The 72,089-nt window shown below is 42.1% G+C and overlaps 1 protein-coding gene across 2 annotated transcripts; it reads right to left on the bottom strand.

The window, feature by feature from the left end:
- Positions 1-25,618: 25,618 nt before the first annotated feature.
- Positions 25,619-67,455, bottom strand: P2RY2 (purinergic receptor P2Y2). 2 transcript variants are annotated; one of them, XM_063431618.1, is made up of 2 exons: positions 67,146-67,455; positions 25,619-27,824 (listed from the first exon to the last, which is right to left on the bottom strand). In XM_063431618.1, the coding sequence occupies exon 2, from the start codon at positions 27,799-27,801 to the stop codon at positions 26,749-26,751; it is 1,053 nt and encodes a 350-aa protein (XP_063287688.1). In that variant the 5' UTR covers positions 27,802-27,824; positions 67,146-67,455; the 3' UTR covers positions 25,619-26,748. The 2 variants fall into 2 exon arrangements, with proteins under 2 accessions (XP_063287688.1, XP_063287696.1); XM_063431626.1 differs by having other exon boundaries at positions 25,619-27,820.
- Between the last annotated feature and the right edge of the window lie 4,634 nt (positions 67,456-72,089).

The following is a 72,089-nucleotide window of genomic DNA, read 5'->3' as shown; positions in this document are numbered from 1 at the left end:
TCCCCGAGGCGTCCGTAAACAGCCCGGCGTCGCCAGATGCCTTCATCGAATCCCTGAAAAACACCCGCCCGTTAAATTTAGTGAGGAAGCGGTCCCATATGTCCAAGTCCTCTCTCATGCCTACAGACACCCTGATGTAATGACTTGGTAGTCGAACACCACAGGTAGCCCTAGCCAGCAATCTACAAAAAAACCCTACCCATAGGGATCACCTTACAGGCGAAGTTAAGGCTGCCGAGCAAGGACTGCAGTCCCCGAAGCGTAACTTTCCTAGCGCCCTTTATCGCGTTCACCTGCTGGCGGAGCACCCTCAACTTCTCCTCCGGCAGCCTACATTCCCCCACGACCGAGTCGATTTCCAGCCCTAGAAAACTCAGGCACTCGGTCGGGCCCACTGTCTTGTCCTCCGCCAGAGGAATCCCAAACTGTTGCGCTATCCTCTGAAAAACCCGCAGTATTTGGGCACATCTGTCGGACCCAGCCGGGCCCACACACAGAAAGTCGTCCAGGTAATGGACCACCGTACCCCCGCCCGTTTCCTTACGCACTACCCACTCCAAGAACGTGCTAAACTTTTCGAAATACGCACATGAGATGGAGCAACCCATGGGTAGGCACAGGTCCACGAAAAACTTACCCTCAAAAAGGCACCCCAACAAATGGTGACAGTCTGGGTGGATAGGAAGGAGCCGGAATGCTGCCTCCACATCCACCTTCGCCATCAAGGCCCCTCGCCCTGCTCTCCGAACCAACTCGACAGCATGGTCGAATGATGCATACGATACGGAGCACAGGGCCTCATCGATGTCATCATTTACTGACGCCCCTTTCGGGAATGATAAATGATGAATCAACCTAAACTTACCCGCCTCCTTCTTGGGGACTACCCCTAGCGGGGACACCCTCAAGTCAGGCAACGGCGGAGCCTCGAACGGCCCTGCCATCCTACCCAGTTGCACCTCCTTCAGCAACTTGTCCCGCACAACTCCCGGGTGCAACTTGTCCCGCACAACTCCCCCACCGACTTGAGGTTACTGCATAACCTCCCCACATCCCTACTCTGAAACGGTATTGAAAAACCCTCCGTAAAGCCTTGCCATAAGAATTCGGCGTCCTGATGGTTACCGTACTGTTTTAGCCACGGCAGCATCTCGCCTACCTTCACCGGGGTTGCCCCCCGCGGCAGCGGAGGGGGCCGACGCTCCATTGGCTCCCACTCCTGGTGCAGACTTACCTCGCTTAAAACACCGACCGGCTCCATGGGCCCCCCCACAACCGGAGCACTCGTGCTTAAACCGGCACGACGTTCCCCACTTGCATTGGCCCTCGTTAAAGAGCCAACAGAAGCCTTTCTTTTGCCCGGCCGATGCAGGTCCCCCAGGGGCCGCACCGGCCGTCCCGTGAAAGGGCGCAGCCTTCTGAGCCATCATGAGCCGCATCCAGAGGGGAAGGTCCATTTGATCCCACCGCATGCTGGGATTCGCCGCTAACCTCTGGCGAAATTGTTCGTCGTACCGCCACCAGGCGACCCCGCCATAGGTCCGGTACGCTTCCCCAATCCCGTCTAGGTAGCAAAACAGTTGGGAGCATTTATCCGGCGACTTTTCTCCTATCACGCTGGCCAGGATACAAAAAGCCCTTAGCCAGTTCCCAAATGTTTTGGGAATCTTCCGATACCTACGCTTTTTCTCCTCCTCTTCCTTCTTCGCGTCCTTCTTGTCCTCCTCCTTCATGTCTAAGAACTCCTCCAACGGGAGTAAGGAAAAAACCTCCACAAACTCACCCTTCCAAATTTTCTCCTTTATGTCCATTTTTAGATGACAACCTAATGGGCCCGAGAAAGACACGTGCACGTTTTGCCGCGCAGCGTCGGTAATTTCGCCCCCAATACCAACCTTCTCCCCTGACTCCTTAATAGTTTCGGACACAGATAACCCCACCTCGCTATCCTGTGCGGGACCCACGGCCCTATCCGGTGACCCTTGGCCCTTCTCACACGTCCACACTCTCCCAAACTGAGGTGAAGCCATTTCCCCACCCGCCCATGAGTCTAAGAAAGATTTTAAACAAGTCAATAGTGTTCCTGCGTGTGGTGCAACAGTTGACTCACCGCCTGAGCCCGAAGCCGCAGAAGGCCGTGGGTTCGTTTCCCTTCCGTCCGCCATGCTTGGCTCTGGAGCATCCAATTGGCGCCGACTCCTGTCAGCCTGGCCCTGCCTCAGGACCGCGGGTGTAGTGCTGCGAGACCTGCAAGGAGAACGACACCTGGGTAGTGTGTCCACATGATCACATACCCGCCCAACCTCCTTATGCTCCTGCCTGTAGTTCCGCACCATGTCCCGCCTCCCTGTCTGGCCCTCCCGGCCGTAAGCGCTGCGCCGCTGACCAGGCGAGCTCCTGCCTGATGACCCAGACGCACTGCGCCGCTGCCTCCTCCTCCGTTCCCCTGAAACCGATCTCCTCCTGCTAAGCCTGCTTGTTGACCTGCTCCTCTCTCTGCCCCTCCACCCGTCAGCCTGCCTCCTGTCATGCCTGGCACTGACGCCGCGCTGCTCCCTGCTGCGATGCGGCCTAGGGCTACGCGAGAGACCCCGCCGTCCCCAGGAGCCGCCCCTGTGGCCCTCCCGCTCTCTCCCAGCCCGTCCTGTCTCCATGCCCTGGGCTGATTCCTGGGAGCTATCCCGACCCGCTGAACCTGGCCCTTTTTGGGCCGCCTTGTGAACTGGGGATTCCACTTGTCTGTCCTGGCGCCTCCGGTCCGCTAAAGCCGCGGGCCCTGCCGGCCCCAAGGTACCTGGCTGGGCGGACCCGCCGTCTGTGTCCCTTGTGCTGCACCTGGCCCCACTAGAGGCCGCCCCCGTTGTGTCCCCTTGCACAGGGGCTCCCCCTGCCATCAGGGGGACTGCCTGATCTCTAGAGGCCTCCGCTCTGCCCCCCGCCCGCTGCCCGGCCCCAGCGCCATTCCCTGACTCACCGGGCCGCATCTGCTCGCTGCTTCCTCCATCTGATCCGCTCTGTGTCCTGGCTCCAGCCGCAACCGTCCCGCCTGCCGCCTCCCGCGTGGTAGGCCTCGGCCTTGCTGCTGCCCGCGCCCGGCCAGCACCGCGTCGAACTCCGCTGGGGCCCGCTACCTCATCCAGGGCCCCAACAGACTCCGCTGACGGGCTCCTCCGTCTGCCGACTTCGGGCTCCATGCCTGGGCTCAGCCGCTGGGGCGGTCTCGCCCTCCTCATGGAACGCCGTGCAGCCGCCGCAGGGGTTGTAGGGGGGGGACCCTGAGCCCCCAGTTGCTCATGAAGCCAGGCCAGTCCTCTATCCCGCACAGCAGCTCTCACTCCCTCCAGGATTTCTTCCATTGATGCCATGATCTGAAAGACAAAAGAAAAAACCAACACAGACCTGCCAAAAACAATTACCAGGTAAGTGTCAGTTTAGTTAAAATGTCCCTTACTCATAAAATGGCTGCTTAATATACTCCTATTATCCAACCCCCATTTACCAATAACCACGCCCCTTTAACTGGTTACTCCCCTGCCTACTCCTGGCTCTGTCAAGGCCCACTCCCCTGACTGCGCTGTTCCATGGGCTTCCTTCTGGTGTGTTAATGAGTGGGTAGTTACCAATGAGGGGTGAGTTATATCCAAGTGTTAGTTAATAATTCTGTCTGTTTGTTAGTTAATACATTGTGTGTTATGTATGTGCGTTAGCTAATTCTCTCAATATTTATTACACTCTCTCATTTTGTGAATATTTATTAAAGCCTCCCATGTTCCCTTGTGATTTATTAGACAATCTCACATTGTCTCAATATTTATTAAACTCTCCCTCATTTTCTCATTATTTACTGCACCCTCTCTCATTCTCTACATGCACACTATTTATCTCGGGTTCTGCTTCAAGATCCAGGCACAGGGAGACAGATTATCAGATAAAAATAAACACAACACGAATGAAAGCAATAGAAAATGAAAGAGATATAAATATGTTTATTTATCAAGGTAATAATAAAGTATGCACAGATTATGATTGATTTTTTTTCTACCTGAATGTCTACGGTCAACAGTGCAGACAAGACTAGACAGATGCATGCAAACAGTCTTGGCTAGCCGGTCATTAGCTTGAGCAGTTTGACAAAGACCTTGCATTAGGTCTAAACGTTGCTCTGTTCCAATAAAGCTGCTTGCTATTTGCACACTGTGGATTTGCTGGTCTGCCTTCAGGTAAGCACCTGGTGCTCCTGTCGGAATTGAGTGCGGTTCCTATGGTCACTTATGGTAAGGGGCGTACCTAAAGCATTTGGCACCCGGGGCGGATCATGTGTTTTGCAAATTGGTAGTGAATGGGTTAAAGGCTTGCTAGTATAACATTACTCTTTTCTTTCTTTTTTTAGAGAATGTATTATTTATTAGTGGAAGGAAACGGCCGGATTTTACTATTTCACTGTCTCTTTATAAAACAACGGTTTGTGCATTTGTTCTGATTTGCTCAGATTGCCTGATAATAAATTGCTGTACGTCTTTAGTTCAGTTTAGACGTCTGGAGAGGCTTCTAAAATATGTCACGCTGTCAGGTCAATATTTGTAAAAAGGCTTTTGGTGCATGAGACACATAACGACACCCCAAGTTTCTGTGACAGCTCACCCTACTGAAGTGCGAGAACGCCAATATTCTGTGACGCACACGCACGTAATGCAAAGCAGGAATATTTAAGGTCAGCAGTAGAGGATAAGCCTGACAAATGGATGTGTGGGATAAACAAAAATTCTAAGCATTACGGAGAGGGAAATACAAGAAATCATTGTGACCTTACACATTGGACTAGTGTTATATTTAATAGATCTGAGGAATAAGAACTGACAACATCCTCCTCATAAAAACAGAAAACAATCTTCAGACGCCACTGGATACAGTGTAACACGTAGAACGTGGATGGGCCCACTAATATTCTACCCCAACAATGCTAAGGTCTGGGATCCTCCAAATTAGCACTGTTTGTATCACAGTTTAATGAGAGACAGGTTATAACTCATCGGTTCAGTAATGTCATGGGGGTTAATAATAAATAATAGAACAATCTCTAAGCCTAGCATGAAGGTTTCACTTTGAGTCTGCATCAAGATGTCTAAATGGGCTTTTATACAAAGCCAAATACACTGTACATATCAGGTGACTGTTGGTAAAATATTCTATAGCACCTATGTACCCTACATAAAAAAATACAAAAATTGCCAGATAAAGTGAGTTTCATAAATTTATTAACAGACATATGCAATTGTCAAATATATTTTAGATGTTTTATATCTAGAGGTATGTATGTGCATATTTCAGCTTGTAACGTATTGTGTTTGAATCTGTGAGGAAGTGAGGATGTTAGAAGTGGTTATGGTAAAAGGTGGTTTAAAGCAGAGAGGGGTGGAAATTATGAGATAGATTACATTGGGTGTCAAGACGATTAGCATTGTGAGAGGGGTTAAGGTTGTATGAAGGGTGTTTAGAATGATTGAATTTAGGGATAGAGTTGTGAAATCTAGTATTGGGTACAATACAAATTAAACCTAGCATTAACCCCTTAAGGACACAACTTCAGAAACAAAAGGGAATCATGACGGAATATTTCCATCATGTGTCCTTAAGGGGTTTAATTGAGTTGCTAATTTTTATCACATGATCTCATGAGCACTTTATACTTCGTTAAGATAATTGAGGGTGGTACTCTACCCCTTTGTCAGTTACAGGTCTATTTACCTACATCTTTTCTAGTTACCACTGGGTTTAAGAAAGACCGTGCGTGGCCGAAACGTCACCTTTATTCTTTGGCATCTTAATAAAGGATCTGCAGACTTAAGGGTTTGTGCTGGACATTCTTATTCTTTCTATATTATTGTTGGTTAGGGACGGATCCAGGGTCTGTGCACCTTAAAGTGACCGGTATCTTCAATGTTTATTTTTACAGCCTCACACACCGACTCTGGAGGAGCCGGGACAGCACTGAGTTTAACACCCTCTATAACTGATCCTGAAGCTCTGCTATCAAACATAGGAGGCTGACTGGACTTAAATATGAATTTTGAGGTTAGGCTGGCTAGAGTGTTCTTTAAATCTGCTTTTCAATGGAATTTCATTAAATTCAGGAATTTATTTACATGATTGATGTCTGAATATATATACACATTGAGCTTTGCACACGTTAAATCCGTCTAAATTGGTGATACTAATGAAACCCATTTGGACCTAGCTCATCCCAGGTCTCAAATGTTATAATTAGAGCTCAACTGTGCCAGAATGGATCTAACATTGCTCTCACTAAAACGGCAATGAAGGTGCATTAACGCAAAACGATTTGTGATGCCAAGGATTATCATACAGTACTTAAAAAAATAAACACAAGCAGTCACACAGTCTTCCAGGGTAAATAAAAATGTCACTATCTGGGAACAATAAAGTACCTGTCTAACTTCCCAGACGATGGGAATTAAGGAAGAAGTAAAAATAAACAAATATTAAATTAATACGTGTTTATCTGAACGTTTACTAAACAATGTGACTTCTATCTTCAGTGTTCTAACCCCAGCTATTATAAGCTTTTATCTTACAGTGGGAAAGAGCGCCCTCTAGCATCAAGTGTCCTCTCTCACCTACTGAAACAAAGTTTGGTCCCAGAAAAACATGAGGGGGGTGGGGGGAAGCAGTTAAGGTACAATTTACTGAGGATGAATTCCTGCCCATTTACTGAGCATTGATACATGGTTTTAAACAGGTAGAAAATAGACAACCATGGGAGGATAACCAGGCAGCACTGCAATAATTATTGTGTCTGCGTGTACCAGGTAAGAGAGGAGTTTTTTTTAAAATAAAATTAGGAATTTTAAAAATAAAGAATGACCTATAAATTGCTCAGCTTTTTGAAGCAACCTGTCTTCACTCCTTCCTCTCACTCCTCCCTCTCAATATGCAATTTCACGAAGAGAGCACGAAACAGTCCTTTATTCATAATGGCACCCAAATTACTCCATAAAGGTATATATGTATTTCTTACTTAAACAGAAGACGAGAAGCATTCGTTATTCATTCATTGCAATCATGAAATGTAAGAAGGATTGTGGCCTTAATTTAATAATTTGATTTAATATTTTTGGATACGATTTTCTGATTATTCAATCATTTTGGCTGAACTTTTAAAATTATTGTTTCAATATCTTAAAATATCTAAAAAATATATAAATTAATAAAAAAAAAAAATATTTATCAATATGTCAAAAATGATTAGAATATTTAAATACTTTTCAAAATATTCGATCCTTTTCAAAAGTTTATCCAAAAATACTAAATCATTCGACAAGCTCTCCAACAATACTGAATTGGGGCCTATGTGTCCTATATATATATATATTTTTTTTTTTGTCAATCAATTTTTATTGAGGCGCATATGTTAGGTATATCCAGTAATAAATCTTGACAACAATACAATGAGTAGATATAGGACATTAGTTAAGCATTACTCACATATCAAGTCTACTGGCCCATTTAAAAAAAAAAAAAAAGAATCACAGGTGCATCGGCTCAAGAAACAGAAAAAGAAAAGAAGGAAGGAGGAGGTTATAGATTGTGAGAGAGATGTCCCGAACAGTTCGCCGGGACCTGTTCGCCGGTGAACATAGCTTGTTCGCGGTCGCCGCGGCGGGCGAACATTTGCGATGTTCGGTCCGCCCCCTATTCGTCATGCAGGTGGGAGGGTCTGGGAGGGAGGGTCTGCTGCTGATTGGCTGGAATGTGTCTGCTGACTGTGAGGTACAGGGTCAAAGTTTACTCAATGATGATGAATAGGGGGCGGACCGAACATCGCATATGTTAGTCCGCCGCGGCGACCGCGAACAAGCTATGTTCGCCGGCGAATAGTTCCCGGCGAACTGTTCGGGACATCTCTAGAATCTTTGCATTATAAAACATGAGGTATGGCAAGGGGGGTAATAAGTATCTATTCCAGAGTAGTTTTTATACTGTATTACACTTTAGATATGCGTAAGAGTTGTACAATAAAGAATTAACTGTAGCGTAAAGGTAATTGTGTCAGTATTATGGGATAGGTGACTCAGCTGTGTAATGTGACCCCTAACGTAGATGGCCTCCGGGGGGTATGTAATATATATCCACACTCAATGCATTTCCGTAGGTAAGGTTAAAGGCGTGTAAAATAAAACAAGCATAAACCAAAGGTGAGCAGCTGAAGAACTTTAACTGTTCTCAAGGCCCCAAAAGCATGCCCCCTCTTCCTCTTGGGATAAACGTAGTAACTCTCTCTGGGCCCCACCCCTGCGTGGCCGTTGAGACAGAGAAGTTCTGTGTCTCTGTGGTAAGGCTAGAGTCTGGAGGAAGGTAGTGGCCTTCATTACCAATTGTAGCGGAACAGTTCAGCTTTTGGGGAGACCTACTAGGAAGGAATTACAGTAATCCATGCAAGAGATTACTAGAGCATGAACAAGCTCCTTGGCAGCATCTAGTGTGAGAAAGGGGCAGATGTGGGTGATATTTTTAAGGTAAAATCGACAGGTTTTAGCAACATACTAGAAATGTGTGGCATAGGTGAGGCCAGGATCAAAGATAACATCAAGACAACGAGCTTGCAAGGATGGACTGATGCAAGCACCATCAACTTGCAGGGAAATTGAAGAAGATGATCAGTTTTAGAGAGATTGAGTTTTAGAAAGCGGGACGACATTCAATCAGAAATAGAAGAAAGACAAGCAGTGACACGTTGCAGGACCGCGGGGGAGAGAACAGGGGAGGAGAGATACATCTGGGTGTTGTCATCATACAGATGGTAGCGGAATCCAAAGGAGTTAATGAGTTTGCCAAGAGAGGCAGTATAAAGAGAGAACAGAAGGGGACCAAAAGTCCTTGGGGGACTCCAACCGAGACAGGGCGAGAAGAAGAGGTGTCATTGCAAAAGGAGACACTGAACGAACTTTGGGAGAGATGGGAGGAGAACCACAAGCGGACAGTGTCACAGAGGCTGAGGGATTGAAGAGTTTGGAGGAGGAAGACATAATCACCAGTGTCAAAGGCAGCAAAGAGGTCAAGAAGAATGTTTATGGAGTAGTGGTCTTTAGATTTAGCGGTGATTAGGTCATTTGTAACTTTAATAAGAAGTTTTGAGGAGAAAGGAAGCAGGGATATGGGACGATAGTTGGAAGGGGAAGACTTTTTTAGGATTGGTATGACAGTAGCATGCTTAAGGGGAGCAGGATCAACACCAGATGAAAGAGAGCAGTTTATGATGTGTGTTAAGGATGGTACAAGACAAGGAGAGAGAGATCTGATAAGGTGGGGAGGTACTGGATCAAGCGGACATGTTGTGGGATGAGAGGAGAGGAGAAGTGAAGCCACCTCCTGTTCTGTGGCTGGGGAGAAGGCCTGAAAGGTGTGGTTGCGAAAGGGAGGAGCTAATGGGGGAGAATTCTTTCCTTAACTGTTCAATCTTGTCGGTAAAGTAGCATGCAAGGCTATCTGCTGAGATGTCAGTTTGTAGGGTGACTTGAGGTGGGTGAAGGAGAGAGCTGAAGGTATTAAAGAGACGCCTGGGATTGTGTGAGGATGAACTAACAAGAGAGGAAAAGTAGGATTGTTTAGCAATGGTGAGGGCTGTGCTATATGAACATAACATTAATTTATATGGAGGAAGTCTGACAAGGTGTGGGCCTTCCTCCAGCAGCGTTCAGCTGAACGGGAGCATCTCTGCAGGTAGCGGGTCGATTTAGTGTGCCAAGGTTGGAGGCGCATCTTCCTTGATGTGCATCTTTGAAGCAGGGCTGCAGCATCCAGGGCAGAGGTGAGGGTAGCATGGGCTATCATTATTATTAGAGAGTTGCTGGAGTTCAAGAGAACCCAGGTCCCTTCTGAATTGAGGGCGGTTAGGTTGAGGCTGTTGGGTGAGGGGACTTTCAAGAATTAATAATAATTGGTTGTGATCTGAGAGAGGAAATGGAGTGTTGTGGAGCTTAGAAATAGTGCATGCATTAGAAAGATAAGATTCTGAGTTTTGCCAGCAATATGTGTGGGAGTATTAGCCCACTGTGATAGGCCAAGGCAGAGGGTAATAGAAAGGAGTTTTGAAGCTACTGAGGTGAGCGGGTTAATGGGAATGTTTATTGAACCATTGCACACATATATATATAGGCGTAATCAAAACAGAGGGTCATTAAACAAAACAATACAAGCCAATCCCCGGTGTTTAGGACAGAATGAGGTTAAGACTCCATAATTCAATTACCTGTCTGACACCAAGACGCATTGCACAATTATTATACAATAAACTAATTCCCTTCCCTTCTGTTTTACCTTTTATACAATAACTCAACTCCCAGACACACATATGCTAATGCAATTATCCCCTGAACATAAGAAAAACCTTCACTCTGATTTACAGTTTGTATGATGATTCAACAGTAACATAGTAAAATAACATAGTTCAGCAGACAAAAAGGATCTCTTGAACCAGGTCCATAGTCTTTGGGCAGGAGGCTAGGCTTCCCGCCTCTCCAAGAGTCTGTGGCACGTGAGATCCGTCACACCAGTCACATAGATCTTCTCCATTGCAGTGTGGACCTGTGTAGGTCTTGGAAAAATGTGAGACCTGATGATTTAAATGGATAAGGCATTTTTCCCCATGATGCGGCCTCTGTCGACCACGGACTATGACATCATGAATAGCCGATTCAGGGGTGATTTATTATTCCTGCAACATCCATCAAACATTGGTTTCTTTGCTTGAGTAGATGGGAGTAGAGAGGCTGTGTGGCGTCTTAAATAGTGAGGCAGTTCATTCGTTAGGCAGTCCATCCATTAATGGCATGGATTCTGGGGTACCTCTTACTTTAATGTAAAACCACCTACTTCTTTCATCCAGCCCTGTGAATCTCAAATCCACAGCACTTTGTGTATTCTGTACTTGCTGTATGGTTTCATGTTTAGAATATCTTCCTCTGAGGTCTGGACCCTACTTGTCACTGCCTGGAAATCCACATTGGCAAACTCTAGGTCAGCCGCAAACATATGCTTGATATCTCGCAGAAGATGAACGCCTGTTTAGTGGCTGGTGCTTGTGCACCTCCCTCTGTCTGTTCAGTGGGTGTAGGGACACCTTCTTTAGAGTTCATTGCAGGTATCTCTTATGTAGGCTGAGATATAGCCATCAGGGCCTCATGGCCTGCCTTGATGGTCCTCTTTTGGATAACGGGCCTCTGTAACATGGTGCCGATATCATGAGAGTCTTTGGATGCACTTGCTGTCTGTTGCTAAGATCTTCGCCCCATATTGTGAGTGCTCCATTCCAAAGAAGGACCACCAGGTGAGTAATAGTCCACTTCCTCTAGGAGGATATCAGTTGTGGGTTTCTGCACTAGAGCCTGCCCGAAAGTGAGGTAGGCCCTGACGTGCTAACAGGTTGGTTTCCTAGGTGGGCTATAGATGAACGGCATCAGAAGACCGTCCCGGTGAACCTGCTTGCTGTTTGGTGTTTTGTTGGCTGGTTTGGCTTAAAGGGACACTATAGTCACCAGAACAAAAACAGCTTATTGAATTTGTTCTGGTGAGTAGAATCATTACCTTCAGGCTTTTTGCTGTAAACACTGTCTTTTCATAGAAAATGCAGTGTTTACATTACAGCCTAGTGATAACTTCACTGGCCACTCCTCAGATGGCTGTTAGAGATCCTTCCTGGGTCATGGCTGCCTAAAATGCATCCAAACATTCAGTATCTCCTCCCTCTGCATTCATTCATTCAATTCATCTCTATTATGAGGTGCTGATTGGCCAGGGCTGTGTTTGAATCATGCTGGCTCTGCCCCTGATCTGCCTCTCTGTCAGTCTCAGCCAATCCTATGGGGAAGCATTGTGATTGGATCAGGCCACCACTTCTGATGATGTCAGCACACTGCTTGTTTTTTTTTTTTTTAGGCAAACAGCATGCAGAGTTACAGCTTCAGGCTTGAATACAGTAAGATTTTGCTATATTTATGGAGGCATGAGGGGCCCAGGGGGGCTAGATGGTGGTGTTAACACTACAGGGTCAGAAATACATGTTTGTGTCCCTGACCCTATAGTGATCCTTTAATTTAGTAATTTTAAACAAGTCTGTGTGTAGTGCCTGATAATGGCATCCGCTCAGGTCGGCTGCTTGGCTCCTCACCAATATTTTATATCTGTGACAAATCTAATTTCATTGTTGAATTTATTTACTAAACATTGTGAAATTGTAATTAGGTCACAAGAAAAGTACAAATTCTAGGCCATAACACATATCAAATCTGGAAGAATTGTTGAATTTGAAAATTAGTTTTTCAGTAAAGCCAATATATAGCATATCCCACAATTGTGAATTCACCACAATGTATTCTCAGATGTAGTGAATTAGTGCTATCCATATAGGTGGAAGCATTGGATAGGCTAAAATTATCGATCCTGATTTCATTATGCAGAGAAGCATTGTGGCAGTGTGGAGACTGGTGTGGCAAGGGCTGAACGGTGATTAAAATACTATTTTTTTTTAATTCAACATACTTAGTAGGACACTATAGTGCTAGGGATATGTTTGTATTCCTAATGCCGTAGTGTTCTAATAATTTCTTGATCAATAACAAAATAAAATCGGCAATGTATTGTCTGCCATTTTCAGTATTTGAAAATAAAGTTGCCTGAATTTTAAGAGCAAGATGCGTATTAATTAACTTGGATGGCTTTATGTCCATATGCAAATAACCACTTATCGATTGGTAATGGCCTTAGGTTCAGATGGGGTCGTATGCAAAAAATAAATAAATAAATAACTAAAGCAAACAATTTATCACACGGTAATTGGGATGAAGAGAGTTTGCGGCCATAAGCAAATTCCCACTTACTCTTTATTAGCTACTTTGCATATTCTTTGCATACACTAATAAATGTTCTTGGTGCAGGACTGAACTTTGTCACAATACAGCTGGAAGCTTCTCGTACATGATGGAAAAAATTAAACAGGAAAAATTACCGTGAACATATTTATAAATAGAGCGCCGTCAAATTCCGCAGCGCTTTACAATGGGTGGACGAACAGACATTTAGTTGTAACCAGACAAGTTGGACACACAGGAACAGAGGGGTTGAGGGCCCTGCTCAATGAGCTTACATACTAGAGGGAGTGGGGTAAAATGACACAAAAGGTAAGGATAGTATTAGACTAGTGACAGTTGCAGAAGAGGAATCAGTTGAGAGCTATTAACAGTTTAATTGATACGCTTTTATGAAGAAGTGGGTTTTTAACGATTTTTTGAAGGAGTGGAGACTGGGTGAGCATCTAACGGAGGAGGGAAGCGAGTTCCACAGGAATGGTGCAGCACTCGAGAAATCTTGAAGGCGAGCATCAGAGGTGGGAGTATGGACAGAAGATAGACGTAAGTCTTCAGCAGATCGTAAGGGCCTAGACGGGACATACTTGTGTATAAGGGAGGATAGATAGGTGGGAGCAGCATTATGTAGACATTTGAAAGCAAGAACCAGAATTTTAAATTGAGCTCTATATTTTATAGGAAGCCAATGTAGGGACTGACAGAAGGGTAAGGCATGGGAGGTGCGGGCAGGCAGGAAGGTGAGCCTCGCCGCCGCATTCATTATGGACTGTAACGGCGCAAGTTGGGAGCACGTAAGACCACTGAGAAGCGGATTACAGTAGTCAAGGCGAGAAAGGACAGTGGAATGGACCAACACCTTAGTCGCATCTGGCGTTAAGTAGGGGCAGATGCGCGCAATGTTTTTGAGATGGAAATGACAGGATTTAGCAATAGATTGAACATGAGGCTTGAAGGAGAGGTCGGAATCAAAGAGAACACCTAGGCAGCGAGCCTGTGGGGTGGAGCTGATGGTAGCACCGTTGACTTGGAGGGAGACAGACACAGGAGTAACAACACTTGAGGGAGGAAAGACCAGAATTTCAGTTTTGGTCAAGTTTAGTTTAAGGAAGTGGGCAGTCATCCAGTTAGAAACAGCAGAAAGGCAGTCAGAGACACTAGTCAAGAGGGACGGGGAGAGATCAGGAGAGGACAGGTAGATTCAGGGCCGTCTATAATATGAATAGGACCCTGGGCAAAGAATTTTGTTGGGCCCCCTTGGCCCTGCGACTCTCTCAATCCACCAACCCCCCAATTACGCCCAACCCCCAATCACACTGACATATTGACACATACACACACAGACAGACATATTAAAACATTCACAGATACACACTGACACACACATACACTGACACACAAATATATACTGGCAGACATATTGACACACATTCAGACATACTGACATACACACAGACGCACATACATACACACACAGACACATACACTGACAGATATACTGACACACATACAGACACATACACTGACAGACGTATTGACACACACACACAGACATGCTGACACACACAGGCATACTGACATACACACAGACACACTGACACACACACAGGCATACTGACATACACACAGACATACTGACACACAGACATACACACATACAGTGACAGATGTACTGACACACACACATACGCTGACAGAAATACTGACACACACACACTGACAGAAGTATTGACACACACACAGACATGCTGACACACACACACTGACAGAAGTATTGACACACACACAGACATGCTGACACACACAGGCATACTGATATACACACACAGACACACTGAAACACAGACAGACATACTGACACACACACAGACAGAAATACTGACACACACAGACATACTGACACACACACAGACAGAAATACTGACACACACACACAAACTTACTAACATACATTTAGCCACCCTCCAACCACCCTTACCTTTTCTGGAGGGTGGTTTCCCTGGAGTCCAGTGGCAGGCTGAGGCCGTTGGGAGTTCCACTCTGAAACTCCCCTCCTCCCTGCCTTTCTCCTCCTGTGCGGCTCTAATCTCCGGTGGGAGGAAGTGACGCGCGGCACTCACTTCCTCCCAGCCGGCTGCCGAACAGGAAGGGGCTCGGTCGCGCTGTCTAAGCGTAACAGCGCCCGTCTGGGCCCCTGCTGGCACATGCCCACCGGGTGGCCCTTTGTGCATGGGCCACCCGGGGGCCCTCTTTAGCATGCGGGATGTTGCGGCTCTGTGCAGCCGCACTGCCGGGTCCAAGGGGGGCTGCGCAAATCGCGGGGCCCACGGAGGCTCTGGGGCCCCCCAGGAGCAACTGGGCCCGGGGCAGCTGCCCCGTTTGCCCCGCGCTAAAGACGGCCCTGGGTAGATTTGCGTGTCATCTGCATAGAAATGATATTGGAAGCCAAAGGAGCTAATGAGTTTACCAAGGGAGGCAGTATAGATGGAGAACAGTAGGGGACCAAGGACTGAACCTTGGGGGACACCAACAGAGAGGAGTTGGGGAGAAGAAGCAGATCCAGAGAAAGAAACACTGAAAGAACGCTGGGAGAGGTAGGAGGAGCACCAGGAGAGAGCAATATCTTGTAGACCGATATTGCGGAGGATGAGAAGAAGCTGTTGATAATCAACAGTGTCAAAAGCCGCAGACAGGTCAAGGAGAATTAGAGACTCCCTGTCCCCTTGTGTGCCACAGGAGGTGTGTTTCTGCAAAATGTTTTACCTGGAATAATTGAAACGGGACCACTGGACCCAGGCCAGTAAATTGTGATTATAAACTAAAGGTTGTTTGAACAAGAAATAATATTCTGTTCACAAATGTTGCCGCAACACCAAATAATCTCAACAATGCCAAAAATGTTTTAATGTACTTGTGAATCGTTTAATTGTTAAGTTAACGAGATTCTTGCCACGGTGCTGGACTTTTCCCAGGTATGGAATATATACCACTTTAATCATAAATATGCACTTTTTTCATATTCATAATTTTCCTGTCGATTACTTGGGATCATCTATGTGTGCAGACTAACATGCATCCTCTCTGAAATACGCTTCATTGAGATGACATGGCCTGGGTCGCTTTTAGTGGTCTTTTAAGATAACTGCAATAAGTCTTTGTCAATAATTTGCGCAATAAGCGCCCACGTGATTAAACCAACCCACATACCAATTTAGAGATTGTCTTGTACTGGTATTTTCATTGTTTATAAATACCATAAAAAAATAAAATAAACAAATGATGCATAGTGTAAAACCATAAATGACATATTTTACAATGTGTTTACAATGGCACGTTCATATAGTGTAAGCAGAAAGGGTACATTGTTTGAAAATGTAATTCCTTATTTTCATAGACTTTCTTCTAAGGTGGCGTAGAGTTGTTGCTGCAAATTGTGCCACTAATTACATCCACAAAGGGGACATGTCAGTCTGGTATTCCTGGCTCAATGGCGAGCCATATTCCACCACTGTCACTCTGCAGAGCTCTCTGATGTACTCCCTAAGGGCTTTTCTCTTGACTTACAAGACACAGGCCCAAAACCATGACTGTCCTGCCAAATTTGGGACAAAGACAGCCATGGAGTGAGAGATTCCTGAGTATAGATTTGTTTTATGTCCTTGTGGGTGTTGCTTAATTAACTGCTTCCCTTTCCACATCCATATTCACCTATTATCTTTACATACTTCATGGCCTCTCCAATAAAAATCCGCTGACTGGATTTATAGGGTTACATAGAGAGACAAAAGGATATCAATAAAAACCTCTTTTCAAAAATATTTGGAAAGTAATACTACAGGTGTCCAAAGTCCAACTACATTTGAGAACATCTTAATATAAAGCCCATGGAGTTAAAACATCATCAACCAAGTGGACATGCCAACAGAGATTGGTTTATAACCCATCCACTGGCCATAGTGTCAGTTCAGCTCTATGACAAGTTATCCTAGATCTGGCCGAGACTCTTGGAGTTGAATAAGGACTGACAATGTAAGAATGTTCCATTTATGATGCTAAATAGAAAACACATGTCCAGTCTGCTAGCGGTTGTTAAAACCAGGACAACCTATAAAATGAGATATGGTCACCTATCATAAAATAACATTACTATTTACTAGCACTGCTTATATGACATGACCATGACCATGTTCACTATATATTATTTGCCAGCTTGTAACCTGAGAGGTATGAGCAGTTCCCTCTAATTCACCCAGAACATGTTTGGTTGGAGATTTAAAATCAAAGTGGCATGGGTTCACAGACTACAAAATTAACCAGGGGAAAGCAAATTGTTGTAATTACCACCACCTCGTGGCCTGGGGTGGAGAGTAATAATACATACAAGTGGGCCCCTCAGGCCAGTGATAATTGAAAAAGGGGATGTCCAGTTCCCTTGGTTCTGATACATTTGGGGTTTGAGGGTGACCGGTCCCTCTGACATAATAAGACAATAACCAATTATAAAATACTCAATATAGGACCATGAGATGCACTACCCTCGTATTTGTGGACATGATCATCTCTGAAAACAATAATTCCTATACAATAAAGAATTCATCTGTTGATGTTTTGAATGCAGAACTTTCTCAAAGTGACAAAATAAATTAGTTTTTTTTTTTTTTAAAAATCATAACCCAATGCAACTATTGGAATCTTCTAACTCCTAAAAAAAGCAATTGTGTCCTTTATCCTGTTGATTGGGTCTTCACTTGGCCAAAACATTTATTTGCCCTGGTGTATTGAACAAAGCACACTGTATCCCAAGGGAAGTGTCGCATACATGTGGTACCCGCTGTCTTAAAGTTTATGCCAGAACCACAGCCCCATCTACCTTTTTTAGGATATTTATTGGGGCTAACAGAGTTTAGATCCGGCGGCTAGTAAATCACATTTTTTTGCAATTGTGTTAATTTGAAAAATACATTTGCATAAAATCAGGTCAAAATAACGGACGTGGAAAAATAAATTCTGTATTCCCTAAGTGGCTATTTGTGGTATTTATCTTCCACTTTACCACAATTCCCTATTTACTAACTGAGTTAGGCCTCGGTCTGAGTCACAGAATATTCTGTTGCCACAAAATGTTCTTGTTTTTCGATTTTGTGATGTTTCCAGGATTGCATCCCCAAAAATAGATCCACTGCGGAATACAAGTACTATTTAAAAAAATACAAAGAATTCAACATAAATCCAAATTTATTGAGGACAACAATAGGAAAAACGCTTTGTGAGTTGAAGTATTTGGCATTGGCTTGGCAACAACCATGAGTCATTATGTTTTCTGAGTACAATACAATAGTCTCTTTCCTGTACACAGAACCTCTGCCCTCTGTACTGTGGGACATCTGTCACTTCTAAAAATACGGACTTAATTTGGTGATAGATGTTTCAAATCACAAAACACAAATACTTGTTTACCTCGTTCAGAATTTCCATGGTTACATCACGAGTGTGCTTCTGCTATTGACAATGGCGCAAGGAATAATCCACAAAGCATTCTTGGTAACACTATGGAAATGACCAAGTTCCGTGTGTAAGTGGCTACCAATCCTTTGTAAACTTACTTCTTTGACTACACGGTTTTACCTAATATATTATTCAGCATGGGATATCAGGAAGGCGATATGGAAACAACTAAACCCTCCATCCGCTCGGAATCATGCGTCAGTTTGACGGAAAATTATTCTGGATAATAATATGGAAAACAGCACAGGGATTATCGCACAAACAAAAACACGTTGAGCATTTAATACTCAGATATGCTAACATATAAGAAAATATCATCGATTCCTTCTCTAAAGGCAGCTTTGCAGGTAATCTGATCTTGATTTTCAAATCCATTTGAAGAGATTGTAAAATTCCAGTGATTTTATTTAATATATACAGGACACATTGAAGAAATGAGAAAAATGAAAAGATCCAATGCTAGCACCTCCTACATTTTGAGCTGAATAGCCTTTAATCACAGGCCATCAAGCCATAGGTATCATAGCTGCGAAACGTCTACTAATGACTCATATTATATGGTAATAAATGGCAGTATATTATTAAAGTCTGATGGGATTGGATTAGGTAACGTAATTGCAACTCTGGGTTGGGAAATGTTAGGAAACATGGGTGCAACTTTGTTGCCCCTGAATAACTCTCAAGTGGAGGAACAATGACCATGGATATTCCAAATAGGTTTCCCATGAGACAATAAATTTCTTTACTTGTGATTTACATAAGAATTTAAATGCCATGTTTATTCACATGCACATGATAGAGGTGTGGAAATAAATTTGTTTTTTTTAAATTCTTTATTTTGAAGGTGCATGTCGACATATCATGAGTTACAGTGACAACAGTAATAGCTGTAACATGGCATAAGACTGGTTTAGAGGTATTATTTAACTTGTCAAGTCAAGCTGCACAACATTTGTAATTTTTTTTAACATGTTGTGTTACAAGGACTGGTGGAAATGAATTTTAAGTGTGAGTGCAAATATGAGCAGTAGGTGGTGCTCTAATAAACGTGCGTAAGTTACCTGCTGCAACCTGTTCTGTTCCAGAAAAAGAAATACTATCTCGTTTCAGTACGTATAACCATTGTTAAACCTAACAGCACAGACCTTTATTCAGACCCCAATACTTCCATTTGGAATGCGGCTAGTCTAGCTTTGGAAATCTGTTTAGAGTGTTGATCTAGGCATGGGCGTAGGAACCCAAAAAATCTGGGGGGGATAGCATTTTTACTCGCCGGGTTTATTCTTATTCCGTAAACTAGGAGTTGTTTATCCCATTGTACAGCGCTACGGAATTTGCAGTCGCTATATAAATGATTAAATAATAACATTAAAGGGTCACTACAGGGAAGGAGTTTTACATACCCGGATACAGCGCCAGGATCCTCCTGATTAGAACCACCCCTACCCCTCCCATGAATATTAGAACCACCCCTACCCCTTCCATGCACAAAAGAACCCCACCTACCCCTTCCACGCATGTTAACCCCCCTACCCCTTCCATGCATATTAGTACCCCCCTAACACCTTCCATGCATATTAGTACCCCCTAACACCTTCCATGCATATTAGAACCCACCCTACCCCTTCCATTCATATTAGTACTCCCCTAACCCCTTCCAATAATTGTTCTACCTCCCCCCTCCTCCCATCCATATTAGTAGACCCCTAAACCCTTCCAATTATTTTTCTACCTACCCCTCTCCCCCTATCCTTATTAGTAGCCCCCCTAACCCTTTCCAATTATTTTTCTGACATGTTAACTAACGCCAGTGCTGGAGTGCCGCCATGTTTACATTAAAAGGACTGCAGGGACAGGCTATAGACACCAGAACCACTACATTAAGCTGCAGTGGTTCTGGGGACTATAGTGTTTCTTTAATGTGAAGTAAATTAGAGATTAGTGCCACGAATAATATGCTAGATTGCCTACTTACAACCAGATGAGGATGATGATGGGCTCTAGCTGCAGTCTGGCTCCACTGGTCTGGTGTAGAACAGGCTCTCTGGAGGCCGTTTGTAACTGTGGTCACAAAAATCAATGTTCTGGGAGAACGGGAAGCAGCTTAATTTTTTGGGGGCCCTTTACACAGCTCAAGGTCTGGGTCCCAGGGTCCACCTTCATGTTCCACCAATGAGTTTGTTCACAGGGGGTGGAGTGTGTAGGGGATGTCCTGATATGTGTGTAAGGAATGCATTGTGTGAATCTGTGTTTGTATGTGTAAGGGCTGTTTCTGTGTATGTACGGGATGCAGTGTGTGCGTCTGTAAGGGGTGCATTGAGTGTGTGTACAGGGTGCATTGAGTGTGTGTAAGGAATGCATTGTGTGTTTCTGTGTGTGTAAGGGTTGCATGATTGTGTGATTGTGTGTGTGTGTGTGTATGGGGTGCATTAAGTGTGTGTAAGGAATGCATTGTGTGTTTCTGTGTGTGTAAGGGTTGCGTGATTGTGTGTGTGTGTGTGTGATGGATGTCAATCTCTCTCGCTCCCTTGTCACTCTCTTTCTCCCCCTCCCTCTCTCCGTTGTCACTCTCTTTCTCCCCCTCCCTCCCTTGTCACTCTTTCTCTTTCTCTCCCTCCATTGTCACTCTTTCTCCCCCTCCCTCCCTTGTCACTCTTTCTCCCCCTCCCTCCCTTGTCACTCTTTCTCCCCCTCCCTCCCTCCCTTGTCACTTTCTTTCTCCCCCTCCTTCCCTCCCTTGTCACTCTTTTTCTCCCCCTCCGCCCCCCTTGTCACTCTCTTTCTCCCCCTCCCTCCCTTGTCACTCTCTTTCTCCCCCTCCCTCCCTTGTCACTCTCTTTCTCCCCCTCCCTTGTCACTCTCTTTCTCCCCCTCCCTCCCTTGTCACTCTCTTTCTCCCCCTCCCTCCCTTGTCACTTTCTTTCTCCCCCTCCTTCCCTCCCTTGTCACTCTTTTTCTCCCCCTCCGCCCCCCTTGTCACTCTCTTTCTCCCCCTCCCTCCCTTGTCACTCTCTTTCTCCCCCTCCCTCCCTTGTCACTCTCTTTCTCCCCCTCCCTCCCTTGTCACTCTCTTTCTCCCCCTCCCTCCCTTGTCACTCTCTTTCTCCCCCTCCCTCTCTTGTCACTCTCTTTCTCCCCCTCCCTCCCTCCCTTGTCACTCTCTTTCTCCCCCTCCCTCCCTCCCTTGTCACTCTCTTTCTCCCCCTCCCTCCCTTGTCACTCTCTTTCTCCCCCTCCCTCCCTCCCTCCCTCCCTCCCATGTCACTCTTTTTTCTCCCCCTCCCTCCCTCCCTTGTCACTCTCTTTCTTCCCTCCTTCCCTCCCTTGCCAATCTCTTTTTTCTCCCCCTCCCTACCTTGTCACTCTCTTTTTTCTCCCCCTCCCTCCCTTGTCACTCTCATTTTTCTCCCCCTCCCTCTCTTGTCACTCTCTTTCCCCCCCTCCCTCCCTCCCTTGTCACTCTATTTCTCCCCCTCCCTCCCTCCCTTGTCACTCTCTTTCTCCCCCTCCCTCCCTCCCTAGTCACTCTCTTTCTCCCCCTCCCTCCCTTGTCACTCTCTTTTTTCTCCCCCTCCCTCCCTTGTCACTCTCTTTTTTTCTCCCCCTCCCTCCCTTGTCACTTTTTTTTCTCCCCCTCCCTCCCTTGTCACTCTCTTTTTTTCTCCCCCTCCCTCCCTTGTCACTCTCTTTTTTCTCCCCCCTCCCTCCCTTGTCATTCTCTTCCTCCCCCCTCCCCTACCTCTATTGTAGCGTGGCCGAGCCCAGTATGATCTGCGGGTACAGGGAGATTTTGTTTCCTGTACCCGGCCGGACTAAAAGGAAGTGCACAATCAGTGTGCACTTCCTGTTAGTCCGGTCGGGTACAGGAGACAGATGCTCCCTGTACCCGCGGACCATACAGGGCTCGGCCACGCTACAGTGAGGGAGTGACAGGAGGGAGCGCTGAGCGCTTCCCTCCTGTCAGCCCCTCTCCTCATGCTGCACCCGGGCTGTGCGCCCTCATGGACGCACCAGCCCGGGCAAAGCTGCAGCCGCCTGAGGCTCTCTGCAGAGCGCTCGGGCAGCTGCAGCATGAGGGGGGCCGGCGGAGCTGAGGGGGATTTCACCATAACCTGTCCCCCCCGCATGATTTGCTGGGGGGGATGCTTCCCCCCCTTCAAGCCCGCTTCCAAATCCCGCCCACAGGAATACACACACACTCTAACAGATACAAATACTGAAACAGACATACACACATGCATACACACTGGCACACACACTGGCATACACACACACACTGGCACACACACTGGCAAACACACACACTGGCATACACACACACACTGGCATACACACACTGGCATACACACACACTGGCATACACACACACTGGCATACACACACTGGCACACACACACACTGGCATACACATACACTGGCATACACACACTGGCATACACTGGCATACACACACACTGGCATACACACATACACCTCATTTTCAGCCACCCTCCTCTCTTCCTTACCATTTCGTCACAGGAGGGTGGCTGGGGATGATGTGAGTCGGCTGCCTCTCCTCACGGCCTTTCTCTCCTCCTTCCCGCGCGGAGTAAACTGGGAGGAAATGACCGGACGTCACTTCCTCCCAGCAGCAGTTGCTTCCGGCTGCATTTTTTTTTTTAAAGGGTCCCGGTCGCGCTATTACAGCGCTGACCGGGCCCCTAAAGATAATAGGGCCCATCAGGTGGCCCTAAATGCTTGGGCCACCTGATGGGCCCCATCAGCGTGTGGGGCCCGGTGCAGATGCACCGGCGGCAGTTCCGCTGATACACGTGGGGCCCGGGCGGCCGGGCCCCCCAGGGCCGCCGGGCCCGTGACAATTGTCACGGTTGTCATGCCCTGATGGCGGCCCTGCCCCCCGGTTCCTACGCCCATGGATCTAGGTCCACCACCCCCTGTCCTGTCATTATGCTGTTTGCATTTGAAGGTCATGTGTGCATCCTGTTTAAACACTTGCTACCTGGCAAAAAGAGAGATTGTGACAGGTACAGGTTTCAGCTTCAAATAGTTTGTTTCTCTGGATTCCAGTCAGTGTTATGTACTAAAATGTCAATTGTCGGGAGTTCAAGGCGATTTTCAAACTTGAGGTCAAAGTATCAGAACTGGAAGTGTATCTGATTTGAAGGATTTCTCCAGTTCTGCTTTTTTTGGGAACTAATGTTGAAATTCCCATTTATATAGTGGTGGCAGCAAAAAGCTAAAAGATACAAGGAACACTGGACTAATGACGTCAGGAGACACTGCTGAATACATGAATTGAGAGAGAACTCAAAGAATTGTAGCCACGCCAGCCTATTGTCATTCATGTCCAAAAGTGAGACCATGTGAATCATTGATATATCATGATAAGAAAGAAATTAAACATATACAAGCAGCTCATAAACTTTAATTGCACATTTATTGCACGGGTTGCCCTATGGTAGACCACCGATAGTTGTAGTATCACAATTCCCATGATGCTTTGCCATCCTCGAGGCTGAAAGGTCAATCTCTGGTCAACTCTCTTTTTCTCGCATTCGTCTGTTGTAAAAAAACACTAATCGTACCAGATTTTCATTGCTGTAAAAAATATTTACTACTGTGAAAAAAAGCACACAGCTGTCAGCACATACTATACGTGTCCAAGCACGAGTGAAATCAGAGCAAACAGACCCAAAGAGAACGTCATGTTACATTTGTATTATTTTTCGCATTTTAATGCATTATCTGTATAATGCATCGTTTTATTTAAAAGAATAATGACAAAAGCTATTGCAAAACTATTTATTTTAGATTAATATAACAAAATAAAATACATCACAGCCCTTTGTACAAGCAGATACGTTCTACCTACTAAAATAAGGTGTTGTATAAATTATTATTTTTTTAAGATTCACAGCATCCACTACACAAGTAGCTCTATGAAATAGGAATATTTACTAAATATAATACATTGCTATACAATTCTTTACAATATGACATTATAACAGGATACGTATATGTATATGCCTGTATATGCTATGCATATATGCTTGTGTTTATATACATATATACACATAAGCTCCAATACAAACATTGGTAGACCCATAAACATTTGAGGAAAGGGTGTATATCTCTCTTTTACATAGGTATGTATGGATGCGTGCATTTGTGTGGGTATATTTTCTACTATGGATGTGGGAAATATTGGAACTTGTCATCATTAAATCTTTTAGGTCTAGATTAGGAACCAGCACTAGACAATGTGCTTTGTGTCATCCAGACTTCGTTAAAATTTAATGAAATGGAGGTAGGTTGTCACTGACTACTGCTTAAAGGCAACATTGCTCACAGACCGAGCAGTATACTCTCGAGATGGCCAACCAAGAGTCTATCGAGAAGTAGAGGATTATCGGCTATGTACAACAAACAAAATGATCCTCTCTGGACTCTTTTACCCATTGACTGTAACCATCATGGCAGCCAGTGAAGGATTGGAAATGTATGACAATGGTGGCAGTGATTTGGATTAGACCAGGAGCCTATGATCAGTGATATAGCATGTGTCTTTGTTAAGATCAATGATGTCAACATCAATGTGTAGTCAGTATTGACAATGCCCAATGATGCAACCATGTCATAAATGCAGAAATACAGAACTTATAACATAACCCAAATACATCACAAAAAATGTCTAGATTTACATCAGATTTCCTAGATTCTAGTTAGTTAACCATGAAAAATAAGGTCAGATTGCCTAGTTATCTGATTATAAAGAGGAGACCATCAACATTTAATAACAACATATATCAACTGACATCGTTCCATTTTTGCCATATAATGACTATTTAAATAAATTACACAGTGTGGAGGAGAGGTTTTTCTAATTATTTCAACATGTTTTTTTCTGTTTTGATATATATATATATATATATATATATATATATATATATATATATAAGATGGTGGGACCATCATATCAACACATTAGATCTTACCGAGCTATAACTCCCCACCAATTTAGAACTTCCAATCGATCTTGTTCCCACTAAGCCATAAACTCCCACTGACATTTAAACTTCTACTGATTATAGGTGATAGACAATCAGTAATAGTCTGAAGGTTCCATCACTGTAATGTACTAATTTTTAAAACTTTAACCCCTTAAGGACACATGACATGTGTGACATGTCATGATTCCCTTTTATTCCAGAAGTTTGGTCCTTAAGGGGTTAAGCCTATATTTTACAATTGCTTTGTTTAAAGGAGTGAGTCCGCCATGAATACTACTCCACTTGAGGTAGGTGGTCAAAACTGCAGGACAATTTTATATAAATCATAACTGGAACATTTAAGCTCTGTGCTGTCATGTCTAGAAAAGCCAAAATTAATTCAATTATTAAATAACAGAAAAGGGTATACATTTGCCCTTTTCTCTGGTCTTAGATTTGCTCAACACTGAAATCTATAAAATCAAAAAGATCTATAAAATCAGACTTTAAATTTACAGTTAAACAAATGTAAACCTCAACATGTCATGTTCCTCACATTAAACACGTGTTAAAAAAATATCCGCCGTTTCTTACTTTATGAAAAATATTCTATAAAAAAAGCATGGAAACTCAACAAATAGTTAAGTCTTCAATTTAGATAATTCCGCAAATGTTTTACATTCCAAAATGAATCTGAAATGTAACTCGATGGTGACCGTCCATACAAGTGCAAAAAACTTACAATCAAATTATTATACATGAAAGGGCATGATAGGACGCCTGAACAAGTTTGAGCCTTGCGGACATGTAGAACCTCTACGTCAGTGATTAGTCTATCCTTGCTCCATTCATTCAGAAATCTCAAGCCAGCGTTATTTGCAAAACAACGAGACTTGCAGTGAGTATCTCTAAGGGCTACGCCTTTAATACCACCTGTAATTCAGTTATGAGATTTTAGCATGCCTTGAAATTCTAATTTATTTTTTAGGGTATTTGCATTCAATATGTAACATTCATAAAAAGTGCAGATAGTAGACGAAATGTATAGTTTTAATAAACAATGTATTGGCTCATAATATATTTTAACTTCATTTTTGTCACTTAGGTATTCGAGCACCTCTGTATAATTACAGATTTTAAGTGAGGGCCCCCTCTTACAAGTATTATATTATTGTGTATTTGCAGAGGATATAAAACTGTCTTCATATATTTTGCAATTTTAAGATGAATGAGGCTACAAGCAGATCTCACTGGTCTCAACAGTTCGTTTCCATTGTTGCCATCTGTGTAAAAATTGGTAGATGTCCCGTTAAAAGACATAACTCGTCATCTTTTTCAGTAGTTGGTATAATTTACACAGCTGCAAAATAAATTATTCACATCCTGGTGATTACTGTTGGGCTTGGGCTTGGTGTGCTGTCCGTATTGTTTGCACCATTTATTGTAGACCAGTTCGTTTCTCGCACATATGTTGAAATTTTGCTCTTAATTTTAGTCATTCCACTCCTGCCCATAATATTCCTTCGAACATTTTGACCAGAAAGAAAGTACAATATCGGATCGATACAGCTGTTGGCACAGGCCAGAGGTCTAGTCACTTTGTAGGCCATGTTGATAGCATTTAAGACATCACAGTCAAGATCCAACTTTCGAAAGTAATAGTAAAGAGTCCGGTTAACGTGGAAAGGTAAGAAACACACGCTAAAGACGATGAGCACAATAATAATCATTTTGATAGATTTTTTCTTGGTGTTTGAAGTCTGAGAACTGGCTGCTGACGGCTTCATAAGAGCTCTGGTCATTAAGCTATAACACACCAAGATCGTAACAAATGGAACGCAAAAGAGCAAAGCAAGGTTGACCGTACTGTACGTCACGAATGTATCAAACAGGTCTGAACTTGAAGTGTCATGGCAGATGGTGTTGTCGCCATTGCTACTGGTAGTCACAAAATACAATATTGGAGACTGAAAAGCAATGACAATTAGCCATACGACAACAGATGTGATCCGTGCGTTGCGCACCTTCAGCAAACCAAGCGACCTCATTGGATAACAAATTCCGAGAAAGCGGTGGATGCTGATACAGAGAAGGAAGAAGATGCTACAGTACATGTTGGTATAGAAGAGGCATTTGACTATTTTGCACAAGGCCACACCGAACGGCCAGTTGTCACCTTGAGAATAATAATATACAAGTAATGGCAGGGATACAACGTAGAGCATATCTGATACGGCCAAGTTGAACATGTATGTTGTTATGGCGCTCCATGGTTTTATCCGGAATAAAAATATGTAAAGTGCTGTAACATTGAGGATCAGTCCCACGCCAAAAACTATACCATATGACACAGGTAAGAGAATGTATTTAAAGTCTTCATCGAATACACATTTGTAGGTTGAGTTTGGCGAATCTTCCGACGAATTCATGCTTCTGCTACTTCAAAGTCTACCTAAAACAACAAAGACAATAAAATAAGTAAAATGCAATGGGAAAAAGCAATAATTAAAGTCATCATATGAAAAAAAAAATTGTTATTCAGATACACACTAAATGCAACTTTTATAAAAGACGAATACATCTCATAGCATCACATTGCAGTGGAAGATAGATATATTACAGGGTTAATCCAAGATAATTTCAGTGTTTTGAAGTGGTGATGGTGCCTGGAGTCTGTATGGACAATGTTTCATTATGACACTTTGCACATACAGAGTTTAACCCGTTAAGGACACATGACATGTGTGACATGTCATGATTCCCTTTTATTCCAGAAGTTTGGTCCTTAAGGGGTTAAGCTCTCTGCTGCAGGAGGTAGTAATTCCACCTCTGGCAGCGTAATTGGAGCGTCATTTGCTAGCGCAGAGTTTTGGGTGGCTAATTTAAATTTTATGCATATTGTACATCCGATGTCCAATTTTCATTGTCCCCTCTCTCGCGGCCATGAAAGATCTGTGAATTACCTCGAGGTGTTGACAGCAATACCAATGTAGCAACCTGCTGTGACCTGCTGCTTTTTCCATTCCTCTTCACATTTGTAATTATCAGTATTATTTGTTATGAGCCAACACATTCTGCAGTAAAGCTAATTTGTTGACTTTGCGGATTTACAGGTTTTTTTAAATTACAACTTTCCATACTGTAAAATAATGTTTAACTCTTTATTCTAAAGAGCCAATTGTTCATGATTTTACGATAAGGTCTCGGAGCACTGCTATCTCAGCTGTTATCAGTAAGCTAATTTATCTAGAACACGGAAAACATACAAATTAGCAAAGCGACATCACTGTCACCGCATTAGATCTTCATTTTATCAAAGCCAACACAACAAAAATGTGAACTTTGTGACTATTGCGCCATGTACAGATAAAGCGATGTGTGATTTTTTTTTCCCCATAATCTTTTGGAATGCACATAACAACGTAATTAGAAACCAGAAAATTACAACAGCTAAAATGGAAAAATATCCTTTTCAATTGTGTTAAGCTTTTAATTCAAACATTCTACTCAAGTATATATTTATTATTATTATTATTATAATTAACTACTATTTGCAACAGCATTTGCACAAGTCTAGCAGATTAATGATCTTTAGCTTAAATCCCATAAATACTTTCTGTCAATCCGCTACATTAAAGAAACATCCAACACACATGAAAGGTGTCGATGAGAAGCCGAGTGGCTACAAAAACACAGCAGCTGGACTTTTGGGCTTGAGAATGGTCACTTCCCTTAAAGAGCACCAAAACAACTTTAGTTTAAAGAAGCAGTTTTAGAGTATACAGCATTGGTCGGTGACCTTCATCACTCCAGATGTTGTGGACCTCATCCCCTATTGATGCTTTGCCGGCATGATGGCTGTAGGCGCATTATGGGAGATGTAGGCCACAACATCTGGAGTATCGAAGTTTGCCTACTGCTGGTGTACATTTTCACTAAGGTTTATTTGCTTTGCATATTGTGGAATTTGTGTCTGTTTTCCTTATTTAAGTTTGGACACAGTTTCCTTTATTGTTACATTTCTGCAGTTGTTACACAGTGGCTGTAGTTGTGTCATGCGGTATTACGGCCTTATATGTTCTATGTAGATCTGTACCATGTACTACCAGTATTATATTGTCCTTTTAGAGGTTGATCTGTATACGGTCCGTGTATTTTATTCATTAAAGATATATTTATTATATCAATTTAATTTTTATTATAGTGAATTTTTACTACAGGAGCGCTCATACCATATGTCTGTTTAAAGTTGTTTTGGTGCCTATAGTGTCCCTTTAATGAGGAACAGTCACTTTCCAGGATCCACCGCAACTGAGTATTTCAGAAAGATAAAATGTTTATACTAACTGTGTTGCAATTTCACTGAATTCCAACCCAGTCAAAAGATCTACTGAGACAAAGTAGGGACTTCCTTTGAGCAGTATTTATCCTACCCTGACCTACTGAAGCACCCGGAACAGAAGAGGACCGGTTAGAAGAAGATGACAGTGCCTACGAGGGACAGGTTCAGGTAAGCAAATCTCACCTTTCCATGCCCATCCTGCCACCAGATGCGATGTTACCGTCGGGGGTCTTTGCTAATTATGCTCAATTTCCAGGCGGTGACAGCGCTTTAATATACATTTAGATGAGAATTGAACCGCTCATTTTAAAAAAAAAAAAAGCTAAAGCACCACTCTATTAAGCGTTTGGGCACTAACCACTGCACATTTCTCCCCGGATAAATTAAAACTGGATTTGTTTCAAACCTGAATAATCTGAAACAATTATATGCTAATAGTTCATATACAATATCTGCGTACACCCTTTGGCTGCAAGCGGTATAGAACAGGCCTTCCAAATATGACATTGCTAATGTAATATGCTGAGTGATGGGCTTGGCTCTAGGAGCCTGGGGAACTGGGGAGAGCTACCACAGTCTCACAGAAACTGGGGAGAGCTACCACAGTCTCCTAGCACCATAGCCACTACAATGTTGCCATAGAAGTTATATTGCTTATAGTGTCTCAGCTGTCTGTCTGGTCACATACTTGCCAACAGTCTCCAGTCTGCAGGGACAGTCCTTATTCTAGTCTGCTATGCAGCAGTTATTTCCCCTCTGGTGACCTGTTATTTGGTAACACAAGTCTCTCTCATGCTACAGTTTCTCTCACGGACCAGTATCATAAATGCCAACATTATACATTTCATTAGCAACTAAAAAAAATTAAATTCGATTTATTTATTTTTTCTACCAATTTCTGAAACAAGCATAAATCGAAAAAAAAAACAAAAAAACCCTCTAATCCTGTGAGACTAGGGGGAAGGAAGGATAATGATTATATCAGAGCCCAGAAGAATAATAGAATAATGTGACAGTGAGGTTCGAAGGTTTTAGAGCTCATCGTGAGACGTCTAAAAGGTTAAAGTAATGAGTAATATATTGGTCAGCTCTATGTTACTCTGGCAATCCTGCTTTATGTAGGAAGTGTCCCACGGGGACCATGGGGGAAGTATTGCTGAGGGGAGGACTGTGATTACACCATACTTAAGAGTTGATTCAGTAATTGAGGAATTATCCGGAACTGACCCGGGTAACTCAAACTGTGTGCCAATAGTGTAAAACTGAAAATCTTTCTTTTTTCAGATATTTTGTAGCTCAGCTAGTTTGGGCTAAAATCAGAAATTTCTCATTAATTCTCAGTTATTGATCAATTCCTGGTATGTGAATAAATCATTTTAACATCTACACACATACAACATGATTACTTCCAGAAACCGCACTACTGCAAAAGCGGTGACCAAAGTGATCCATTTAGGATGTATTTGGACCTGACACTCTCGGCCCACCTTCTGGGAAGGAGGCGGGTAGAGGAAAAAGCAGGCTGCACAGAGCAAAGGTGAGACATCAAAGGGGCAAACCTGCCCATCACTGACTGACAGACTGCCCCTCAAACAGACTGTGGACCGAGCGCTACGGAATTACTCTGCGCATGCTCCAAGTGTCCAGTCCCCTCCTGCTAGCAGATATCAAAATGGCAGGCAGGTCCCAGGGACCTATTTTTGTTGGGACAGTACACCAAAATGAGGGACTCTCCCTGCAAAATTAGGACTTTTGGCACATATGTTTGTGACAATTATGTGTGTGTGTGTATATATATTTACAGACACATTTACACAGACTGAGTTCTAATCACATTTATTGCAGTTTGAAGACACATTATTGGACACATGGGAGTATTATTGCTGTGGAGCTCTGTTATACACTCAGACACATTACTGGGAGTATTATTGCTGTGGAGCTCTGTTATACACTCAGACACATTACTGGGAGTATTATTGCCGTGGAGCTCTGTTATGACTCAGACACATTACTGGGAGTATTATTGCTGCGGAGCTCTGTTATACACTCAGACACATTACTGGGAGTATTATTGCTGTGGGGCTCTGTTATACACTCAGACACATTACTGGGAGTATTATTGCCGGGGAGCTCTGTTATACACTCAGACACATTACTGGGAGTATGATTGCTGTGGAGCTCTGTTATACACTCAGATACATTACTGGGAGTATTATTGCTGTGGAGCTCTGTTATACACTCAGATACATTACTGGGAGTATTATTGCTGTGGGGCTCTGTTATACACTCAGACACATTACTGGGAGTATTATTGCTGTGGAGCTCTGTTATACACTCAGACACATTACTGGGAGTATTATTGCTGTGGAGCTATGTTATACACTCAGACACATTACTGGGAGTATTATTGCTGTGGAGCTCTGTTATACATTCAGACACATTACTGGGAGTATTATTGCTGTGGAGCTCTGTTATACACTCAGACACATTACTGGGAGTATTATTACTGTGGAGCTCTGTTATACACTCAGACACATTACTGGGAGTATTATTGCTGTGGAGCTCTGTGATACACTCAGACACATTACTGGGAGTGTTATTGCTGTGGAGCTCTGTTATACACTCAGACACATTACTGGGAGTATTATTGCTGTGGAGCTCTGTTATACACTCAGACTTAGAAACAATATGGGAGCTCTGACAAAAAGGGATATTAGGATAGAAAAGAGGGTTTTGGGCCAAAAATAGGGACAGTCTCGCGTAAATAGTGGCACTTGGGAGGTATGATAAAGAATAAGAATAAATAAAATTGAATAGATCAAGGAATAGGAAATGAGTCCATCATTTATCCACTGCCTGTGTATATTTAGTCCCACAGGTTTATTTACTAAAAACTGGACTATAGTGAATTTAAATCCAAATTTCAAAATGTATTCACAGAGTGCTGGTTTGCAATAAAAAAAAAGGAATTTATAATTACTGCGTGGATATTTCAACCTGAATTTTACCATTCAGATTTCAATTCATTGCAATTCACTTTTTATTGAATAAACCCGCGAACTATCTATATATGCAGGTACTGTCTAATCAGCAATGGCTGACTTAGACTTTTTGCGACTCCAGATGTTTGTGAAGTACATTTCACGTCCTGCTCATTCCTGATACGACTGCTAAGGCTAAAGTACATGCAGGCAGCAAATTATACAGATATACCAAGTCACTCACACCGTAAAGAGCTTGTAATTGGTTGTGCCTCATATTTGGCAAGTGCAAACCATCTTATCGGGCTTAACATAAAACACAAACAGCTGGTTAGAATGTCTTGATAACCTCATCGAGATTAGGAGGCTCTTAAAGTGACCGACACATGCATATTAATGTATTTTCCCATTGATTGAATCAAGGTTTTAATATAAAGTCTGCATTCTTAGACGGAATGGTAAGGGATAATCGATAGGAGCTTTGGAATCTATTTAGTAAACAGCAAGTTATGGAGATTTAAGAACTGATTTTCTGCAAAAAAAAATCGCTGAATATCTGTCATCTCGTGGGTGCAGCCATTTTTGGCAATCTCTGATTGAAAAGTAAAACTAATGGAAAGTGTGAATTATCTGTAATTCAAAATATTTGGTCAAACACTGGTGAAATTATAAAAACTGACCAACTATAGTTTTAGTTTAGCTACGTTGGCCCAGCATTTGAATTTCACTGAATTCCTATTCGCCCCTCAGTAAACAACACAGATAGCGGCCTTAGATATGGCAATGATACCCGGGAGCAGACAAATCTGATAAGGCAAAGGAAAGGTTTTTTTACTGTAAGAACAATAAGGATGTGGAATTCTCTGCCTGAAGAAGTGGTTTTATCAGAGTCCATACAGATGTTCAAACAGCTACTAGATGCATACTTGCAAAAACAGAATATTCAAGGATATAATCTTTCAATGTAGGGTAATAACTGCTTGATCCAAGGATAAATCTGACTGCAATTCTGGGGTCAAAAAGGAATTTTTTCCTAGCTTGTTGCAAAATTGGAAATGCTTCAAACTGGTTTTTTTTTGCCTTCTTTTGGATCAACAGCAAAAAACATATGTGAGGAAGGCTGAACTTGATGGGCGCAAGTCTCTTTTCAGCTATGTAACTATGTAACTATGTAACTATGTAACCTATATCTGTGCCCACAACGGACACAAATGTTAAGCTGCATCAACTAGCTTTTGACATTACGAATAACTCAAATGTAAGGCAGCCTGCAGACAAATCCTATCATCCTCGGCCAGCCTTTGCTTTCCTAAAACAACTAGACATAATTAAACTGTTCAAAATGTCATTTGAACCCTAAACAGCCTGTGAGCTGATGGTGGTAAAAAATAATTGCAACACACTACCCAACATGTCAGGCACTGACTTTTTCTATGTGAATGAAGGCTCAGGGGGTTACTGACCACTGTTACCTCTAAGAATTAAGAAATGAGGGGCAATGGAATGGGTCTGCTATCACCCCGTGCATCTGAAATTATGCAAACACACAAACAAAATCCACTCTTGCATATTTAGTACCGTAGCATGAATTTAAAGGGACACTATAGTCACCAGAACAATTACAGTTTAATGTAGTTGTTCTGGTGAGTATAGTCAGTCCCTGCGGGCTTTTTAATACAAAAAATTGCCTTTTCAGAAAAAAAGGCAGTGTTTGCATTGGTGCCGAGGGACACATTTAGTGGCAGTCACTCAGACGGTCACTAGAGGTGCTTCCTGGTCAGTGGTCAGCATCTCCACGCTCTGCATGGAAGTGCTGAATGTTCCCCATAGAGATACACCGATTAAATAAATCTCTATGAGGAGGTGCTGTTTGCCGCAAGTTGGATGATCTCAGCCAAGGGGGTGAAGCGTGGGTAGGGGGAAAAGGTGAGTAAATCACCTTTTTAACTGGAGGTACGGGAGAGTCCAAAGAGTTATTTAGAACTATAGTGTCTGGAATAGAAATGTGTATTCCTGACACTGTAGTGTTCCTTTAATACTTGCTGATAGTTTGTGAAGGAAGTGATGAATCTAAAACATTTTCAACAAAATAAACTAAATAATTAATGTCACAAAAATGTTTCTTAGTTGATTTGTTACTGGATAACTGTATAAATAAATTGTAGTACGAGACATCCTTCCCTTCTGATGACTTGCACACTTCAGAGTTGTGTAATAGGCTCTGGAAGAACATATGTTGTCCCACCAATAAACCTTGTAACCTACTTGGTTTAATGAGTATTTACTAAGGCAGATACTTTCTGATTGCCATATGTGAGATCCTCTTCTCGATACTAATTTTTTTATTACGTTTTCCAGAGGCAATTCCCCTGTCATGCTGTAAAATGTAACTCTTGCACTTCCAACGTATCAAAAAGCCTCGTTAGTTGTATCCTTGTTGATAGAAATTGTTACTAAGAATCTTCGTGAAGTTACTTTTCTGCTGGAAGCTTTATCTTTATATTTAAATAAAAAGCAACAATAAAAGTTATAACATATAACGATTCCAGCAGGGCGTTGTGCCCTCAGCACAGAGTGAGTATATGTAATGATGCGCTGGCTGGGGGCAGTTCTCTGGTGTCCCTGGATACAGGACATCAGGAAACTAAATTGGGATCCCAAAAACGGGGACACTCCATAACCACTACAGCACACTGGCAAACCCCCAATGGAGTGCTCTGGTACAATGCCAATGTAAGTAGTCATATCGTTTGCTTGCGACTTTGATTACTAACCTTGGGTCCGCTCCTTGTTTCGTGGCTTCTGGTACGGAGTCCTGCAAAGTTCTACCAGGAGCTTTCATTAGCTCTCCCGAGCTAAGCTTTGCAGTGTAAGGCCAGCCCATTGTCGCAGAGTGTCAGCTGATGGCTTTCCACCAATGATCTAAGCCTTGCACTGCAGGTTTAGCTCAGCGTTTAGACACAGATAATAAGTCAGGTGGCACCAAGGAACCAAAAAACACTTATAGCACGCTGTAGTGGTTATAGTGTCTGGAGTGTTCTTTTAAGTGGACTAGGGAGAGGCATGTTTTGGTGATAAAGTCTGACTCAAAGTTAGAAAACAAAATCCTAGAGTACATGTAAAAAATATGGCTGTTCCCTCAACAGCTGTAGAGCATGATTAAGGAATTCATGTTGTGGTTGTGCCCCACTCCAATTTCCTTTTTTTTTTTCTAGATAATTGGGAACTAGAGGTAGAAAGGAGATGAGAGATGTCTCTTTTTCATTTTTTTTTTTATTCTTTATTTTTTTTGTGCTTTGGGTAACATAACATATAAGCTCTCGGTGCCCCAATAGCATTCCTTGAGCACATTTTCAAGCATAACAGTTGGAACATTAGGATTATCAGCACATTTTTTTTCAGTATTGATTAGGTCATGGTATTGGTAAATGTAGGTCACAATAGCCAACGTTGTGGGTACAAGAGGTTAATATACTGACCTAGGTTAGTCACATGCACAAGTCTTTGCTAGTGTATCTGTCTTATGAGGGAAATGCTTATTAGTGTATGCATGGTAGGTCGGCTAAACTGTGTGTCTAGGCATAGAGTCTAAGGGTACTAAACTGTGTGCAGGATTATAGATATGCTTTGATTATCAGGCTTATATGCGATAGTGTACTAGGCTTATGCTCTAAACCTGCTAGTGCTGAATACGCAAGCTTATAAAGGAATAGAGCAGTCAAGTAGTACATAAGCTCAATAATGCTCAAACCTAGGCAACAAAGGTTTAGACTGAAGATGACACATCAGAGTGATAAGTGATGCTTGAGTCTGGAGTGACAGATTGTTATATTTGAGTCACGACACCATTAGTGAGGATGATCTTCACAGCAGGTAACCCCCAGTGGTGAGAGCAGATGGGAAGTGAAATGTGGCAAACTGGTTGCGCCTGTGTAAGGAGCTTTCAGCGTTCTTATAGTGTTTTGAGTGCCTGGATCAGTCCATGCCACTCATCCTCCCTCTCTTGTGGTGGAGTCTTGCGGTCCTGGGTCGAGGCCAGTGCTTCTCCGTCCTTTAGTTGTCGCTGCGGTCTGTGTGCAGGCGCTTAATGCAGGAGGGGTGGGTAAGGCTTCTCTCTGTTGCTTGTCATGGGGCCCCCTCCACTGCTTGTTGCCGTTGGTGGATTGCCTCTGACCTCTTCTGTGTCCGCTGCTCCGCTGCTGTATATAGCTTGGTAGCCGCCTGCTGCTCTGGTGTGTGGGGCAGCTTGTTGGTAGGAGATAACGTGGTGTGGGTTGCCGCCATCTTGGGTGTGTGGAGCGTTGTGGCATTCTCCCGCCCCTGTCTCCCCACCAGGGCCCGCTTGTGTGATGACAGGCTTGTATGGGTGCCATGGTGGACCGTGGTAACCCCCAACGGTCCTAAGGGGGGGGGGAGAGGTCTGCGTCTGCAGGACTTCGGGGCTGGATGACCGGCCGCGTCCTCTGTCCCGCATCAACTACTAGGCCGCAAGTCGGACCTGCCTCGGGTAGCGCGTCCGGAGATTCCATGCTTTCCCCAACTGGTCCAGCCGTGGGTTCGGTGGAGTGGGTAAGTGTGTTGCCCGTTTGGCTTGTTCTAATCACCGTCCGGGTGGCTTAAAGTTTGCCTCTTTGCAGGAGCACCGGTTTCATGCGACTTCTCCGCATGGCGGTCAAGCTCCGCCCCCTGAGATGTCTCTTTTTGAACTGTCCTTACAAAATGGTAGTCTTGGCAGGTATGTGGCAGGTATTCAAAGAATATATTATATTTACGCACATGAAGTTGGAAGTAAGCAGACAATGTTCTAGATAAACAGCAGCAGCACATTGTACTTCTAATAAATGATTAATCACATAAATGCTGAAATGTGTCCTTGGCTTACGAAGTCAGAATACAATCAAGTTGGAAACTGTCCTTGATTTAGAGATCAGACATTAATGAGTCTCTCTTCAGGCATGTGGCATCATTATAAGATTAAAAATATCCCAGCAACCGTCAATCACTATACCATACCCCCCAAATGTCCCTATTTAGGAGGGACAGTCCCTATTTTGGGCCCATATCCCTCTGTCCCTCTTTTCTCTCTTAATGTCCCTCTTTTCTAGGAGCTCCATATTGTTGGTGTGTCTGAGTGTGTAACAGAGCTCAAACATCAATAATACTACCAGTTATGTGTCTGAGTGTATAACAGAGCTCCACAGCAATAATACTCCCAGTAATGTGTCTGAGTGTATAACAGAGCTCCGCAGCAATAATACTCCCAGTAATGTCTCTGAGTGTATAACAGAGCTCCACAGCAATAATACTCCCAGTAATGTGTCTGAGTGTATATCAGAGCTCCACAACAATAATACTCCCAGTAATGTGTCTGAGTGTATAACAGAGCGCCACAGCAATAATACTCCCAGTAATGTGTCTGAGTGTATAACAGGGCTCCACAACAATAATACTCCCTGTAATGTGTCTGAGTGTATAACAGAGCTCCACAACAATAATACTCCCAGTAATGTGTCTGAGTGTATAACAGGGCTCCACAACAATAATACTCCCAGTAATGTGTCTGAGTGTATAACAGAGCTCCACAACAATAATACTCCCAGTAATGTGTCTGAGTGTATAACAGAGCTCCACAGCAATAATACTCCCAGTAATGTGTCTGAGTGTATAACAGAGCTCCGCAGCAATAATACTCCCAGTAATGTGTCTGAGTGTATAACAGAGCTCCACAGCAATAATACTCCCAGTAATGTGTCTGAGTGTATATCAGAGCTCCACAACAATAATACTCCCAGTAATGTGTCTGAGTGTATAACAGAGCGCCACAGCAATAATACTCCCAGTAATGTGTCTGAGTGTATAACAGGGCTCCACAACAATAATACTCCCAGTAATGTGTCTGAGTGTATAACAGAGCTCCACAACAATAATACTCCCAGTAATGTGTCTGAGTGTATAACAGAGCTCCACAGCAATAATACTCCCAGTAATGTGTCTGAGTGTATAACAGAGCTCCACAGCAATAATACTCCCGGTAATGTGTCTGAGTGTATAACAGAGCTCCACAGCAATAATACCCACAGTAATGTGTCTGAGTGTATAACAGAGCTCCACAGCAATAATACTCCCAGTAATGTGTCTGAGTGTATAACAGAGCTCCACAGCAATAATACTCCCAGTAATGTGTCTGTGTGTATAACAGAGCTCCACAGCAATAATACTCACAGTACTGTGTCTGAGTGTATAACAGAGCTCCACAGCAATAATACTCCCAGTAATGTGTCTGAGTGTATAACAGAGCTCCACAGCAATAATACTCCCAGTAATGTGTCTGAGTGTATATCAGAGCTCCACAACAATAATACTCCCAGTAATGTGTCTGAGTGTATAACAGAGCGCCACAGCAATAATACTCCCAGTAATGTGTCTGAGTGTATAACAGGGCTCCACAACAATAATACTCCCAGTAATGTGTCTGAGTGTATAACAGGGCTCCACAACAATAATACTCCCAGTAATGTGTCTGAGTGTATAACAGAGCTCCACAACAATAATACTCCCAGTAATGTGTCTGAGTGTATAACAGGGCTCCACAACAATAATACTCCCAGTAATGTGTCTGAGTGTATAACAGAGCTCCACAACAATAATACTCCCAGTAATGTGTCTGAGTGTATAACAGAGCTCCACAGCAATAATACTCCCAGTAATGTGTCTGAGTGTATAACAGAGCTCCGCAGCAATAATACTCCCAGTAATGTGTCTGAGTGTATAACAGAGCTCCACAGCAATAATACTCCCAGTAATGTGTCTGAGTGTATATCAGAGCTCCACAACAATAATACTCCCAGTAATGTGTCTGAGTGTATAACAGAGCGCCACAGCAATAATACTCCCAGTAATGTGTCTGAGTGTATAACAGGGCTCCACAACAATAATACTCCCAGTAATGTGTCTGAGTGTATAACAGAGCTCCACAACAATAATACTCCCAGTAATGTGTCTGAGTGTATAACAGAGCTCCACAGCAATAATACTCCCAGTAATGTGTCTGAGTGTATAACAGAGCTCCACAGCAATAATACTCCCGGTAATGTGTCTGAGTGTATAACAGAGCTCCACAGCAATAATACCCACAGTAATGTGTCTGAGTGTATAACAGAGCTCCACAGCAATAATACTCCCAGTAATGTGTCTGAGTGTATAACAGAGCTCCACAGCAATAATACTCCCAGTAATGTGTCTGTGTGTATAACAGAGCTCCACAGCAATAATACTCACAGTACTGTGTCTGAGTGTATAACAGAGCTCCACAGCAATAATACTCCCAGTAATGTGTCTGAGTGTATAACAGAGCTCCACAGTAATAATACTACAATAAATGTGTTTAGAAATTAGTCTGTGTAAATGAGATACATTGTTTTTGTTCTAAATTACATTTTATTTGCTTAAAGCGGAACTGTCATCCCTCTGAAAAATTTGTATAATAGTATTTCATATTGATAGAATTGTTATGAAATACTCATTATGACTGTGTTAGAATTTCAATGAAATTCCAACCCAGTCACGAGAAATACTGAGACAAAGTAGTGAGCAAAGTGTTAATCCCCATAGCTGCCATCGGGGAATTTATAAGACATATTTTATATTTTGCATTACAGTGTTATGCTATGAGATTTTCTCTCTGTTTTATAATACATAGGAAAAAGATGAACTGATATCTCCAGTATTGGGGTAATAATTTTGTTTTACTTTTGCACATTAAGTAATATATATTTTGGGTACTCTTTATTCTCTTTATGCGCTGCACACTATTCTATGTTTTGTGTATTACTGTATCTGTGGGATTTGTGTGATTGTTTCAGCAGCAATCACCTAGCGCAACTTATTATACATTTTCTAGTTTTCTTTTCATCATGGAATTAGCTTTGTGTATGGAGGATCCTGCAGTCTCGTGGGATCCCGCATGGACCTCAAAGCTGTCCTCTTGTGCAAGCGTGAGAGTACAGTGGTGATGTCAGCATCGAGGACGATCACGCAGGACAAACAGGGCAATGACCTCGAGAGTCACGTTAAGGTAATAAACTCACCTTTACCTGCCCACCTCGGTGACTGGACCACCAGCGATGATGTCATGGTTGGAGGACTTTGCGAATTCAGTCTTACTTTAAACTTTCACAGTACAGCCCTGCCCCTGGCCACACCCCACACTCACACCCCTAAAATGAAATTGGCCGTGTTTGTACATTTGAAATGTTGGGAGATATGCGATACAAGCTTCACAGTGCAAACATACCACTAATTCCGCAGGGACAGGACAGAGCCTTGAATCCAAAATTGCACATAACACATGCAGACTTTCCTGACTGGGCAATATTGGAAGCAGAGTCCAGAACGACTGGAGTGCCAAGGTCTATAAAGATACTAATCTAGATCTGCAAGAGATCTGTTACTAATACCAACGTGAAGTATCCTGCCCTTTAAATTGGTGTGTGATAACCGGGTTTAAATAAACAATCCCTTATTCTGTTACAGTTTATGTAGAGATATGTACTCTGTTACACGCAGGCATGGCCAGCAGCCAGGTCCATTCAGCATCCATCTGTTAGCACAACTTTCTGATATCCTGTGCGTGTCATACTCTCATTACACAATTCAATCCACCCACACGTTCACTACTATCACAGAATGGGACAGAAACCAAGCAACGACACTGCATTCAAAAATAAGGGCACAGGACAGAACTTTGTTTAAAGGGGCCGCAGTCCATGTACGTATCACAACTGACGGGCTAAACGTTCAGTAAATACAAGTATTGCCATTCATGGTGAAAGTCACACACATAAGTAAGAACATTTGGAAGAAAACAAAGGAAAAATCAAACACCACATGAAGGTCCACCAATAATGATCAAAACACAGCAAACTGGACACAGACATAGTGTCAGACGCTACGAACCAGACAACAAAGAAACAGGGAATATAAAAGAAATGGAGATCGTATTCCCTGTTAAAGTCATTGTGCCAGAAGGTATCTATGATAAAAATCCAGTATTCCTGTCCTAATCCCTTTCTCCTGTTACAGAACTTGAAATGTAATTTGAAAACATGTAGATGGGAGATGGAGTAATTAATGGTTTGTAATGGAGAGGGTTTGTCTGGTTATAATGATGGACTTTTGATGCATGTTATAATGACAATCCCTAAATGTGGACACAAATGGGCCCAATCTATTTCTTTCATTAATGTCCATTACTTTCACAAGTTAATCTCGCTGAATAGGTAGCTGCTTTTCTTACATTTACTGAAAGGGTATTGGATGCATGGAATAACCTTCCAGCTGAAGTGGTAGAGGTTAACACAGCGAGGGAGTTTAAGCCTGCGTGGGATAGGCATAAGGCTATCCTAAATATAAGATAAGGCCAGGGACTAATGAAAGTATTTAGAAAACTGGGCAGACTAGATGGGCCGAATGGTTCTTATCTGCCGTCACAGTCTATGTTTCTATGTTTCTATGTTTCTGTAGTCTGTTTCCCCTGAAATGTTCTCGACAATCCTGATAGACTGCCTTCTGGGCAATTAGTCGGTCACGCGTAGGTTGTAGAAACTGTCAATACAGTATACAGTTCAACAGACAATATACAGCTCCTATCGTCAGTATTGTTAGAGAGCCAGTACAGTGATCCAGTGATATTCCTTTTATCATGATTTTATATGTAATAAACTGACTTTTTGGGGAGCCACATTTAGATGTCCATGGAAACTTGCCAAGCCATCTACAGGTATTATACGTGAAGCCACCATACACAACTGGTAAATAGCAAGTGAGAATAGTGGCTGACTTTTCCAACAAGTGGGTGTATCTTCAGCACCTTGATTCGTCTCCTTGTTCCACTCCCCCAATTGTACTTTCTTTTCAACTTATTGTTAAACTTTTTGTGTCTCTCTACCATGCCCGATACTCGCATGTACTAAATGTGTACCCCGGGTCTTGTGCTACATGAATGGACAACAGCACAAGCCGGGCTTAAGACAATGGAAATAGTTACAGGAGACCTACACATGCATTCTAGGTTGATAATCCCATTTGCTGTGTTATTTTTTTATTAGATTCAACGGCAGCTAATCTCTTTCCAACAGCTGGTTTAACCCCTTTCCTCGTCTCAATAAAATACTAACTATGTTGACATGACAACGTATACGCATAATTCAGGCTTCGTTAGGGCAAATGAAAATACTCAAATATATTTCCAATATGGCTGCTTTGCGCCGTAAGTTAGTAACGTTAACTTTATATGTTTCTTATCTAGTCTCTGGCTGTTTCCCACCAGTACATTTTACAAAACATTTCAAGAAGTATTCTGTTTCCATTTTGTCATGGAGCCCAATAGTTTCTTGTTTTGTCAGAACCCCATAATTTCACATCTGATTATTTACATAACCCGACTAAAACTCACAGAGTTCCGTAATCAAACTCCTTGTTACTGAGAGATAATGTCTAGGTTTAAGGGTGGATAAGATATGCACTGACAGTACTAGGAAGTTGTGGGTAACTGTAAAACAAACAACGTAAATGGCAATTAAAGGCAAAGTTTAAGAGCTGTTGCTAAATAAGGAAAACGTGAACAGAGTGCCTTTGCCCTGTCACCTGACGTGTTTGTTACTACACTTTATAGGGCACCAGTCTCAAAATGTACAAGGTTACTGTATAAATAGAACAAATACAGAGTCTCATAGGAGCAAACTAATGATATTATTTTAAATTGAGCGCACCATTTATTAAATCATGCATACATTTTATTAATAGGGGCGGGCTCTGAGGGGATGTCACCAGTGACATGGCTTGCATCCCCAGTGATGCCCAAAATGGGCAGGTCTGCCTGGAAAAAGGGCAAGTATGCCCACTGACGGGACGCGTCACCCTGACTGACAGTCTATCCAGCCAGACTTTTACCGACAGGACCACAAGCACGTTTGATGTGTCTCGACAATGGGACTGTCTCGCTAAAAGTAAGAATGTTGTGAGTAATTAAAAAAATAAAAAATACAAATGAATACTGGATGCCTACAATAAATATCACTCGCTCAATACAGTGCGTTAAAGAACACAAAACCGCATATTTTAATGTCAAGGTGTTAAAGCGTTGTAATTTGTGAATATATCTGTGCACTTATGAAATATACTAACAACTCAGACACTGATTAGTAAATCACTGCTAGTGCTAAATACCAAAAATTGGTAATTATATAACGTTTACATTTCTGCACTTTACAAGTAGGAGAAGGATCTCTGACCTAGAACATGGGGATTTCAGTCCAAAATAGAGAGTGTTCCTTCTAAACTTTTTGGAAAGTATGACATAGCATATCTCCCAACATTGGGAGGGATGGAACCGGGATAGGTACGCATGGTAGGTCCAGTGACCCAAATCCCGTAATCAGCGTGTCTTCCTGGAAAGTGGGCGGAACTGCCCACTGACGGAGTGTACCAGCTTGGCATCATCTTTGTGTCAACTTACTTGACCATGCAGAGAGCCCTGCTGAACCCCACTCTGCATGGTCTTAGTGACCTGGGTCTATTGATGCAACTGACGTGAATTTCAGATTTAAGACCAGGCACAGCTGACTTAGACAGATTTTCCAGTTTTTGCTATTTTGATCGCTTCCGTCAAAACGAGGCTCGCCAGTAGATACTCCCTTGTACATATTTATTTAACTAACAGCTCGTTTGACAAAATCCCACATTTACCTATTTTTTGTAACTACATTGTTTAAAATAAAGTATTTGATGGATTACCCATTATTTGTTCTTTGCAACAAGGATATTACACTGTACAGAAAGTTATTGATTTATGTCATTTGGCTATCTTAAATAAATATATTTGTTATTGGGGAGGTTTAACAGTTTATATTCTACAGGACGCAATTATTTTTCATAATATTTAGAGCCGTGTTATGTATATTCCCTTATCAGCATGGTATATAAAAATCTCCCATGGACAGAAACCAAACCAAACCCAATAAATGCCGAAAAAAGAATGATTGACAGTTTTCTGTAAATGTGCAATTTTGCCCTAATTGCCTCCGCAGCCACCCACGTACAGGTGTGAGTAGAACATCATAACGTGCTTATATTATATAACTGGGTGTTCTGATATATTTTCTCATTTTGTATTTCGTGTCAATATATTTATTTGTGAGGATTCTGGGTAACCTGCGTGACTGTGAGATGACAAGTACTCCTAGAGCAATATGCAACCAGGTCATTATCTAGGAATTAGACAGAATATTTAACCTGTCTGGATCTTCCTGTGCTCCGTCCTTAGAATGTTTTGTAGTCTTGTTTAATAATTGCTAGTGTCTGGCAGGACTGTCTGGTGACTATTAATAAGGTAGTCCCACCGAAATCTATTGCCCGTAACTGACAGCATGCGCTGAATGACAAAGTGTTGTTTATTTAAAACTGCCTATTTGTAATTTCCCATACATCTAGAAGGGAATGCTGTGTTTATTTATCTCCTCCCCATTTCAGTATGATAAGTGGAGAGGTTAAACCCATTCAGTAATGTCTAAACACGGCCAAAGAAAAGGCTATGGATTTATTTACATTACACATGTTTATTTTCGAAATACATTCATCACCGCAAGGTCACTTAATACCGAGAACGTCTTTCCAAGGATCTAATCACGCTAGTGGCGCAGACTTAGATTACATAATGTCTTTAACAGGATGCTTATTTTATACAAAGCTCGAAATGCACTTTATTTCGAAGCTTGAACTGCACTTGGAGCTTGTTTTCCTGTGTCTGTTTCCTGCGTTTTGAAATAACGGCGTATTCAATGAAGTTTTGGGGACAATGAATGCAGATATTCATAATACTTAGGAAGTGAACACTGTATAGATCATATGGCAAAGTAGTGCTTGGAACTTTTGCACAAATTTGCTTCCAAAAAAAATACACCGGAATCTACGGTAACACTAATGTTCGTTTTTGGGAATAATGCCCAAATGACACCACAAATGTATACCGTACAGTGCTGGCAGCAATCCTGCAAAGAAGCACTGTAGTGTGCTCAGAGTGTTGGTGCTGTTTAGAGATAGCTGATAGCGTGGCCATGCTGCTCTAGGAACCTCGGGGGAAGGAAGCAGATTCATTGACATGGGATCTGCAGGGGTGTGCCTCTTACAAACATCAGGCCAGTTGGGTGACGGGAAAGGTGGTCCTTGAACTCTATAGCAGACATAGCTCAATGATCTTGGCAGTGTGAACCTTGGACAATATGTTCACGCCTGACTGCCCAAACACTCTGTCCACCTCTGTTTATACCTGAACGTCTGTTGGTGGGATGAGGGCATTTAAAGTCATTCTGCAGAGAGGCAGAGGAACTGGTAGACTTTTTTTTTCTCATTTATTTCTCTGCAGAGTGAAGACCAGACAAGTGGGAAGGTGGGGGTTGACAGACAACATTTTGCTTTGCAAAATGTTTATAACACGTTTATAAATCCGGTTTGGAGGAACTGTTAAACAATTTACAAGCAGCCAGACTGCTCAGCTCCCAAACATTAGCACTGCCGTTTGATTAAAAATACAGAGTTTAGTAAATCGAGCCTTAAGTGTATTTATCGGTGAGGTGGAACTTCTTCAAACAAACAGTGAAATGACAGAAAGAACACACTAACCATAAACTCCCACGGGCATATTTACTAATGTCAGCAACCTAAATGCAAACATTAACTCAGTTTATGACCAGGGTTAGGGTGAAATATGATGCTACAGGAGTCAAATTACGGTACTAGTTCACACCTATAAAGCACTGAACAATTCTAGCCCCTCTCATATCTCTTTGCAGATCCATAGTTATGTCCCTTCTCGGTCTCTCCGCTCTGCCCGTGACCACCTCCTGTCCGTTGTTCGCACCCGTAAGGCCAACTCACGCTTGCACGATTTCTCGCGGGCGGCTCCCTTCCTATGGAATAGCCTGCCTACCGCCATCAGACTCTCCCCTAGTCTCCAATCGTTTAAGAAGTGCCTTAAAACCCATCTCTTTAGGAAAGCTTATGGCCTCCCAGAGTAACCTCTACCTCACATACCTGTCTCTTGCTCTCTCCTAAAGGGCAGCACTCTATTCTCTCCTCCAGCTCTGCCTCACTCCCACCTTATTTGATTGCAAATTCCTGTCCTATTGTGTTTTTACACCCCACCTCCTATGGAATGTAAGCTTTTTTGAGCAGGGTCCTCTTCAACCTATTGTTCCTGTAAGTTTTTTTAATTGTCCTATTTATAGTTAAATCCCCCCTCTGACAATATTGTAAAGCGCTACGGAATCTGTTGGCGCTATATAAATGGCAATAATAATAATAATAATAATAATAATAATAATGAACCCCCTTCATTGGTCATGCGGGACTTAAACTAAAGTTTATTCCAACCTGCTGCTGGACTATAGCTCATATTAGTCTCAGCCAGGTAAGAGTCATCCTGAACATTGATTGGAGAGCTTACCTTGCCTATTGGTGGGAGTTTTACACCAACAAAGTTAAGATCCCAAAGCCTTAATCTAGACATCAAACATGGGCTCCCTGTAACATACAGAAAATCCTTCAACATTCCAAACTGTCTTATCTCTTGCTCTCCTGGTCATGGGCTGCCCAGGCCAATATACAGTGATAGACTGGGCTGGAGATGTCACACAGGTATATAGTCATGGAAAAGCAGAAATGCCTGTATTATTTTTACACAGTTTTAATATAATAACGGAAACGTAACTTATAGTTAAATTCATAGCTGTTCTTCTTTCCCTTGCAGAAACAGTACCATAGCTGCAAAATTGCACGGGATTTTACAGAGAGTCCCTAGTCAAAGTCCCTAGTTTTTGTCCCATGTTTAAAATTGTTATTTAAAACTGTACAGGGCAAAATGTAATGATACCTATAATTAACAGGTGACCCACAAACCACATGCTTTATTTATATCATCCTCTATATTTGGGAGATTGTGTTAGAGCAATAAGGAATTGAATTCTGAATATAAGGTCTGCCTGTCTGTAAATTACAGCATTTATAACCGGAGCACAGGAATAATGTAGGTAAATATGAGAACTAATGGACTGTCTGACCAGAAAAAACACCTACACCCGCAGGTAAGTAACCCTTTCAGGGGCTTGGAAGCGGACAAAACATAATCCCATTGTACAGCTATATTGCATGAGTATAAATCTATGAATCATAGTAAGAATAATAACGTGATGGAAATATCAACACACCTACCCCAAAGGCTTTTTTTTCACTAAACTAAGAAAAGTATTCAAATTATCGGAAACAAACTCCTAAGGATTCTAGTGGACTTGACAATACATTACTAATATAATTCAGTGAGGGGGGTGGGGGGGTGGGGGGTGGGGGTGGGGGGGTGGGGGGTGGGGGGGGGGGGGCAGATGGCATTGGTTCAGAATCATTTCTCTGGCATATTTTTATTGTAATAACAGATTGATTAAATCATAGATATCTCATTCGGCTGCACAGTCACACTGGGTTATTCACCGAAGTGAGAGCTAGGAGAAGCATAGCTGGCTTAGAGAATTTTTCCATTTCGACTATTTTGATTTGAAATTTGGAATTCACTTTGAATTCTCACATTCCTGAATAACCCTGTCAATAACAAAATGTCTTCCAGATAGGAGAATACGTGTAGGAGCGATGGGTAATGTTGTCACTGGACATGCCTGTGAAGTGCGTCTCCTTTAAATGCTGGCTGAGTGTCATGTGAAATGAAGTTCACGAAGATCTATAGTGCCAAACGTAGCACTAATTGCCATATAACATAAGCAATAAAAGTGGGAGGTAGTTACTTATTCCCAAGTCACGCAGCTCACGCTCTAGTGACAGCATAAAATAAACTTATAAAACCATTCTAAAACTCCAAATCAGGACAGTCTAGAAGGACAATAAAATTGGGTAATTCACACAATTGAGAATTGTCGGGAATTCAAAGTGAATTTTAAATTTAAAGGAACTGTATAGTGTCAGGAACACAAACACATATTCCTGACACTATGGTGTTTAACTATTTAGGTGACCTGCTTCCTTCCAATCGCATGGGAAAGGTGAGTTTACTTACCTTTTTTTCTCACGCCGGTCTCACTGCGGATTGCCCCACCTCCACGGCCGAAAACCATCAATCTTTCCCAAGATGCATGTAAAATAAATTTCCCATAATGCTTAACACTCCACAATTTCCATAGCCAACCTGATGGGTGTATGGGCACTGATAGAGGTGGGAATTGGAGATCTCAGATAAGGCAGTAACAACGTAACTACATATTTAGAAAAGATTTGCTAGCAGAACCCATAGATAAAATTGGGATTTATTGACATTTGTCTTTTTTTTAAAGTGCCAGTGCACATCCACATGTATGAGGAGGAGAGAGGAACCTGCTTATGATCTCTCCCTCATATAAAACTGTCATTCTGTGTGGATGGGCTGATGGTTGATCTCTGCCCAGCTTTGAACTGTTGACTATACTTTGTTTTAACTCTTCACGACAGTCACGGAGATAAGCTGTGTAGTCACTGTTACAGTAAGCTGATCATTTTAACAAGCACCGAGTGCTATAATTGCACAGCTGCAATCTATAATGATTACGGCGGCGAGGCTCATTTTCCTGTCTGCTCGCACCTCTCACGCCTCCCCGCTCTGTCAGTCCCTGCATTGGCTTCCAGTTAGATATAGAGCTCAATTTAAAATGATTTTACCCTTTGTGTCACTATACCCCACTCCCTCTAGAATGTAAGCTCATTGAGCAGGGCCCTCCACCTCCCTGTTCCTGTACGTCCAATTGTCTGGTTAAAATTACATGTCTGTTAGTCCACCCATTGTACAGCGCTATATAAATAATAATAATAATAATAATGACTCCCCAGGGCTGGACTTTCACTTGCTGCGGCTGAATTGCTAGTTCATAATGGCTAATAAGAGTGCGCTCACTTTGAGCTCTATGTACACCCTTTCTGAAAACAGGAGTAAACTAAATGTAGCCAAAGGTGCTTGTTTATCTCACAGCCAAACATAGGGTAATTTAACTGTGACACACAGGCCATTACAATTAAGCTATTGATCATTCCCAATGAAATATTAACCGTAAAGGAATTGTTTATGTATATAATGGGTTCTTACACGGAATTCTAAATTGTTTATTTGTTTTCCACCCATCGCCAAACTGACACGTTATGACTTTATAGACAGTCCTACTTTATCAATACATTGTGCAAGTGGAATTATTTTTGGCTTCTACTAACTCTGTTGTAATGACATACAGAAAAATAAAATGCAAACATGTCCCCCACAGCTTCTGAACACCGCCGGCGGTGGCACACATATACACACATATAGACACGCAGACACACACACACCTTGACACACAGATACACAAACTCATATACACATAAACACACTCAGATGCACATAGTGACAGAGACACACACACTCAGATACAAACAGTGACATATACAAACACTTTCACCCACAGATACACTCACTGGCACATACACACACTCAGATACACAGAGTGTCATATACACACACTGACACACTCAGATACACACTGACATACACATACACACACACACACACACACACAGGCACATGCAAACACACTGATATACACTGACACATACACACACACACATACTGACACACACACACACACACTCAGATACACACAGTGATACATACACAAACCTTGACACACGGATACACACACTGACACACTCTCACTGACAAACACACATAATCTTTGACAGGTGCACATACACTCTCACTAACAAACACACATAGTCTTTTACAGACACACATACAAACACATATACACTCTCACTGACAAGCACACATACATTATCACTGACAAACACATACACACTCACTGACAAGCACACATACACTCACACTGACAAACACACATACACTCTTTGACAGACACACAAACACATACAAACTCCCTAACAGACAGACATACAATTTTTTTTTTACATTTTACTCCACCTTTGGGAGTGCTGGCATGGAGTCTCTATGTCCCTGTGGTCCAGTGGGGCTGCTGAGCAGCTGGCCTGTGGGCGGCGAGGGAGCAGTGATCTCGCTGCTCAGCTCCCTTGTGCGCCTCTTAGTGATGCCGGAGTCACGTCATATTCTGGCTCCGGCATCACTGCTGTGCGTCTGAGGGTGCTGAGCAGGGAGATCACTGGCCACTGTTCCCTCACCACGTGTGGCCATTTTGTTTTTAGACATTTTGGCTGGAACCCCATTTGTGTTCTCACGGAACCCCAGGGTTCCGTGGAAAATTTATTGGGAAATGCTACATTAGCTTATAATTAACTTCAACTACATTTTGAATAGCACTTTCCCATATTGCTTTTTGAATAGCACTTTCCCATATTTACCACTTTCCTGAGCTCGTTGGACCTGTCTGGCCTGCTTCCTCAACTCCAACTCTCTCCTTGACCCTCTTTAGTCTGGCTTCCGCCCCCTCCACTCTACTGAGACTGCCCTTAGCATAGTCACTAACAACATTATCACAGCTAAATTCAAAGGTCACTACTCCATAATAATTCTTCTTGACCTCTCTGCTGCCTTTGACACCGTTGATCATGTTCTCCTTCTCCAAACTCTTCAATCACTCGGTCTCTGTGACACTGTCCTCTAGTGGTTTTCCTCTTATCTCTCCCAATGCTCATTCAGTGTCTCCTTTTCTAATGATACCTCCACCATTTGTCCTGTCTCAGTTGGAGTCCCCCAAGGTTCTGTCCTTGGTCCGCTTCTATTTTCTCTTTATACTGCCTCTCTTAGCAAACTTATTACCTCATTTGGATTCCAATACCACCTGTATGCTGATGACACCCAGATATATCTCTCCTCCCCGGACCTCTCCCTTGATGTCGTGCAACGTGTTACCTCTTGCCTTTCTTCTGTCTCTGATTGGATGTCCTCCCGCTTTCTGAAACGGAATCTTTCCAAAACAGAACTTCTTGTCTTTCCTCCTCATAACATTAATCCTCCTCTCTCGCTCTCCCTTCAGATTGGTGGTACCCATATCAGCCCATCCTTACAAGCACGTTGTCTTGGTGTTACTTTTGATTCTGGCCTCACCTTTGAGCCACACATTCGGTCTGTTGTCAAATCATGCCAATTCCACCTTAAAAACATTGCCCGCATCCGCCCCTTTCTTACACAAGATGTTACAAAAGAGTTTGTCCATGCTCTAGTTATCTCTTGCATGGAGTATTGTAACTCTCTCCTAATTGGTCTTCCCAATAGCCATATTGCCACGCTACAGTCTGTATTCAATGCTGCGCCAGACTGATTTTCCTCTCTAGTCAGTCCTGTCATACATCATCCCTCTGTAAGTCCTTACATTGGCTCCCTGTATCCTATAGGAGTCAATTCAAAGTGCTAACCCATACCTATAAAGCACAGAACAATTCTACCCCCTCTTATATCTCTTCACCTTCTCGGTCTCTCCGCTCAGACCGTCTCCTGTCCGCTGCTCGCACCCGTACGGCCAACTCACGCTTTCAGGACTTCTCGCGTGCGGCTCCCTTCCTATGGAATAGCCTGCCTACTGCCATCAGACTCTTCCCTAGTCTTCAATCATTTAAGAAGGGCCTTAAAACCCATCTCTTTAGGAAAGCTTATGGCCTCCCAGAGTAACCTCTACCTCACATACCTGTCTCTTGCCCTCTCCTAAAGGGCAGCACTCTCTCCTCCAGCTCTGCTTCACTCCCACCTTATTTAATTGATATTTCCTGTCCTAATGTGTTTTATACCCCACCTCCTATAGAATGTAAGCTCATTTGAGCAGGGTCTTTTTCAACCTATCGTTACTGTAAGTTTTCTTGTAATTGTCCTGTTTATAGTTAATTCCTCCCTCATAATATTGTAATGTGCTACGGAATCTGTTACCGCGATAATAATAATGATAAGGACCAAAAGAAAGCTCATGGCTTCTTGTTCTATAGCCATCTGTCACTGGGCACGTGTTAATATCATGCATATCCATTAACTGGCACGTGTGTAGTGCTTTCTCAAGATTCACTCACACAATCATTTTCCATGGCCTTTTATCTTCACACAATAAGCATTGAAGATAGATCCAAAAGTAATGGCAATGGCTCTAATGGTCGAGAGGAGATCAAATCAACTCTATATCAGGATGTCCCTGGGCAACCTACAAACCCACTGTACAAATCTAACAAACACTGTAGCTGCTTAAATAGGTTACAGTACAAGGGCTTTCCTCCTTACCTGTCTCAAGTCATTAAGGATAACTAGAGCAATTTGCAACAGATCTCATGCATTTTAGCATGGTAGGCGTATTATGATGTTTACACTGTAGAATAGTTAGTGCATTATAAGTTTAACTAGATTTAAAAATATTACTGATAATTTAAAGAACAGATGGTAAGGAAAAGGGTTATAAAGCAATAAAATGTTAGTCACCCAGGAGTCACAACGGTTTTAAAAAGCGTTAACCATGAAATTATAGCATAGGCTGTTGGGGTTATCAAGGTTGAGTGGTAAAAGTGAATTTAATAGCGTAGGCTGTTGGGTTAATCAAGGATTAGTGGTAACAGTGAATTCATAGCATAGGCGGTTGGGTTTATTGAGGCTGAGTGGTAACAGTGAATTCATAGTGTAAACTGTTGGAATTATCGAGGGTGAGTGGTAACAGTGAATTTAAAGTAGAGATTGTTGGCTTATCAAGGTTGAGTGGTAAAAGTGAATTCATAGCGTAGGCTGTTGGCTTATCGAGGTTGAGTGGTAACAGTGAATTCATAGCGTAGGCTGTTGGCTTATCGAGGTTGAGTGGTAACAGTGAATTCATAGCATAGGCTGTTGGAATTATCGAGGGTGAGTGGTAACAGTGAATTTAAAGTATAGATTGTTGGCTTATCAAGGTTGAGTGGTAAAAGTGAATTCATAGCGTAGGCTGTTGGCTTATCGAGGTTGAGTGGTAACAGTGAATTCATAGCATAGGCTGTTGGCTTATCGAGGTTGAGTGGTAACAGTGAATTCATAGCATAGGCTGTTGGCTTATCGAGGTTGAGTGGTAACAGTGAATTCATAGTATAGGCTGTTGGTATTATCGAGGGTGAGTGGTAACAGTGAATTTAAAGCATAGATTGTTGGCTTATCAAGGTTGAGTGGTAAAAGTGAATTCATAGCGTAGGCTGTTGGCTTATCGAGGTTGAGTGGTAACAGTGAATTTATAGTGTAGATTGTTGGGTTTACCGAGGCAAAGAGATACAAGTGAATGTATTGTGTAGGTTGTTGGGTTCATAGAGTCCTGCTAGGTGAACTACGTCAGGGATGGGAGAGTTCAAAGTTTATAGTAAATGTAGCTAAAAAGTGGTTGGATTGTATATGTGACAATTCTTTGTAGTACCTACAAGCATGGGAATATAACACTATAAAACAAGGGTCTCAGGAATATCAGAAGTCGTACTGTGAACCTTCACATTTTTTTCATGAAGCAAAAAATTATTTTCAGAGACAAATACCATATTCTACCCACCTGGCATTACAGAGTCTTACAAAAGTCAGTGCTGAAAACAAATCTTGGGTGTTCAGAGACAGGGGAGCAAAGGCTAAAGGGTAGAGAAGGGACACAAATAATTTGTACATATTCCCTCTATAATTGTATTGAACTATTAACAGCAAGACATGGTAAAAAGCGAGTGGGCGCCGGAATTAAATCATCTGCCCTTTGAGCAAAACATTTTATCGGGAAAGTAATCTACTACTGTTACACAATTATTTCTGAATTTCCCACCACTCAGTCTGTGCCGATTAATTATATTATTTACCCATGTGGCTCGTGAAGAGTGTACTGATTGAGAAGCTTTGTTGTCATAGCTGTAGTCATAATAACGGTCTAAACATTTACATGTTGTTGCCGAATAAAATAACAGGTCTGGTTAATTCTCTTTGCTTTACCTGTTAGCATACTTGGCTAATGCACTTTCTAGGAGAAACTACACCTGCACAGAACAATTACTAAATAAATATAAATTTTCAATTCTCATCATTTATGAGAAAACGAAAAGCCACGTCTGAATTATTGTTTGGAAGTGGTACACTGATGTTTTTTTTATTAAGCTCACCAAGAAACTCACTGATCAGTGAAGACACTAATAATAATTGTTGCAAAAGGCCATGGGTTAAAGGATGGACATAAAATATAGCATAAATTAAAACATGATAGCACACACTATACAATATCCCAAAAATAACACTTCATTTTAAAATACAGAGCTTTTTTTCCCTAAGCGGTTTCAAACATATGTTTGGCTTATACCCTTAGAACTGGCCATATATTAGAGATAGAGATTACATACCATCTCTAATGGTAATCAATCTTCACTTGCCCATTAGCTATTGGAGAGTGAACATTCATCCCTGGTGAGTGCGCCACGGACCCTCTAAAATTGTAATGTGGAGTAACGTTAAGGTATGTGTAACAGAGTAGGACTTGAAATGCTAATCCCTGATACATTCATCAATGTCACAATAGTAAATGGTAGAGATGAACCTGCAGAAACAGTTACGTAGTACAGCTGAGAGATACAACTGTATCTCCTTGGTTAAAAAGAGGGATAATTAGTACAAAAGGAATAGTGTAATACATTGGGATCATCTATTTAATAAACAGTGGTGTGACACCTAGATGCAAAGTTTAGACTAGAATAGTGAATGATTCCTTACTTCTTATAACTGTGTAACACTACAACCCCCATCCTTAATTTCACATCATGACTTCATCTTCTGTGTCTGGTTGTCAAATCATTGCAACTTGTTCTTTATTGGATAGACTTCATCCTCCCCAGCCCACCGTAAATCTATCTCAGAATGCGGCCATTCCAGTCCAGATATTTGAGAGATATCAAAGAATTTGTCAGGGTTATTCATTAAAGTGAGAATTGCTGGGAATTCAAAGCGAATTCCACATAAATTTAAGGACAAAACAGCAAAACTTAAAATAGAACTGACTTGGAGACTTTTTCTAATTCAGCTTTTGTGACTTAAATGTTGAGAATTACTTTGAATTACTTTAATTTTTTTGCCAATTGATGGGGCGTTCTGTCAATCACCTATGCACTCTCTATAGGGATTGCTCTGCCCATTTCATGGGAAAACCCGCCCCTTGCACTGAGCACTATGCAGCCTGATCTCATCCCTGTCCACCTAAACCCGGAAGGTGGGCAAGGAAGATTGACAGGTAGGTTGGGGGTGGTTTGCATCGTACATCACACCTGACTTATTTCTCTTGGTTGTTATATACTGAAATACCTGCAGTTGGTAACAGATAGCTATTGCGAAATGAAGAAAATTATTTGCAATTTTCCATACGCCAAATAGTGTTTATTTTATTTAGAAACCATCATAGAAACAAATTCCATTCCTCTTTACGGATACAGTTCATCTATGCTGTGACTACCGTATATACTCGAGTATAAGTCGAGTTTTTCAGCACATTTTTTGTGTTGAAAAACCCCAACTCGACTTATACTCGAGTCAATGTCTGTATTATGGAAATTTACATTGCCATAATACAGACAAGGGGCTGTGTAGGAGGGGGGCTGGCAGGAAGCTCTTACTTACCTCTCCTGCAGCTCCTGTCAGCTCCCTCCTCCTCCGCGTGTCGTTCCGGTCAGCTCCCTCTGCGGGGTCATAGCGCGGCCGCGAGACTTACACTGGGACTTGCAGAGGGAGCTGACCGGACCAGCGCGGAGGAGGAGGGAGCTGACAAGAGCTGCAGGAGAGGTAAGTAAACGCTCTCTGCTAGCCCCCCTCCACTGAACTGTCAATGCCACTGGACCACCAGGGAGTGAGAGCCCCCCTCCCTGCCATGTATCAAGCAAGGAGGGGGGACGAAAATAAATATAAATAATAATAAAATAATAATATTTTAAAAATAATAATAAAATACAAAATAATAATATAACAAAAAAATTATTAAAATAATAATAAAAAAAATAATAAAAATGCCCACCCCCCACCAAGGCTCTGCAACACATACACACACTCACACTGCACTCATACACACACACTGCACTCATATACACACTGCACTCATACACACACACTGCACTCATATACACACACTGCACTCATACACACACTGCATTCATACACACACACTGTAAATAAATATTCAATTAATATAATTTTTTTAGGATCTAATTTTATTTAGAAATTTACCAGTAGCTGCTGCATTTCCCACCCTAGTCTTATACTCGAGTCAATAAGTTTTCCCAGTTTTTGGGGGTAAAATGAGGGGCCTCGGCTTATATTCGGGTCGGCTTATACTCGAGTATATACGGTAGTTTTGAAACTGTACCCTTTAAAACATTATGAAATGCTGCATTTTATGTGAATAATACACCTGCAATGCAGTCACCAAATATGTGGCCTTATGAAGCTCTAAAAATACTGACTATCTGATCTGTTTAAATACTGACACGTCCTACTAATTGGCAAACAATTCTACTCTATGAATATGGTTGTGTTTTGTTATATTGATAGCTTGATAATGGCCGTGTTAGGAGCTGAAATGTTGCTGATCTTCATCAAACTGAGAGCCACTAGAGGCACTTTATTATTATTATGTTGTTATTTATATAGCGCCATCAAATTCCGCAGCGCTTTACAATGGGTGGATGAACAGACATGTAGTTGTAACCAGACAAGTTGGACACACAGGAACAGAGGGGTTGAAAGCCCTGCTCAATGAGCTTACATGTTAGAGGGAGTGGGATAAAATGACACAAAAAGGTAAGGATAGTATTAGACTAGTGACAGTTGCAGAAGAGGAATCAGTCGGGAGCTATTAACAGTTCAATTGATACGCTTTAGAACTTCAATTTACCTTGGACCTTCATGTTCATTATCAACACAACATGCTCTATGAGGAGCATTAGATCTGCGCTTCTTGGCGATTACGGCACATTGTCCGCTATGCCCCCAATGTTTCTCTCTGAGATACACTGGATAACAGGTACGTTTAATTTATTTTTTCTTCATTTAAAAGGTAAGGGAGGGAAGGAAGCAGTAAAATAAATAGAACAAGGGACATTCTAACATCGAAAATAAACATATTACGTTTTTACGTTTGACAGCAGTTAAAACAGAACAAGTATTTGCAGAACACATAGCAACAGCTAAAGATATAATACCGCATGCTTGTTTATGTGTTTACTTACAAATGTGTATAGTGAGTAATCTTTTTTTTAAATATGACACTACAATCCAGTGACTGCACATACAGCAGCAGTTAATCCCAGAACACATTCCGTAATAGTGAATCATGAATTATCCCGGCTTAATAGCCATACTGAGAAACCATTAGACTGATTTCTGGACGCCTCAAACAACGAGTTTAAATGTTCCGTAATTCCATTGGGGATACTACATACTCTGATTGCAAGTAGACAGTGTATCGCTCAGCATTCTCAGTGTGCAGGATCTGGGAACAGTTCCAGTTATACTGAGTGCTTACCGAGGTTTTACAAGAGCAAACCTTCGTTTACAAATCTTTCCGAGCTACTCGCTCGGATTTCATTACAGTCGGAAAGTGAAGCGATAGAATTAAAAAGCTTCTTTCATTTCAACAATGTTTTTTTTTTTTTCTACCTCCTTGCTAGGTAATTCTGTACCTGATTCCACCTGTAATAGATACGGCGCTAAATAAAATGCTATGCATTGCTTTGCCTTTGGTGACATTTTATCCAAGTGACCACGATAGAACACATGGCGGGCGCGTCCTTTAAACAAGGTCTAAAGGATCCTCATGTTACTGCAAAATCTATTTTAATATGAATGATTAGGAAAAGTAAATAGTGATAAATAACAGAATAATTGATATTACAGAAGAGTAAATTGCTGATAAAAGGGGGTGTATGGAAAGGGGTGAGAGAAGGGTAGAGAGAGGTGAGAAGAGGGTTAAAATGGAGAGGGAGAGAGTGGGTTAAAGTTAAGAAGACAGGAGGACAGTGGGGGGTGTTTGGATGTGCATTTTGGAGTAAGAGGGAGAAATGGAATAAATAGTTTGAGAACAATTGAGGGATATTGGTGGGTCACAATGGGAAAGAAACGAGGGAGAAAATGATGGACATGGAAAAGAAGGAATGACGGAGAGAATTAGAGATGGGCACAAACAGAATGAAAGAGGAGGACAGGTAGGGATTGAGAGACACACAAAATAGGAGTTTCCGATAGTGTTAGAAATGGAGAGAAAGGAACAAATGGTAGCAATGGAGAGAAAGGAACGAATGGTAGAAATGGAGAGAAAGGAACGAATGGTAGCAATGGAGAGCAAGGAACGAATGGTAGAAATGGAGAGAAAGGAACAAATAGTAGCAATGGAGAGAAAATATGTTTACAAGGGGGATAGACATTGGGAGAAATGAAGGGAGACAGATTGGTCACCAGGAGGGAGAGACATTGTGAGTTAGAAAATGGTATGATGGAGAAAGGGACATAGAGAGTGGCACAGATGGAGAGATAGAGAGAGGGGAGTGAGATAAAGAAAAAGGGATTGATAGAGAAGAAGAGATTTGAAGGACAAACAGTGAGTGAGAAGTATTGATGAGACACGGCAGTAGAGACAGAAATTGTAGAGACAGAAGTTGAAAGAGGCTAGGACTAGTGATAGTCAGGGCATGTACTCTGAAAGAAGAGATGTAATGATCATATTTATAAATTCCTTTAGTATTATGTTCACCTTCGTGTCTGCATTATATATCAATATATATGATCTCACAATATGCATTTTGTTAACAGCACAGGAATAGAGGCAGAATGAGACGGTAAATCAAAGCAACATAAAAACTAACAATTCTACGAACTGAACAAACTCCCATTATCTGCTGACGGGCAGGCTCCTTCCCTGATCGTTTACAATGTACCTTTACCTGCCTGCTCACCTGACTCGCTGTTTTAGCTTTTTACAGAGTCACACAACATCACATATATTGCACGTGCGTGCGCACACACTGCACTTTACCCCGGGCTGAAACATGGTTCCCAAGGTTGAACGTGGCCTAATACAGTGATCCGTAACAGCATTTCTGTATCATATCACTGCTGTATAGAAATTCCTACATATATGGCCACGCATACATCATATATACATTCCCCACAACATACCAATGTATGTAATACAAATTATAAATATAATCATAAATATATAAATATCAACACGCATATAAATGTGCACTACATACGTATATACCACCATACATATACATTGTAATACATTACACTATAAAACAATTTGACTATTTTTTTTTTTGAAGCTATAAATCTTCACAATTGTAATCACACACATCCACGTACATACCTCTTTCTGTGTGCTCAGTGTCGTATTGAACTGTAAGATAAGCCACTACCTCTTAAGCTCTCAAAGAACTAAATGCTTAAACTGTTCCGACCTCCCCAATTTATACACCCCTTAGATCTGTGCTTACATCACTGCGTGACAGTAGTTATTTACATGTTTTCCATACATTATCCCCCAATTTATATATGACTTCCTGTGATAACTCCTATTGGGAGGTCACCCAGTCTAAACTAAACATTGCACACAAGATTAACCCCTTAAGGACCAAACTTCTGGAATAAAATGGAATCATGACATGTCACACATGTCACGTGTCCTTAAGGGGTTAAACCACATATAACGCATAGCACCAACTGGTCTATCTCATCTGTGACAATATAACACTATACAGTGCTTGGATGCTAGAGAGATCAATTTGGAGATTAAATCAAATTCTGGAGGCATATGTGACAAGTGCCATAGATTTCCCAAGACAGTCCTGTTTTTTTTTTTGTCACTAAGCAGCTGACCCCTCTTATAATCACATATTTTACCCATGGAGGATGTTTAATAGACTGAAACGAATGTTTTCATTTTCAAGCTGATTAGCAGATTTCTTAGAATAACAATGCCGTTTCTCTTCTCTTGGATTGTTTAACATGGGTTTACAGGAAACTGATATTTCAACCATTTGACTCTCTGCAGACAGCCATCTGTGGCTGAAAACGATTAATTTGTCATTGAAAAAAAATAAATGTTTCTAATACTGACGACAAAAAAAATGTCCAGAATTTTAAGCAGTGGTTTACAGTAAAATGTCTTTCCTACAAAGGTTTTTACAGAGTGAAACTTAATTTTGACTGTTTTACAGAAGATAATTCCAGGAATTACACCGTAAAAATCTTTACGAGTTATACAATGTAGAAAACAATTGTTTCAACATGTAGTACATAAATTCAGTTGGTGCATATCATACAAACAGTGCCGCTTCTGTGGCAATTTAAATGTAGACATTAATATAATTGTATAGGAAATGTCTACATGAATAATATTCATTAAATAGATGTTTAGAAATAAGAAGAATTTGACTATGAATGACATACCCCTCACCTGGTGCATTCAAGGAACGATATTGAAAGAGTTACAAGGCAGCAGCTAAAAAAAGGGCTCTGGGCACATTGCAGGGTTTTTGTGCAGGTTGCAACAAAAGCTTGGTTGTAACCAGGCAACTGTATTTACAATATGTAGACATTATTATTACATACATAACTATTATAATTTGAAAGCATTTTTGGAAGCTTTATACCTCTCACCAGACAGACTGGCTCTGTCACCCCCTTTTTTTTAGAGTTGATTGGGTGGCACTCCCTAGCTCTACCACTGCTCAGTGAGATGAGACTGGAGTTGCAGGGAGTGATCAGCTGATGCTCTTAGCCAAATTTCTAGAAATAACATTTTTAAAAGGGTGCACTGTGTCTTTAAGACAATTAAAATTTGTGATGACTCTGACTATATTATGAAGGTGCTATAATACAATTGTGAATAGTGCACACATGTAATAATTAAAGTTCTTACAATATGTCCTACACTGCAGGAGGGGATGTAGAGGAGGTGGGGAGCAGCGCTTGTTGAACCCAGGTAAGAAGTTAAACTGTTCTAAAATCGCTTAATTTGCCCTATTATCACTCTATTATCAAGGGTGAATAAGCTTGAAAAGCGTAAAGCATGTTTGCTCATCCTTTGAATCGAATGCTTTTCTGTGTATAAGCTTGGATTAGTGCAGCACTTGCTGTGCATGCCCAATAGAATTGGACCATGGTGGAGGAAGGTAGGGCTGGTACAAACATAAGGAGGGTGGGGGGCCTGAAAGAGACAAACAAAAGGTCTCAGGGAGAAAGCCACATGCAGGAGCCTGGGGGGAGAAGAAAGAGACACAAAGAGGAGTTGGGAAGGGGGAGAAAGAGACACAAGATAAGTTGGGGGAGGGGGAAAGAGATAAACTAATTGGCTGGGGGAAGATGCACAAAGAAACCAGGGGAGAAAGAGACACAAACAGGTACTGTGGGGGGAACGAGACACACAACGGGGAATGTAAAACACAAACATTTAAAAAGTGGGGGATAAGATACAATAAAGGGGGTAAGAAATGCAATAGGTGGGTTAAAAGAAAGATAGGTGAAGATTCATATTTTGGGAAGGGCAGCCATAAATCCATGATGTCACAGGAGGCAGAGAGGTAGGTAAAACATTTCGGCAGGTTTGCATGTGTAATGCTTTAGTGTTCCTGGTCTGTGATTGCATTACTGCTGTTTTTCGGTACTGTCGGAGAACCACACAACTTTCGCTTCAATCATTTGCCTATTTAGGTCCCTTTTTCTAAATCTGTAAGATTTACTGCAGAATTAGATTGATTTAAAAAGCTTTAATTAAACGAATGAAAAAACAAACCCAAAAGATATCTTTTAATATGTTTTATATTTGCAGGTATCTCCTGAAGTTGTTTTCTGTTATTTTCTGTGTATTTTGTAATTCTACGTAAGGAACTCAGACGACCTACCATCCAGGAGGAATCAGTCTGTAATCTGCTCCTCCTTGAACCATGAATGTGTTCCGAAAGTTAATAAAATGAACATATATTTTATAACAAACTCACCAATGAAGGAGTTAGAAAGATCTATACAATGAAGGATCCTCACACTATGTTTAATAGTTGAAGTATGAGGAAGTTTAACAAATGTTTTCCTTGAAAGATACTCGTTCATTTATGAAGCAAATTTATGAATGCTGGGTCAATACACCTGCATTACCTAAGATGGAAAGTGAACCCAATTCACTGGGTAGATTAGTTGCCTATACAAAATTGGGAAATTCCCCTTAATCAACAGGGAAGTGACGGGGGGGGGGGGGGGGGGGGGGGGTTATTGTGAGAAACTTCTATGGCTGTCAATTGACCTTGGGAGTTACATTTCCCAATAGTTAGAGGGTTACAGATTACTTTCTTTAGCATGTGATGAGTTGAATTTGAATTTTTATTTTTTTCATTTTGTTTAACATTTTTGATTTTCTGCTGTTTTTGAAAATAGATCAACTATGGAAATTCTAATAAAGTTCGTATTGCAAAACAGTTATCTGGATTCTGGGACTCTGCAGCAAACAAGCTGGGTTCAACTCTCCTCATTAAAATAGATAGGGTATTGAGACTCTACGACAGTAAAATTCATCAGATATAGCTTATATTATCAAATGAAATACTGTCTCAGTGCATAGGCAACACTGCTGAGTTTTGTGGAGCTAAGCCCTCTGGGACATCAATAAACTTCAGCTGTAACTAAAAACAAACTCGTCAGACAACCCAATAACTTCAATTCATGTTCATAGAAACATGTTTCAAGATTCTTATCGATGTGAAACATCAACTCAGCATTGTCCAAGCTGACAATCCTGTCCTATTGTGTTTTACACCCCACCGGGCCCACCTCCTATACACAGTAATCTCGTTTGAGCAGTGTCCTACTCAACCTATCGTTCCTGTAAGGTTTCTTGTAATTGTCCTATTTATAGTTAAATCCTCCCCTCTCATAAATTGTACAGCTTTACGGAATCTGTTGGCGCTATGTAAATGGCGTTAATAATAATAAATAATAATACTGAACTTAATTGCGGAGTTTATGAAATGGATTCGGCAGCAAGAATAGAAAGAACAAGTCAATGCCAAGCTTGAGCACCGTAAACATTACAAACAGTTTAGAGGCACGATATAAGTCACAACGAACACGCATTGTAATTCTGTTTATCGAACACTTTCTTATTGTCATTCTGTAAGAACAAAGCTATGACTTGATAATTACAGAGCAAGGGAGTTAAGCCATTTATTTAGGGAAAAATGAATCAGGTTCTGACTTCCTCGTTTTAATAATGTTTCAAGGAACGGATGTGTCCCTTATCTCTGAAATTCAGTTTATGTTATTGTGTGTATTTATTTAGGTAAATACAAACCCTTAACAAATGTTGGCGTAATCCAAATTGATAATATTTACAATGAACCAACAAATCTTAATGTGAAATCGGATGTAACACAACTCATCTAGAAACCATCTGTATATAACGAAACGAATGCGAAAATAACAATGTATCTTCTGTGATGAGCAGTTAATGGAAAATCATTTTTAAATTGAGGACAGCCGTGGCTAAATTAAACAAAATGTTTTTTTCTTTTGCAATGTGAAAAAAAATGTGTTATTCCATTCGTAAAGTTTAATTCTAGTTAATAGGACAGACAGGTAGATAATGCCTTGTACTTAAAGGGACACTCACTGCTAATTGTAGTGGTTATGGTTCTTTGTGTCTTTGGGGGCCCTCCGTGGAAAGATTTAAAACCACTTTCGGCAGCTGCCTGTATAATGCTGAGTATTCACATACGTGTTATTTATCTAAAACTGTCCAACCTTGGATGGAAATATCAGGCTATAAGCGCTGGGGATCAGGTTATCCCATCACTCCCAGCCTGTTTCTGCTGTGGAAGGTTGGATGGTTCTGTAAAGTGAATCTTCAACATTACTGAAGTGGTGGCAGGAGAGTCGAGAAGCTGGGAATGAGCCCAGGGTTAAGTAAACCTCTTTCAGAAAAATGAACAAAATGTGAGCGTAGCACCATAACCACTTAAATGAGCCGCAGTACAGATGGTGCTTAACATGCCCCTTTAAGTACATTGTGTTCGATCTGTCTATCTATCTATCTATCTATCCATCATATTGAGTGAACCCTCCTTCCTGTGTTTTATTTTCTAATTAGAATTAGCAGATTAATCTCCACTGAAAACAAGAGACAACGTGTGTGTATTAATCTCTTATTAAAGTGAGTTAATTAGACTAGAGGTTATATTGTCATACTTTGTTAGTGCCTGTTTGCCATTAAACAGTGACAGTTCACAGTGTGTTTTATACGGCGAGTGATAATTACCTAAATCATTTATTTATTGGTTCTTTTATTTATACCAGTGACCAGGTTGTTCTACATAAATTTATCTGAGTGGGAAGATGGACATTTAACGTGAGACACCAGCCTAATCGCCCCCCCCCCCCCCCCCCCTGCCCCCCTCCCCCCCATCTCTAGGCTAGTTTGTGAATTTTGCACTTTGGGGTTAACTTTGTGTTAATATAGATCCTTTTGGAAAAACCAAACAAATAACCTAATGACTTTCTCCATCATTACCAAGTAACACGAGGGCGCAGTGACAGTAATTACCGCCCCCTCCCACTACTGATGTCATTCGTTTAATGAATGAACTCAGTTAGTCTAGAATGGCACGCAGTGGGTGGGCACACACAGACTCTTCATTTATTGCCCTGGGCAGGGAATGGGACCAGTGGGCACCTGTCAGCATGGACACCTAAATGCAGCTCAGTGGTTAGTTCTCCAAATGAAATACTGCTTAAAGAGAAAACATCACTTTCCATCAATTGTATTATCATGTTTACTTATCTCCTATATTTAACTATTATGTGTTGGCGAGGCCTGAAAATTAAAATAAATAAAATGTAAAAATCCACAGCCCTGTGTTTACTTCTATCTTGGAACCAGCAATAGAAATACTACTGATATGAGAATTGTTGACTAAACCGATGTTTACAATTTTCTACAATTACAGGTTTAGTGAATACACATTCTTTTCAAAAAAGATAAATGATCCAATATCAAGTCATGGCAGTTCTGTAAACAAATCTCATTGCGCTAACATACCAGTCACCACTAGGGGCACTATGTCGGTCAAATCAATTGGTCACTCGATACAATTACAGGAGATGTATACATGTTGCTGACAATGTGACACTCAGGTAATAAAAGTAGGAAAAACTCAATGGTCCGTCAGAAGAAAGGATGGAGGTGTCATGTAAAACATGAAATCACAGCTGCTGCAGAACATCTTGGAACTGCAGAATTGTCACATCAATAAGCAGAGACACGAGTAAAAGTTATAAAGTAACTTCCATCTCAAAAACATTACGCGCATCCGCCCCTACTTAACGCCAGATGCGACTAAGGTGCTGGTCCATTCCACTGTCCTTTCTCGCCTTGACTACTGTAATCCGCTTCTCAGTGGTCTTACGTGCTCCCAACTTGCGCCGTTACAGTCCATAATGAATGCGGTGTCGAGGCTCGTCTTCCTGACCACCCGCACCTCCCATGCCTCACCCTTCTGTCAGTCCCTGCATTGGCTTCCTGTAAGATATAGGGCTCAATCTAAATTCTGGTTCTTACTTTCAAATCTCTACTTAATTCTGCTCCCACCTATCTATCCTCCCTTATACACAAGTATGTCCCGTCTAGGCCCTTACGCTCTGCTGAAGACTTACGTCTATCTTCTGTCCGTACTCCCACCTCTGATGCTCGCCTTCAAGACTTCTCGAGGGCTGTACCGTTCCTGTGGAACTCACTTCCCTGCTCCTTCAAAAAAATGATTAAAAACCCACTTCTTCATAAAAGCGTATCAATTAAACTGTTAATAGCTCCTGATTGATTCCTCTCTTGTCACTAGTCTAGTACTATCCTTACCTTTTTGTGTCATTTTACCCCACTCCCTCTAGCATGTAAGCTCATTGAGCAGGGTCCTCAACCCCTCTATTACTGTGTGTCCAACTTGTCTGGTTACAATTACATGTTTGTTCATCCACCCATTGTAAAGCACTGTAGAATTTGTTGGCGCTATATAAATAATAACATAATAATAATAAAGTATAATAAAGTATAATAATGATAATCACCAAATTCACCAACCTTTCTCAGCTCAGGGAAGGCTGGTCCAGTAAGTAATGGGTCACTAGCTTGCAAGCTCTTTAAAACAAACATATTATGGACACACACACACACACACACACACAAAATAATGGAATTTCTGCACATGACAAGGCATGTGTAGGGGTATTCCATGTGATGTACATAGAGAACAAAAATATCTAACAAAAGTCAGTAAGATTACAGCAGGTGCCCACATGTTTTACCCTGTAATAGCCAGACCCAGGACTCATCAGTCCTTTAGATTAAAGCACCTTTAACGTCCTACCCCATTACTGCCACCATAAACTTACCATGCAGGAGAAAGGTTATTCCAACCAGCCAGGCAGCTCACACAGGAGCCTCCACTCCAATATCATGGAAGCGTCCTCTCCACTGTCATAGAAGGCTCCACTCTACTGTTATAGAATCTTTCACTCCAGTGTTGTGGAATCCTTCACTCTACTGTTATAGAATTGTCCTCTCCACTGTCAGAATCCTCCCCTCAGTTATGGAAGCCCCACTCAGCCTCCTGTAGACTGCATGTTCCCAGCTCTGAGTGCTGCTGTGTCTATGCTTTGGTTACAGCACAATAAACCAGCCTGCACTCGCCTCCTCCTCTCATTCACATTAAATTGCAGCACAGCCAGAGGGAGGGGTGCTGGGAGATTCCTAACCTTGTAATCCAGTGAGCAAATGTGTGAGAGTGTGATCTCTGCTCAGCATTGCCAAAACGAGCACATTGACAGACACACATTGTGTGATCAGATACGAACAGTACTGTGATCAAACCATAAGGATCCACCAGGGATAAACTGGGGAACAATCAGTCTGTGGAGACTTCACTTACCCAAACATTATTTAAACAAACAAACCAACAACAACAAACAAAACCAAAACCAAAACAAACTGTGTATTCTAATTCTTGTAATTCTCTTTCCTGCTTTACTCCTTCAGAACTGAAAATTGGTGTTAATTTATTAACCTGTGTAGCGGAATGAACCTTTGGACACTTTTCCTTTTATGGACTGTCTGTATAATTCCCCCTGTTATTTCGTATGGTTGTACTTATTTTGCGTGTGTGGGACAGATCCCCGTGTCCCTGGATAAACCAGCTCTTCACCGTGTTCACATGGTTGTTCGGTAAATTGAATTCAACTCCCATCTTAATAGTATTCTGTTCGACAACCAAACAAATCACTGAACACCAGACCACCCATATGGGGAGTGTGCCGCTTGTTAACCCCATTAACCTCTGTTCACACCTCTATAAAACACAATAGCACTAACATTTTAAGCGGTCGGCTGGGTGGCCGCCGTTTGTATGTACGAACACGTGGCAGCCATCTTTAGCCACAAACAGAGGCAGCAGTGTTTGGTTGTTGAGTGTGTGGAACTAAAATCGGATACTTGACGGAGCGAACATTGCTGGGACTTCCACCACCAGTTCTGTTTGGCAGATTTCATGCGAACAGAGGGCATTCGGAGGGAGCATACTGCCGAACAAGATACATGGGATCAACGTACGCAAAAACAGTTAATTTGTTATTTTTCGTATATTTTACACCCCCAAAAGAGACCGACCGCACAGCCTGATTTCATGGAACTCTCTTGGGCAAGCGCCTCGTGTGTGGTTGTTCTAAACTATACTCATAAGGCGTATCGGTTGCTTTCATGAGATCAGAGCGCCTTTAGGATATGTTGGGCGCTCAGATCAAGGCTATTCAGAGATTTAAGTCTTGAGGGGGTATCTTGTTGCCAACTATATGTTTTGGGGAGTTATTGCTGTATATATCCTGGACCTGAGAGTTAATATATTTATGTTGTGTATTTTATCTCAGTCTACTCTCAGGTCCAGTGGGGAATGCCCCTGAAATGTGTATCAGGAAACCCCTTGCATGGGGATTGACATAAAAGGTCGTGTGTGGCTCCATTAAACCCAGTTATACCCCCAGAGCTGAGTATCGTCCAGTTGCTGGGGAGGAGGTGGGAGATTCCTGGATTATTCTACTGTGTTTGGCTGTCTCCTTGGAGTACTTTACTTGTGCCAGAGTATATTTTGGAGTAACCAGCGGAGGAGAGTCCGCTACAACCTGAGTTGAAAAATAATGAATACAAAATTATGGATTTAGAAAACTATACCTAGGTAGATAGATAGCTGTCATAGTTACAACAAGATGTACAGCGTGTTAAAAATACATGTATTCGTCACATAATGCACATTTTCAGCAAGAGAGTACATATATTTCGATGAGTGTACAATTACTTTGTTTAGAACCAATTACCATTATTCATAAATAGTTAAATAATGAAGAAAGAAAGAAAGAAAAAAAGAATGAAAGGGAAGAACGGCTCAGAGATAGTATCGATAGAGTAGTAAAGAAATAGATTGGGGACGACAGGTGGATCGTTGGTGGAGAGTAAGAAATGGGAAGGGGGTGGGAAGCAGGCTCCAGGAGCGCATTTTTATTTATATTATTCCTTATTTCATTCTATCATGTAACCTATCCTGAGTGAAGTTCTCCCAAATCTCTTTTGCTTTCGCGAACACCAGTTTAGTTCCGAATTGGTGTTAGTGCATAGTGTGACGGATCACCTTGTCTCTGGATTATAAGTACTATGTTTCATTCTGTGTTCAGGACATTGCATTTCCCTTTGTTTTATTATTATTTCAATCACCCACCGAACAAACTCCAACTAGACCACCCGTATGGGCAGTGTGCACACTCACTAACAGACACTAAACACAAACAGACTCACTAACAGACACACACACAAACTAACACACTCAGTAACAGACACACATAGTAACACACTCACTGACACACAAACTAACACACACACACTGACACTCAATAACAGACACACACAAACTAACACACAACAAACACACTCAGTAACAGACACACACACACACAGTAACACACACACACACACTCACTAACACACTTACTGACACTCAATAAAAGACAGACACTCAATAACAGACACAAACTAACTGGCACACACACTCACTAACACACTTACTGACACTCAATAAAAGACACACACTCAATAACAGACACAAACTAACTGGCACACACTCACTGACACACACACTAACACTAACACACATACACTTAAATTTAACCCCCCAGCCTCCCTACAGTTGGGAGTACTTAGGGGATTCCAGATTTCCATGGGGTCCAGTGGGGCTGCCGGGCGGCCAGTCCGGCAGGCGGCGAGGGAGCACTGATCCTCCTGTTCAGCTCCCTCGTGCGCCGCTTACTGATGCCGGAGCCGGAATGACGTCATATTCAGTGCGCTGCGCGCGAGGGAGCTGGGCAGAGAGCGCTCAGGTGGATCGTTGGTGGAGAGTAAGAAATGGGAAGCAGGCTCCAGGAGCGCATTTATATTTATATTATTCCTTATTTCATTCTATCATGTAAGTTACCTAACCTGAGTGAAGTTCTCCCAAATCTCTTCTGCTTTCGCGAACACCAATTTAGTTCCAAATTGGTGTTAGTGCATAGTGTGACGGATCACCTTGTCTCTGTATTATAAGTACTATGTTTCGTTCTGTGTTCGGGACATTGCATTTCCCTTTGTTTTATTATTATTTAATTCACCCACCGAACAAACTCCAACTAGACCACCTGTATGCGGAGTGTGCACACTCACTAACAGACACTAAACACAAACAGACTCACTAACAGACACACACAAACTAACACACTCAGTAACAGACACACATAGTAACACACTCACTGACACACAAACTAACACACACACTAACACTCACTAGCAGACACACACTCAATAACAGACACACAAACTAACACACAACTAACACACTCAGTAACAGACACACATACAGTAACACACACACACACACTCACTCACTAACACGCTTACTGACACTCAATAACAGACACACACTCAATAACAGACACACACTAACAGGCACACACTCACTGACACACACACTAACACTAGTGTTAGTGGAGAAGAGGCTGGCAAAATGTGGCCACACTGGCGTACATGCCAGCTGCGATCCCTGCGACCGCAGTATGTACGCCAGTGGCCATGCATTTGAGAATATAAAGTAGCAAATTTGTCCATTTTTGTCATGTGCCTAAGCCCATCTAGACATCTTACATACCAAACATGCCAAGAGATAGAAATGGACATCCAGATCATGGATTGTGATAGAGACTGCGCCATTATATATACAGCATTGTCACTGTTTTATCAGATTCAGTCGCTAGATTGTTTCATATATGTAAAAATATATCATAAAACGCAAACTGTTCAGGACTTTAAAAGTTTAAGGAACACTTCAGTCACCATAACAACTTAATCTAAATGAGGGATCAAAGCTTTCTCAAATGGTTTTAATACAAAGGTTGCCTCTAGCGCCAATTTCCACGCCCCCCCACATGGCATCCGGCTTCTGAATCTGAGTTGCAACATGTGTAGCGTGCTGCCAGGGGACCTGGAGATCATTACTGCAGGAAGCCTTTGTTTTAAACCGTTGTTGTAGAATGGTCTAACCCCTTAAGGTAAAAGAACACCTGGAAGCCTCCTGGAACCATAACAACTTTATTTACATGAAGTTGTTATGGTGCTCAAATTGTTCATTTGACGGTTAGGACGCCTAAGGCCTCGCGCTGGCTGGGGCCTCGCGCCCGCCTAAACCGTCTCAGGGCAGACTGTGTCGGGTCCTCGGTCACTGACCGAGGACCCGACACCAGAAGGGGGCTTTCCCGGTATGCCGCCGGGTGCGAGGCCCCTCCTGGCTGCCAGGCCAGCCATCAGACACTGGTCTGCAGCTCCCTGAGCAGAGCTGCAGACCATGTGTCTCGCCGAGAACTGGCTAATCAGAGCGTTGCAGCAGGGTTTCCTGATGGTCTCACGGGATTACATGGTCTGCAGCTCTGCAGAGCTGCAGACTGGAAGCAATGGCCACCGGACCACCAGGGAGTCCACTGGACCACTTGGCAGCCCACACTGGACCACCAGGGAAGAAAGGGTATGTTGTCTCCCCCCTCTCCCCATCAGACGCCCCTCTTTCTCACATCACCCCCCTCCCTCAGCATCACCCCCCTAACTATCATCCCCCCTCACCACCCTCAGCATTACCCCCCTCACCATCACCCCCTCCCTCAGCATTACCCCCTCACTGTCACCCTCTCCCTCACTATCACCCCCACCACCCTCTGCATTACCTCCCACACAATCACCCCCCTCCTTCAGCATCACCCCCCCTCACTATCACG

Source organism: Pelobates fuscus, chromosome 1 (genome assembly GCF_036172605.1).
Source record: "Pelobates fuscus isolate aPelFus1 chromosome 1, aPelFus1.pri, whole genome shotgun sequence".
NCBI classification, from domain to species: domain Eukaryota; kingdom Metazoa; phylum Chordata; class Amphibia; order Anura; family Pelobatidae; genus Pelobates; species Pelobates fuscus.
This window is presented reverse-complemented; position numbering and strand designations above follow the sequence as displayed.

Excerpts from the sequence above, each read along its gene's own strand:
- P2RY2 (XM_063431618.1), bottom strand. The coding sequence starts at position 27,801 with ATGAATTCGTCGGAAGATTCGCCAAACTCAACCTACAAATGTGTATTC.